The sequence below is a fragment of the Brassica napus genome, chromosome C3 (assembly GCF_020379485.1).
Source record: "Brassica napus cultivar Da-Ae chromosome C3, Da-Ae, whole genome shotgun sequence".
NCBI lineage: Eukaryota > Viridiplantae > Streptophyta > Magnoliopsida > Brassicales > Brassicaceae > Brassica > Brassica napus.
In genome coordinates this window covers 48,774,786-48,846,874 of record NC_063446.1, presented here as the reverse complement: position 1 = coordinate 48,846,874, position 72,089 = coordinate 48,774,786, and the positions used below count along the sequence as shown (strand labels likewise).

Here is a 72,089-nt window from a genome sequence, read left to right as displayed (position 1 = left end):
CGGAGCGAAAGGTTAATCGATCGATATCCCTATAGGATCATCGATAGACACTTTCTAATTGATCGACAAGCGATAGTTGAGATCATTAGATCTAGTTAATAGTCAAGTCCAAACATACGAAAGCTGATAGACTTGTTGACTAAGTAGTTGAGCTTTACATTGTCATGCATGCAACTCATTAGACATCTGTAGGATTATAATCCCAAGTTTCTTGAATAAAAACCCTAAGTCTAGCTATTTCCTTTTAAGCACCAAAACCTCAACCAATCAATTGAGCAAACATTTGCTTGATAAAAACTGCAATTTACATTTAAATCATTAAAACAGCCTTCTTAACAAATCATATTAGATTTCTTAGGTTCCCTAGCTCCCTGTGAATTCGATCCCTAAGTACTACAACTCGACCTCTTATATGACTGAGTATAAATCACTCCTTAGGATAATTTGAGTGGTATCAGCAAACAAAGACTTGCCGATCAGCAGCGAAACAGGAGATTCACAAGTAACTACAAGTCAGAACAGACTCATAAGAGCAAGCTGGAGTCTATGATGGGACAAGTTCTAAATGGCCAGAAGGAAATGAGTGCGGTTCTCGATCAAAAATTAGATTCCGTGTATTCTGCTTTACATGATAAGTTTGAAACTTTGGGAGACCATGTCAAGAAATTGGATAGCCAAGTTGCGCATATTGATGGGTTTGTCAGAAGGGATGAAAGATTCCTTCCTAGAAGAATTGACACCAACCCGAGATGTCAAGTTTGTGCAGTGTTACTAAGAAGCAGAAAATGCTTTACCCCGAGCACTGTAGAAATCACTTTTGCAGAAAAACCCCCTGAAGCTGAGAAGACAACGATTAACCTCGATGAAGAAGAGGAGGAGTCGGAAGAAGATGTGGAAATCGATCGACAAGAAGGGAATAATGCCGATCGACCGACTATGACAAATATCGATCGACAAACTGGAAACAATGTCGATCGGCACTCGATTCCTACCAAACCAGCAGTAGAGAGAGTGTATAGAACTTTACCCCCCTTTCCTCCCAACAAGTAGCAGACTAAGCGAGAATTGGAGAAAGCGATTTGCAAGAAAGTATTTGAAAAAATCACGGTCGAGATGCCACTCAGTGACGCTGTTCAGATTTCTTCCCAAATCCAGAAGTTTGTGAAAGATATGGTGACCAGAGGTTTCCAACCATCGGAGGTGAGTGTGATGATGGTTTCTGAGCAAGTAAGCGCTATGATTCAGGAAAGAATCCCAATTAAACAACCAGACCCTGGTAGTTTTGTTTCGGATTGCAACATCCACAATGAGCGGTTCCAGAGATCTCTCTATGATCTAGGCTCCAGTGTGAACTTAATACCTTATTCCGTTGCAGTAGCCCTCGGGTTAACTCAATTCAAGCCCACAAATATTACTCTCGTTTTAGCTGATAGAACTGTTAGGATTCCAGAAGGTATTCTAGAAGACATGCCCATAAGGATAAATGAATTTCATATACCTACAGATTTTGTAGTGCTGAAGTATGTGCATGAACCTACGGACCCCCATATTTTGGGAAGACCATTCTTGGCCACAGCCGGTGCGATAATTGATGTTAGGGAAGGGGGTATATGTCTGAACATCAGAGATTTTTTTTTCTTTTTTTTTTTTTTTAGGGAAGGGGGTATATGTCTGAACATCAGAGATTTATCAATGAATTTTGACATGGAAAATATGGTCAAGAAACCTTTGATCGATGGCCGAACTTTACTTGTTGATGACTTATCTGAGGAAGTTGACCAATCTTTCATGGATATGTATTCTAACAATCCTTTAGAAAAAACTCTCGCAGCTCCTAAAAGCGACATTTTTGGTATAAACTGCAGAGTATGCCAAATTAATGGATGCTACTGAAGAGATCATGAGAGTCGACGTAAACGAAAAAATCAAAATTCCATCCAATGTCGACAGATGTTTCAGACACAGCGCCACCATTCTCATGCATCGGACATATGGGGTTCGAAAAAAGTACCAAACGTTGAATTAAAACAACTTCCAGCTGGACTCAAATATGCTTTCCTATACTATAACTCTTTTCCTATCATAGTCAATGCAAACCTAACTAGCGGAGAACGAACTTTGTTGCTAAATAAGCTGCGCAAGTATCGCAAAGCTCTTGGGTATTCTTTCAATGACATTCCCTGTATCTCACCTGATTTATGCATGCATAGGATACACTTGGAAGACGAGTCGACATCATCTATTGAGCATCAGAGAAGACTGAAACCAAATCTAAAATAGGTGGTTCAGAAAGAGATAATGAAACTGCTAGATGCAGGAATATCTATCCAATTTCGGACAGTAACTGGGTCAGTCCAGTACACGTGGTTCCTAAGAAAGGAGGAGTGACAGTAGTAAAGAATGATGAAGACGAGCTCATCCCTATGAGAACTGTTACTGGTCACAGGATGTGCATAGACTTCAGGAAGCTCAATGCTGCTACAAGAAAAGATCATTTCCCTCTACCATTCATAGATCAGATGTTAGAAAGGCTTGCACACCACAAGTACTACTGTTTTCTAGATGGGTATTCGGGGTTTTTGCAGATTCCTATCCATCCGGACGACCAAGAGAAGACCACATTTACTTGTCCATATGGTACGTTTGCATATCGCAGGATGCCCTTTGGGCTTTGTAATGCTCCTGCTACCTTCCAGAGATGTATGATGTCTATCTTCACTGATATGATCGATGATTTCATGGAGGTCTTTATGGATGATTTCTCGGTGTATGGATCTGATTTTACATCAGGCCTTAACAACTTGTGCAAAGTATTAGCAAGATGTAAGGAGAAGAATCTCGTCCTGAATTGAGGGAAATGCCACTTTATGGTCAATGATGGAATTGTTCTGGGGCACAAAGTTTCAGCAGCTGGTATAGAAGTATAGAAAGCTAAAATCAAAGTTATGACTGGTCTATCAACACCCACCAACGTGAAAGACGTGAGGGGTTTTCTTGGGCACGCTGGTTTCTACAGAAGATTCATAAAGGACTTCAACAAAATCGCAAGACCACTCACAGCCCTCCTATGCAAAGAAGTGAAATTTGACTTCACACCAGAATGCGTAAAAGCTTTCGAAGAAATAAAGAAAGCCTTAATAACTGCCCCGTCGTACAAGCACCTGGAATCTTCCTTTCGAAATTATGTGAGATGCGAGCAATTTCGTTGTAGGAGCACTTCTAGATCAAAGGAGAGATGAAAAGCTACATGCTGTTTACTACGCCAGTCGAACTCTCGATGAGGCACAAAGGAATTATGCAACAACAGAAAAAGAACTACTTGCTGTGTAGTTTATGCATTTGAAAAATTCCGCCAAAACCTAGTCGGTTCGCGTGTCATTGTTCACACCGACCACGCTGCAATAAAATATTTGATGAAGAAGAAAGACGCGAAACCACGACTTTTGCGATGGATCCTGCTACTCCAATAATTTGATATAGAGATTAAAGACAAACAAGGAGTAGAAAACTGAGTCGCAGATCACCTTTCCCGAATATGAGTAGAGGATGATGTCCCTATCAACGATTTATTGCCGACAGAGAATGTTTACCAAACGGATTCATCATTCGTTGGTTACGTATGTCTTACATCCGAGGAGCCATCGATCGACACCAGCAACGCTGTTAGGGGATTCTTGTGTAGGATCTTTGTGAGTACCACAGAACGATGGACAAGGCTGGCTATTGTATAGATTTCGTGTAGAGTTTGAGAGATTCAATAGAGCTAAAGACTTAAAGAGATTTTTTATTGAGTAAAGAAGCCGGAACGACAATGATTGGTGAATAAACCCTAGTTCTAGCCGTCTAACTCTAATCTCTAAGTCTTGAAGTTTTGATCTCTTGCTTTAGGGTTTAGGTTCCTGTTGGGGTCAAAAACAGTTATCTCGAAATCAATGGTTAAGGATACTATTTCGGGAAAGTTTTTCATAAAGATTTCGATTTTTAAATACTTGGAAAGACTTATCTGAAACACCGAAACGACCAGTCGTCTAAAAACGTGCTCGGAGCAACCATACCGAACTCACAGACCGCTAGACGATCATCGAGTGGTCGGCCCGAGCAGGCCACTCGACGATCGTCGAGTGGTCGGCCCGAGCAGGCCACTCGCTCGACGATCGTCGAGTGGTCGGCCCAAGCAGGCCACTCGACGATCGTCGGGTGGTCTTACCATCGAACCACTCGACGATCGTCAAGTGGTCGGCCCAAGCAGGCCACTCGATGATCGTCGAGTGGTCTGACCATTGAACCAACCACTCGACGTCTGTCCCGAAACCCCGATCCAACCTGAAACTGTCGGGAGGACACCAATTCATAAACTCTCGTCTAAACCTCGATACGACCTCTTACAAACTACGGCTGTACTGTCCCTAACTCCATCCTAAATGGAGTTGTCATCGAGAAATTACGATAAAAACTGCGGTAACTTATTCAAAAATCGTAATAAACGCAATAAGTCCAAAAACGGCCCAAAGAGGCCTAAAACGGGACTAAGAGCCCATTTACGATTTTATTCGATAAAATCCCATCAGTACTACGACGGTTTATATTTTATCTGTGAGAAAGGCTAAATGTTAAATTTCCGAAGATAAATGTTAAGTTTCTGAAGATAATTACAAAGATCGAGGAAAATGGAATATTTCCAAAAGATGCTAAAGTCGGCCAAAGGGAATAACAGGGAAGCTTAAACCGACCTTGGAGGGAGTATAAAAGGAGTTCTATGCGAGAGGCACAAGGAGAGAACTTTTTCAGAGCAAACTTAACACTTAGAGCATTTAGGTAACTTTCTGTTTTTGTTATTTCGAGCTGCGACTCAACTAGGTTTGGCAGTCTTAGGTTGTTAGAACTAGGAATCTCGCCGACAGCTCTCATTGCCGAGGCTTCTACCTTGTTGTAACGCTCAATACGCGAATTCAGAATAAGACTCCTTTTGCTCTTTTTTACGATTTTTTATTTCTTTTCGTCTTTACTTTCGTGTTCTGATTGCTTGGCGTGTGGTTTAGCAGATATCTGGGATCTCTGGGAAATTTGGGTTTTCCTAACCTTCCTAATTTGAACGGAAATTGATGGTGTGAATTTATCCCACAGTTTGGTGCTAGAAGGAGGGCGGGGGGGGGGGGTTACGAATCAATCTAACTCACAGCCACAACACGCCCAATCAGAGGACGTTATGACCGACTCGACTGACGGCAGGGTCATCGCATTCGAGGAACTCGCAACGACAAAACAAGCCAAACCTCGTAACGATCTCCTTGTGATTGAATGGACCATCCAAAATATCGATGTCGCAAGGATATTAGTCAACACCGGAAGCTCGGCTGATATTATCTTCAAGAGCACCCTTGAGAGAATGGAAATAAATCCATCCCAAATCACGGGACCTTCGTCCCCACTACTTGGGCTCTCGGGGGAAGCGACCATGACTCTCGGTTTGATTAACCTCTGCATAAAAGCCGGAAGTGTGGAAAAGGACGTGGAGTTCCTGGTCGTCGACCACCGAGCGTCCTACAACGCGATCATAGGAACTCCATGGATGAATTCCATGCAAGCAGTTCCATCGACCTACCATCTTTGTCTTAAGTATCGAACACCACTCGGACTCGAGACTATATGGGGAGACCTTAAGGCATCGCAAGTTTGCTTCGCCTCCGAACTAAAAAGGATAAGCTTAGTCACAGACGCTCCGTCCAAAAAGAAACAGAAATCAACTTCTGTCAAGAAAAGCTTGGCAGGAGACGAAACCAAGATCTTTTGGCAGATACAAAAAACCAAGGCTTTGGACGAGAGCGTGAACCAACTTGCGTACCTGTAATCACGGTCTGCCTAGATAAAGCGTTCCCCGACCGTTGTGTCGAGATCGGAGCTAACCTCTACGAGCCTCTAAAAACGGAACTCTTGTCCTGTTTGAAAAAGAACATCCGCACGTTCGTCTGGAACGCAAAAGATATGCCAGGAATCGACATTAACGTAACATGTCACGAACTCAACATCGACTCAACCTTCAAACCAGTAAAACAGAAGAGGCGAAAGTTGGGACCAAAACGCGAGAAAGTCGTGAACGACGAGGTCGAAAAGCTACTCAAAGTGGGATCGATAACGGAAGTAAGGTATCCTGATTGCTCGCCAACCCTGTCGTATTCAAAAAGAAAAACAACAAGTGGCGGGTCTGTGTCGATTTTATTGATCTCAATAAGGCATGTCCGAAAGATAGCTTCCCTCTCCCGCATATCGATCGATTGGTGGAGGCCACGGCAGGGAACAAACTCCTATCTTTTATGGACGCCTTCTCTAGATACAATCAAATCATGATGAACCCTGACGACCGCGAAAAAACCACGTTTATCACAGATCGGGGTACATATTGCTACAAGGTAATGCCTTTCAGTCTTAAGAATGCGGGGGCGACATATCAACGACTCGTAAACCGCATGTTCTTTGAACAACTCGGAAAACAGTGGAGGTGTACATCGACGATATGCTCGTAAAATTTCAAAACGAACAAGACTACGTCGTCCACCTCGAAGAATGTTTCAAAAGGTTAAATTCACATAACATGAAATTAAACCCGGCCAAATACAGGTTCGCAGTAGCATCGGGGGAATTTCTTCGATATCTCGTCACTTGCCGTGGGATCGAAGCTAACCCAAAACAGATTTAAGCACTAATCGAAATGGCTTCCCTGCGGACTAAACGCGAAGTCCAATGGTTGACTGGTAGGGTCGCGGCACTCAATCGATTTATCTCGCGGACAATGGATAAATGTCTGCCGTTCTACGATACTCTGAAAGGGAACAAGAAGTTCGAGTGGACTGAAGAATGCAAAAAAGCTTTCCAACAGCTGAAGCATTATCTGGCCACTTCTCCAATTCTCGCAAAACCAGTAGAAGGATAACCTCTATTTTTATATATAGCGGTATCAGCAACAGCAGTGAGCAGCGTCCTAATCAGAGAGGAACGCGGCGAACAGAAGCTGATCTTTTACATAAGAAAGATGTTATTGGACGCCGAAACGCGATATCCCTTAATGAAAAAACTAGCATTCGCCTTGGTAACGTCAGCTAGAAAGTTAAGACCATACTTCCAATCCCACACTATCATCATCCACACCACGTTTGCCTTACGAACGATCTTGCACAGTCCTAGCCAATCAGGCATACTTGCAAAATGGGCAATCGAGCTAAGCGAGTATGATGTTGAGTACCGCCAAAAGACGGGCGCAAAATCCCAAGTGCTTGCAGACTTCTTGGTTAAATTACCAGCGGGATATATGACGAATCAGGAACCAAATTCGACTTGGCTCCTTCATGTCGACGGATCCTCATCCAAGCAAGGTTCGGGGATTGGGATCCGACTTACCTCTTCCGCTGGAGAAATCCTGGAACAATCGTTCCTATCAGATTTTCATGCCTCCAATAATAAAGCAGAGTACGAAGAGCTCATTGCAGGAATCCGACTCGCTCATGGACTAAAAATACGCAATATCCATGCTTATTGCGATTCCCAGCTAGTCGCAAACCAATACAGCGGGGAGTACGAGGCAAGAGACGAAAGAATGGATGCATACCTCAAGCTCGTCCAGGATTTGGCCCATGAGTTCAATCAGTTTGCCCTTACGTGAATCCCGCGATTGGAAAATGTCCAGGCCGATGCTTTGGCAGCTCTAGCGTCGAGTTCGGATCCAGGCCTCAAGAGAGTGATACCAGTCGAGTTCATCTAACATCCGAGCATCGGACCACCAATCATCGCGAACCTCATCCGCGAACCGGACGAGAACGAGGACCAACCCGAACAAAACACAGAGCAGATTGAATATGGCTGCGACAAACCATGACTGTAAGCAATTCGTGCTTACATCATTGACGGAAAGCTGCCCGCCGAAAAATGGAGATTTTCGGGTCCACTCATGACATGCTTGGAGGGTGAGAAGGCCCGAAAAGTTATGGCAGTTAGAGGTCCACTCAGGATCCTGCGGAAACCACTCCGGCGGCAGGTCACTCGCAGTCAAAATCAAACGCCACGGTTATTACTGGCCAACGATGATTGGGGATTGGGAAAAAATTCGCGAAGAAATGCGAGAAATGCCAAAGGCACGCACCTACCATCCGTCAACCTGCAGAGGATCTTTCCTCCATCACGTCCCCGTATCCTTTCATGCGGTGGTCAATGGATATCGTAAGTCCTTTTCACAATTCGAAACAGAAATGTTTCTGTTACGAGATTTTTGTGTAGGATCTTTGTGAGTACCACAAAACGATGGATAAGGCTGGTATTTGTATTGATTTGCAAGTAAGAAAGTAGAAAGAGACGTTTTATTAGATCAAAGAGCTGGAACTACAACATTTTTGAGTAAGAACCCTAGTTCTAGCCGCCTAGCTCTAATCTCTAAGTCTCGAAGTGTCGATCTCTTGCTTTAGGGTTTAGGTTCCCTTTATGTAGTCTTCCTAAGGCGGGCCTTAGTCGGTTGGAGTAGGTTAAACTCTTCCATATTCGGAAATATGAAAGGTTCTCCTTATCAGAAGTTTTCCATTTCCCGGGGGAAGGGGGCGATCCTGGGACCGGACCCAGAAAACTCCATGGCGGGGAACCGGGGTTCCTTCCAGCGGGGATCCTGGGAACCGGGGTTCCTTACAGCGAGGATCCAGAGGCCGGTGTCGTGCCTGGGGTCTGGAGGAATTCAACACCTGAGTATTTTTCCCCAACAGTTTCCTCCTGGTCCTCACTGACTTTTCTCAAAATGGGTAGAGGCGGAATCTTATGCCAGCATCAAAGATGTCCAGGTTGAAAACTTCGTATGGAAAAATATTATCTGCAGACACGGAGTCCCTAGCGAAATCATGACGGATAACGGATCTCAGATCATCTCTACCCGGTTCGAGACATTGTACAAAAAATGGAAGATACGATTAAACAAATCGTCTCCCAGGTATCCACAATGTAACGGACAGGCCGAAACAATCAACAAAACCGTCCAGGACGGACTTAAGAAACGCCTCGACACTAAAAAGGGACGATGGGCAGAAGAACTCGAAGGAGTACTTTGGTCACACCGTACAACCCCAAGACGAGCGACGGGAGAAATACCCTTCGCCCTTGTATACGGGACATAATGCATGATTCATGCAGAGGTCGAGTTCCCTGGGTTACAAAGAAGGTTGTTACCCGAACGGGAGGAACAAAATAACGCAATGATGCTAAATAATCTCGACCTCATCAACGAACGCCGAGACCAAGCTCTTGTTCGAATTCAGTATTATCAACACGCAGCAGCACAATACTACAACTCGAATGTTCGAAACCGCAAATTCAACGAAGGAGAGTTGGTCTTACGAAAAGTATTCCAAAACACCACAGAACAAAACGCGGGAAAACTTGGAGCTAACTGGGAGGGACCCTACAAAGTCATAAAAGTAGTCCGCCCAGGATCGTATCAAAGAGCTAATATGCAGGGCGTAAAAATTCCGGGAACTTGGAACGCAATGCTCTCAAAAATACTATCACTAAAAACAATCACCGAACTACGAGACGGCTTGATCTCCGAAAGGGGAATGTAGGCAATTTCTCGATAGACATATTCAGCTGTCCCCCTCTCTAAAAAAGGAGGGGGGGGGGGGAGTGGGTACGTATACTCGTATACTCCAAAGTTTTAAAATAAATATCTGGTCCAACTCTCGATATTTTAAAAACTTCTCTAAACAAAATACAACACCTAATCGAGTAAAATCGTACAATCACGCTTGGCCGAAAAACAATATCCAATTCTTCAAAGCCCGCAAATTCATTAGTTACGAAGCACAACACTTGCAAAAATACTATCCCTACGCGCCGCGAGACGTCGCAAATGCCTAGGGAAACTATTTTTCAAAAAGACATCCTGAAACCTTCATCACAACTACAATACACATTAACAACTGCTCTAACACGTACCCTTCGCGAAGATTTTAACGGTAAAACCTACCATCAAGTTCGATTATGATCACATCAAACTCTCAACGTCCTAAACAGACTTAGCCTTCTCGTAGAGATGACTCTCGTACGTCCGACACAAGGATAATAGCGCTATAAAAGAAATTCATAATTTTTGGTCAGCACTTCCAGGAGGCTTAAAAATTGCCCTGGGAGAGATGCTCGGTTCCAACCATACAAGTCATATAAGACAAGAACCTATCGCGGACTTTAAACCGGTCTGGAATCAGGATGAAACTGAAACGGGATACGTAAGTAGGATTAGTCGTTGCACCCCCTAGAAGCAGGAGTAAACCTAGGTCTTGCTCTAAACCCAGCACACTGGTCTCTAACATCTCAAAGGCATGATATCCAAAAGTGATACGAGATCCTAAACCATGTCTCTTCGTCCGATTCTATCGCTCTTGAAATTTTTTAATTCTTCGAATATTGTCATCTAGAACGAGCGTCGAATACAACGATCCAACAAAAAGAGTTTGATACGAGATGACAACTCGTACTCTTCCCTCTACATTCGCACGAATAAAAACTCGCACTTCAAACTACATAAACTTCGATTCATTTTAAAAGCCGCAAAAGTGGCAGGGATTCGAAGCCATAAGCGGCCAGTCCCAAAAACATTAAAACGCCCACACTCGGCCGAGAGAAACGCAAAAACAACAAATACATAAAAAAAACTTCTCTCTCGAAAGAAACTGCAAACCATGAACGTCTTCGGGCTCTTACGCCTCACCTTCAACCACCACCTCGTCCAAATTCGGAACCGCTCCGCCCTCATCCTCTCCAACTGCTGGATCCTGTCCTTCGGGTTCACCCGGACACGGAAAGGAGCCACACTCCAACTTTGTGGCAGTAAGGAACAACCCAAAGTCCCCGTCGACGGTAGCAAGCTCCTCCTTGCAAACCAACAGTCTAGCCTCTTCGTCCAACGGAGACAAAATCTCCTCGTTCTTAAACAACTGAGCCTGGCTGATGCTACCATCGACATTTGCTAGGGCCAGGTCCCTGTCATGAACGGTCACCAAGGAATCGAGGAAAACAGCAATTTTCGCCAAACGGGCTTGAAACTCAGCACGGAGAACGTCAGCGGCCATCTCGGCATCACTACTCTTCGATCCCCCTCCGCTCTGGATTTGATTCTGAAGGTGACGAACCTCAGAAGACTTAGCTTTCCAAGCTTGCTTCTCCTTAAGTAGAGAACTCACAGTTTTCCCAAGATCACGCCCAAGACCCCCAATCTGAGCCTCTAGCTGGGACACTTCAGCAGAATGAGTATCCTCGATGTCCGTCAGCTTAGCTTCAAGTTAAGAAGACTTCTCTTGCGACTCCGACAACTCTTTCGAAAGGCGCTCAGCTTTTCGACCCACACTCGCTAATCAGCTCGTCGATCAAAGAGCAAACTGTACAAAGGTAACATAAGAATTTAAAAACTTTTACACCTCTTTAAAAAAAAAAGAGAGAAGGGTGGTAAAAACGTACCGTTGCGCGGTATCCCGACGTTAGACTCGATCCTCCTTGTTGAGAAGATTCCCCATTGTTGCGCCTGGTGCATCTCCTCTTCCGACCTTTCGGAGGAGCAACCGGAGTAGCACTGGGAGCACGTAGAGCCAGAACAATCCCTCTTCTAGCCGGAGGAGGAGGCATCGACTCGGTGGCATGCTCCTTATCATCCGTCGGCACCGGCGTCGTAGACGAACCAGAAGGTTGCGCCAGAGCGTCCGCTCCTACCTGACCTTCGGCTCTCGGTAAAACCTGGACGTTGAGACAACAGTTAGGGCAGGAAGCAACAGAATCTCGACGTCAGACCCCTTCTTAGCATTGCGCCGCGCCACCTTATCTCTGAAAGAAAGGAAGCCGGCCGGAGCACCGTCGGAAGGAAGCGGGTCCGGCGTGGTGGCCAGAGGGGCGGCGTCGCTCATCTCAACGTCGCATTCTTTCTTTTCGCCTTGGGGAGAAGACATCTTGAGAATGGAAGCTTAAGAGAGAAGTCAGAGAGAATCAAGAGAGAGGTGAAGGTGTGAAGAAAACGAAGGATGAGAGCTCACTACATATAGAAACATGAACAGGAAGCATCCATTCAAAATTAATAAAGGATACAACCCTAACCATAGATTCTGATTTCTTAAAAATAAGCAACTCGCCCGCAAGAGTCGTCTCTGAAGTTTGCAGGTTGGGGGGCAAACTGTTGGGGTCAAAAACGGTTATCTCGAAATCAATGGTTAAGGATACTATTTCGGGAAAGTTTTCATAAAGATTTCGATTTTTAAATACTTGGAAAGACTTATCTGAAACACCGAAATGATCAGTCATTTAAAAACGTGCTCGGAGCAACCAGACCGAACTCACAGACCGCTCGACGAGTTGTCCAAGCATCGAACCACTTGAAGATCGTCGAGTGGTCGGCTCGAGCAGGCCACTCGACGATCGTCACGTGGTCGGCCCAAGCAGGCCACTCGTTGATCGTCGAGTGGTCTGACCATCGAACCACTCGACGATCGTGGAGTGGTCGACCCAAGCAGGCCACTCGACGATCGTCGAGTGGTCCGACCATCGAACCACTTGACGATCGTTGAGTGATCTGTCCCGAAACGCCGATCCAACCCGAAACTGTCGGGACGACACCAATTCATGCACTCTCGTCTAAACCTCGATACGGCCTCTTATGAACTACGACTATATGGTCCCTTACTCCATCCTAAGTGGATTTGTCGTCGAGACATTACAATAAATCTACGGTAACTTATACGAAAATCGTAATAAACGCGATAAGTCCAAAAACGGCCCAAAGAGGACTAAAACGGGACTAAGAGCCCACTTACGATTTTATTCGATAAAAGCCCATCAGTACTACGGCGGTTTATATTATATCCGCGAGGATAAATTTTAAATTTCAGAAGATAAATGTTAAGTTTCCCAAGATAATTACGAAGATCGAGGAAAATGGAATATTTCCGAAAGATGCTAAAGTCGGCCAAAGGGCATAACAGGGAAGCTTAAACCAAACTTGGAGGGAGTATATAAGGAGTTCTTGGCGTGATGCACAAGGAGAGAAGTTTTTCAGAGCATACTTAGCACTTAGAGCATTTAGGCAACTTTCCGTTTTTGTTATTTCGAGCTGCGACTCAACTAGGTTTTGCAGTCTTAGGTTGTTAGAACTAGGAATCTCGCCGACAACTCTCATAGCCGAGGCTTCTACCTTGTTGTAACACTCATATGCGAATTCGAAATAAGACTCCTTTTTCTCTTTCTTACGATTTCTTATTTCTTTTCGTCTTTACTTTCGTGTTCTGATTGCTTGGAGTGTGGTTTAGCAGATATCCGAGACCTCTGGGAAATTAGGGTTTTCCTAACTTTCCTAATTTGAACAGAAATCAACGGTGTGAATTTTGGTCTCCACAGTTCCCTTTATATAGTCTTCTTAAGGTGGGCCTTAGTCGGTTGGAGTAGGTTAAGTCCATATTCGGAAATATGGAAGGTTCTCCTTATCGGAAGCCTTCCGTTTTCCCGGGGGAAGAGGGCGGTCACGGGGACCGGACCCGGAGTACTTCATAGCAGGGAACCGGGGAACCTCCTAGCAGGGATCCAGAGGCCGGTGTCCTTCCTGGGTTATGGAGGAATTCAATACCTGAGTATTTTTCCCCAACAGTTTGCCCCTTATTGCTCGATTTCGTCATCAAACTCGGGGAATAACCTGTGCACTCAAGTCAACCGGAGTTGCTCATTCTCAGCATGCTTCCCCTAGGCAGGACATCACTCCAGTAATCCTGCGATCCCGGGTTCCACTCAGGCCGGAACAACACTCTGACCCGGGGGAGGACCAGTTCCCTCACTCCAGACCGGGGTCTGGCGCTATTCAACCGCTGATTTCTTGTCGGAGATGGAGAAGCTTTGGGCTTCTGATGGCGTCTGAGGAGGAGCTTATGTGTTGATGCGTAGAAGCAGGCTTGGAAATCACGCGAGAGATTATCGAAGATCCCAGACCGAATTCTAGATCCTCTAGAGTCTTCAGATCCCTGTTCTTGGCGAGAAAGAGAACGGCCATGATGAAGCCTCGAAGTTCGCTCCCTCGTGTGGCGTCCTCTTTGTGGCGCGTTGATAGACCATGGATTTTACCCATTTTTAACCATGGTTTATGAATGTTTTAAGATATATTATTACTATATAGAGTCTGTTTAGAGCAATTACAGGTTCATGTACCATCTGGAAGAAAATGATGCATTTGGAGCTTTTTGGAGATCTTTTGAGCTTCGCTGGAAGCAAGAGATGGTCGATGGTTGTAGCTCAGTATCGACCAATAGTCACCACCAAATATCGATCGATGTCGAGTCCCTCTTATCGATCGATGTCGAGTCCCTCTTATCGATCGATGTCGAGTCCCTCGTATCGATCGATGTCGAGTCCCTCGTATCGATCGATTATGAAGCCATCCAAGGATTAATGACAAATTAGAAGATTTCAAGTTTCACAAAAGTCTCAATAATTAAATCATTAGTCCCTGGCCGCCTGTTAGGCTATTTATTTGGGTTTTGTATTATTTTAGAGGCAGACTTGCCTAGAGACCTTTTTAGACCTCGTTTGGAGAAGGCAAGAAGCCACCATTGAAAGAGGAGAGCTTAGTTGGAGAGATAGATCATCTCCTGCAAAACACAGAGAAGATCTTGAACTCCCTTGTTTTCATATATCTCTTTACTTTTACTATTATTTATCTAAGTATTATTCAGACCATCATAACTATGAGTTTTACGAATATGTCTTAGTAGTCCTTGCTGTTAGATTTAGGTTTCTCAAATAGGTTGATAAATGTAATACTGATACAACAATTATTAGGATGTTTAGAAATATAGTTCAATCATCTAGTTATGCTTAAAGCTAAGTTTAGGATTGATCATCCTTTAAACTTAGATCTTAGGATTAATTGGGATCAAGCCATTGCTTGAGTCAATACCTGAAAATAACTAGAATGATCTAACTGACTAGATACAGACGAGAGTTGGTCTAGTGAGTTAGAGAATACAAATCAAACCCATCCGTAAAGCTTTCTGGAAGAAGTATCGATCGACACAGCGATAGCCATGTCGATCGATATTTTGAAATGTGTATCGATCGATATTCACAAAGAATTATCGATCGACACTTTCTCGCCACCTGAATAACGAATGTTGAGGTCCGAGTTCCAGATTAGATAATCAAACAGATTACACCTTAGTTTGAATTCAAGAATAATTTATATTAATAAACTCCTAATTTCCCAAATTAAGTATTATTTATCATACCTGAGAATATACCTTAATCTAGCTATTTCACCCAACTGTTAACAACCTCAAAACAAATCAATCGAGCAATAACTTGCTAACCAACTAATTTACTACTTTAAAACCCATAAACCATTCAATCTAGATTTATTTCAAGACCATAATCTATTGTGTAATCCTAGAGTCTCTATGGATTCGATCCCTAAGTACTACATCCGAACCTCTTATTTGAGAGAGTAATTCACTCCTTAGGATAATTTGAGTGATATCAAATTTGGCACAGTTACCGGAGACTCTTTCTTATTACCATTAGATTAAATTTAGAATTTAATCTAGATTTTGTTACTAAAATTGCTAAAAGTTTTCTTTCTTTTCCTACTGACACAGGAGCTTCAAGATGGAAGACATGGATTTCGGCCAGACATCGATCGACGAAGCGACAGCAATATCGGTCGACATATCGACAGCGATATCGAGCGACAAGTCGACGGAAATATCGATCGACGACGCACATCAAACATCGATCGACAACACCCCGCCGGAAGCAGGTAAGTATTCTCTTACCGATGATGGTAATGAAAGAGTAGTCCTAAGAAAACATAAAGGTCAACTAAGCGACACAAATAACCAAATTATGAATGAATAGGGGACTGAAATCCCTGTTCAAATTAAATCTATCTCCGAAAGAGATAATGAATGGAAATTGCCTTTGCAAGACTACTTAAACCCTGGAAGGACCTATTCCAATAGGTCCGCAATTAGACTACCAAAAGATGATACCAAGAAATTCGGGATCAGTCTCGAATACTTTATTATGGTACGTCAAAACCCTTTCCGTGGGACCGTCTCAGAGCGACCGCACAATCACATCGAGTATCTAGAAGAATTGATGAATGATGAGTACAATCGTTTGTAAACTCTTTCCATCTTCCTTAGAAGGCGACGCCAGAAAATGGCTAGACCAAATACCAACAGGATCTCTGACCTGTTGGAAGGAGATAAGAAGTACTTTTATAAATCAATTCTTCGATGAGACGCACTACTGGGATGTAAGGAAGAAAATTTCCACATTCCGCCAAGGTCCACGGGAATCGTTCAGAAACGCATGGGAGAGATTCAAAAGCTACCAATTTGAATGCCCCCACCATGGCTATTCAGAGCCGCAACTCATTAATACCTTTTACGGAGGTATTAACCTTCATTACCAGATCACGCTTGACACAGCCAGTGAAGGGAACTTCAGTACCAGAAACCCTGAAGAAGCGAAGCGTTTGATCAAAAATATAGCTACGGGTAGATCCTACGAAATGATGGACGTAGAGTTAGGAAGGAAAGCCGACCCAGTTGATGAGTAACCTTTACTCGAAATTGAAGAACATCTAAACTTGCCCCATCCTGCTCTTGAGGGACAGAACCAATTTGGGATTTACCAAATTAATGATGACACCCTGTCTGAACTAGAGCAGCAAATAGATTTCGTAGATAGCCAAACCTTGAAAAATAATTACCCTAACCCCGATAGCTTTACCCAAAATTACGATGCTACTGTTGGATCACGCCAAGGCAGAGCGAAATCTAGGCTAAACCAAGCTTTCACAGGAAATCGCAAGTTGGCCATTGATCTGAACGGAAAGATAGACTTAATCTTCAGTGAGCTGACGTGGAAGTTTGACGCTTTAAGTGAACACATTAAGAGAATGGACAGTCGGGTCGTGGAAAACGCAACCGCCATCAAAAGAGAGACATGACGTCTCCCTGGGCGGACTAACGCGAACCCAAAATGTCAAGTTAATGTAGTATTATTGAGAAGCAGAAACACCTCATTCCGAGGGCAATAGAAATCAACAACACAGAGAAACATGCTGTAGTTGAGGAAACCAGTGAAAGTAGGTCGCACCCTATAATCCTCGATAATCCCAGTACCGAGTCAAAAGTACCTCGAGAAAAAGAACGGCCCAACACTGAGGAAGAGGCCATCGACCTCGAAGAAGAAGAAGGAGAAATGGAAGAGGATGCCGAAATCGATCGACAAGAAAGAACAAACGTCGATCGACAAACCACAGTGAATATCGATCGACACTCTGGAAACAATGTCGATCGACTCCCAACTCCTGCTGAACCAGCAGTAGAAAGAGTGTATAGAAAGAAAGCTAGATAAAGCGATCCGCAAGAAAGCATTCGATAAGATCACGTTGGAAATCCCATTGAGTGATGCGATAAAAGTATCACCTTCAATAAAAAAATATGTAAAAGATATGGTATCCAACAGCTTCCCAGCCACTGAGCGCAACGCCATGATGGTTTCAGAGGAAGTAAGTGCAATAATCCAAGGCGAGATCCCAATCAAGAGACCCGATTCGGGCAGTTATGTTTTAGATTGCAATATACGGAACAAAAATTTTCCTCGATCCCTTTGTGACCTAGGTTCCAGCGTGAACCTCATGCCACATTCTGTCGCAATATCCCTAGGATTCGACAAGTTCAAACCTACCAAAATAACTTTGGTTCTGGCCGATAGATCCGTTAGACTACCTGAGGGAGTGCTTGACGACGTGCCAATAAGGATTAATGGCTGTCACGTCCCAACGGATTTCGTAGTATTGAAATACCAAAATGAACCAAAAGATCTCCTAATTTTGGGTAGACCATTCCTAGCCACTGCAGGTGCGATAATCGATGTCAAGGAGGGTAGGATATGTCTAAACATTGGAAACATTCCGATGACTTTTGACATGGACAACCTGATGAGACGACCCTTGATCGATAAACAGACTTCCTACGTGGACGAAATATGTGAATTGGATGAAGAATCTTTCATAAATTCATGCTCATACGACCCTTTGGAGAAAGTACTCACAACTGGTGAAGAGGAAACTTTCAGTGTCGATAGTAGAGCTGAGGAATACACACGATTAATGGACGCAAGTATGGAAACTGGAAGCGTCGATGACATAGAGGATGACGCTTCGGAAATCAATGTCGAACGATATCTACTAAAAGCTGTCGATCGACAACCATCCTCCTCGAAGGAATGGGATCCCGAAAAGGCACCAAAGATTGAGTTAAAACAGCTGCCCGTTGGACTCAAATATGCCTTTCTCTATAAATATTCATACCCAGTATTCGTGAATGCCAACCTCACAAATGGAGAACTTGCGCTGTTACTATATAAACTACACAAATACAGGAAGGCCCTCGGGTACTCTCTCGAAGACATTCCTGGCATTTCTCCAGATCTGTGCATGCACCGGATTTACCTAGAAGACGGTTCGTAATCGTCAGTGGAAAACCAAAGGCGACTGAACCCGAACTTGAAAGAAGTTGTTGAAAAGGAAATAATCAAACTTCTAGATGCCGGAGTCATTTACCCGATTTCGGATAGCAATTGGGTTAGCCCCGTGCATGTTGTACCAAAAAAAGGCGTAATCACTGTGGTAAAGAATGACAAAGACGAACTCATTCCCACGCGAACCATCACTGGACATCGAATGTGTATCGATTAAAGAAAGCTAAACGCTGCTACTAGAAAAGATCACTTCTCTTTACCTTTCATTGATCAAATGTTGGAAAGATTGGCAAATCACCAATACTACTGTTTTTTTTGACGGATACTCTGGATTTTTCCAAATCCCTATACATCATGACGATCAAGAAAAGATAACCTTTACATGCCCTTACGGAACATTCGCATACCGCATAATGCCATTCGGTCTTTGTAATGCCCCTGCCACCTTCCAACGATGCATGATGTCGATTTTTACTGATATGCATGGACGATTTCTCAGTATATGTATCCAGCTTCAAAAACTGTCTCGATAACCTATGTAAAGTTTTGGTTAAGATGCGAAGAAAAGAAGTAGAAGTCTTTGACTGTTGGGGGATAAATTTCATGGGACCTTTCCCTTCTTCGTACGGAAATAAATACATCCTAGTCACTGTTGACTATGTGTCAAAGTGGGTCGAAGCGGTAGCTTCCCCAACGAACGACGCATCTGTAGTTATTAAGCTTTTCAAAAGCATTATCTTCCCGAGATTCGAAATACCCCAAATAGTCATAAGTGACGGTGGTTCCCATTTCATCAACAAAGTTTTTGAAGGACTACTCCGTAAGAACAGAGTACACCATAGAGTTGCTACACCCTACCACCCGCAGACGAGTGGGCAGGTAGAAGTCTCAAATCGACAGATCAAAGAAATCTTAGAAAAGACTGTGGGCACATCCAGAAAAGATTGGTCTAGGAAATTGGACAATGCACTCTTGGCCAACCATACTGCCTTCAAAACCCCTTTAGGAACCACCCCATTTCATCTGTATATGGAAAATCATGTCACATTACCAGTTGAGCTGGAACACAAAGCAGCTTGGGCCATTAAATTATTAAATTTCGACATTAAACCAGCTGCCGAAAGAAGGCTCATACAGCTTAACGAACTGGATGAGATTAGACATTTAGGCTATGAGAGTTCAAAGATATACAAAGAGAAAACGAAAGAGTATCATGATAAAAAGATCATTTCCCGACACTTCGAACAAAATGATCAAGTACTATTGTATAACTCTCGGCTCACGCTGTTTCCCGGAAAACTACGATCTCGTTGGTCTGGTCCTTTTACTGTTGTGAATGCCAATCCTTATGGAGCCATTACGCTTACAAATAATAAAGGAGACGAATTCACGGTAAATGGCCAACGAGTAAAGCATTATTGGGCTAAACCACCAAATATCAAGCCCATTGACTTAGGCCCGCTTCCAGATAATTAGAAAATTCGAATATCGAGTCAAGCTAAGGACTTAAAATAAGCACTGAATGGGAGACAACCCATTATTTTTGATTTTAGAATTTTTAGAATTTTTCGGATATATATAAAACAAAAAATAAATCATTAAAAAAAATTAATTATCGGAAAAAAAAGCCTCTGTCGATCGACAACGACTGCTCGTCATCGATCGACCTAAAATGGACAGACACGGGCTCACTTAAGTCGACACTTAAGTCGACATTCACATAAACCCGAAAACCCTACGAAAACATTCCCATCTCTTTTCTCTCTAGTTTTTCACCCAAATCCGACGATTCCTGCTCTCAATCCACTCGAATTTCAATCATCTCTCCGTTTAAATCACTTAACTCACGCATCATCATGGTATGAACACGAAATTTTCTAAATTTTCGTTCTTCCTAGGGTTGAAATAGAAATCGGATTTGAACTGAGATTTTAGAGTTTATATCGATCGATCTGTGTTTGAGGAACAATATAATCGATCGATTTAGAGGATTTTATGTAACATGCAAATCGAATTGCATAATTGGGTTTTTGCAGGTTTTCATGCATGAGATATCGATCGATAACTATCTGTTTTATCGATCTGTTTTCTAAAGGGCTTGTCGATCGACATCGAGACACCTCTGTCGATCGATAATGACAACTTAACCATCGAACATCGCTAATCTATTCTTGTTTGTTAACTTCGTTTCAGGCTGACGAGAGGAGAACAAAGAGGAGATTCGACACCAACAGCCCAGCTCCTATCCGTGACAGAGACCCTTGGCCGAGACAGCCCGAGGATGGACCTACCCCACTCTTTGACCATTTCGAGGTCACGCGCAAAGCGGCGAAGAGCTTAGAATGCCGCAACCGTGCGATCAAGAACGCCCGGGACGACTACGACAACATATTCTACAACGCGTGGCTGAAGGTTTCCATAGAACCGACGCGGTTCGTCGACCCAGACGTGGTCCGAGCATTGGGCATCCGATCGGACCTCGAGGACTTGTTCGTGGAGTTGGGCATGGGAAACTTTGCTACCCACCCACAGGTCCTCGACCCGGAGTTGGCCCGTCATTTCATGGCCACCGTGAACGTCTACTACATCCACGAGAGAACAAATAAGGCTAGCGAGGGTGTCCTGACTATCTTCATCTGTGGCATTCGCTACAGAGTCCCTCTCTTGACTCTCTGCACTATCTACGGGTTCGAGACCGAGCGCCAGCACGCCACCGTACCCAACTTCCCAGGGATAGGGACATTTTGGAGCCACATTGCTACCGGCTTCTTCAACCCCGCCAAGACCGTTCAGACGGACATTCGTCACCCGACTCTGCGTTACTTCATGAAGGCCCTTCCCAACACCTTGTTGTGCAAGATGGAACCTAGTAAGGTTCGGGTCCAGGAGTTCACTCTGGTTTACTACACGGTGAGGAGCGTGGTTCAGATGGAGGGCATCGAGGAGCCCGCGGACGACGCATGGCCCAACCTTGGAGCCATATTTGCTGAGCATCTGACCAAGCTCAAGATGAAGCCTTTCCAGTCAAAGGGAAGGAAGAGGGAGACGGTTGGGAGCCTACTTACTCCGATCTTCGTCCATTGCGGAGTTCCTCTAGACGACGCTGAGATGGATGACCGGATCGTCTACATGGATGCAACGCATCTCACGAGCGCACAGTGGCTCAAGGATGACCGCGACTGGTGTTTCAGGGATGAGGACGGCGTACACTTGGTGAGACTCCCACTTTGGTCACTTACGGACTTCTCCCATGGCCTTAACATCATTCAGTTCCGACCTGACCCTCGCCGAGTCTGAGCCCCAGGAGCCCAGCCACGCCGCTACATGGTCCAACGCCCTGGAGGACCCCAGCCGCATCAGCCCCAGGACGCGCTACCGCCTTTCCCTCCCATGCCGGACATGTCTACACGCCGTGAGGGAGATTTCCAGCGCGTCGTAGTCGATGCTCTCAGTGCCATCTGGGCTAGAGTGTCTAGATGTCGCTGTTCGAGCAGGAGGAGTGTGCGAGCCAGCTCACCGCCAGCAGCAGGACCGTCCCGCCAGCGCAGAGGCACCTCCAGCGACGAGACCACTGATGAGGACTAGTCCTCATATCTCTATCCCTATCTACTTATATTTTTCCTTTATTTTCGAACTCTTAGGATTTACTTTTGAACTTATTATTCTGTGTTATGAATTGAGTTTATCTATTTTGCTAATCTTTCATGTGTTGGGGTTGTCTAACAGAGCTAACCTAGCTCACTGATGCTAATTCTATGATGAGTTAGACACATGGATACGTTGCAGCTAGCGCAGACGTTTTCTGTCTCTGCGCTGTCGATCGATAACGAGACGGTCGATCGACAGAGATGCGGTGATATTGATCGATTATGCGGTGTACATGTCGATCGATCCTCGAGACAGAGGGTAACACATTCTTTTCTCTTGTCTAACATTTTAACTTAGTAGTTATTATTAATTTTCTAACCAATCAAACTTCGACTGAATATCACTGGGGAGGTACTTACTAATATTAGTTTATTCATGAATTTTTAAGTATTTTCAAATAAAATTTTTATTGAGTCAAGAAGGGAATAATGATCTTATTAGATTTTTGCTCGTTATCTAACCACTCTTTTAGCACCATTCTAGACTTACTGATTGCAGATAGTACTTAAGATACTAAAGTGGATCAACCTGTCAACTATTAACACTTGCTGAGATTGTTTGAAGGAACCAAAGCTGACCTCATACACTAAACCTGACACAACTGCTTGTCTTGGGGCTTGGTATACATGGGATCGGATTCTTCAAACAAGTCTGAAAGGTAAAGCCTTGTGTAGATTTATCACATTTTCTCTCTCTATTTCGACCCTAGATTAATAGGTAGATTGAAAAAAAAAATATATATAATAATATTTTTTAGGCATTAGTTAGGTGTTATCCGAACAGGACTTGGTGGCTACAACCATTAAGGCTTGCTTCATAAGGATTCCAACAAAAAGAATTCGAAAGGGACTTGGTGGCGGCAATCATCAAGGTTCGATTTATATGAATTCTTGGATATAAGTCAAAAAGAAGTGAACAGGACTTAGTGGCAACGACCATTAAGGCTTGATTCATGGAAGACTGTCCAATCTTGGTCAATGAACCTACAATAAGCAGACTTTGACTAAAGAGAAAAATTAGAAGAGAGAAAAGATAGGAACTAACTTTTACCTGCAGATCCAGATACATGTTTGAAAATCCTTGCATTCTGTGATCGATACTCCCAAGGTAAAGCTTACACTTTTATTTATGCAAAGAAATGTGGTTGGTGAGGGAAATGTCATACAAGATTTTATTAAGTTGCTGGCTAGATGAACTTGGTTGCTAAGCTAGGATATAGTATAAAGTGCTTTTGTGATTAGGACTTTTTAGATATGGATTGCAATATTGTAGAGGTGATGATTATGAGTTTTAGATCATGTGAGTTCCTCATGTTTTCAAACCTCTCTCAGAGAAACTGCTCTGTTGTGTTTTGCTTGAAGACAAGCAAAAGAGTAAGTCTGGGGGAGTTGATAGACCATGGATTTTACCCATTTTTAACCATGGGTTACGAATGTTTTAATATATATTATTACTATATAGAGTCTATTTAGAGCAATTACAGGTTTAGGTACCATCCGGAAGAAAATGATGCATTTGGAGCTTTTTGGAGATCTTTTGAGCTTCGCTGGAAGCAAGAGATGGTCGACGGTCGCAGCTCAGTATCGACCGATAGTCACCACCAAATATCAATCGATGTCGAGTCCCTCGTATCGATCGATTATGAAGCCATCCGAGAATTAATGACAAATTAGAAGATTTCAAGTTTCACAAAAGTTTCAATAATTACATCATTAGTCTCTGGCCGCCTGTTAGGCTATTTATTAGGGTTTTGTATTATTTAAGAGACAGACTTGCCTAGAGACCTTTTTAGACCTAGTTTGGAGAAAGCAAGAAGCCACCATTGAAAGAGGAGAGCTTAGTTGGAGAGATAGATCATCTACTGCAAAACAGAGAAGATCTTGAACTCCCTTGTTTTCATATTTCTGTTTACTTTTACTATTATTTATCTAAGTATTATTTAGACCATCATAACTATGAGTTTTATGAATATGTCTGAGTAGTCCTTGCTTTTAGATTTAGGTTTCTCAAATAGGTTGATAAATGTAATACTGATACAACAATTGTTAGGATGTTTAGAAATATAGTTCAATCATCTAGTTATGCTTAAAGCTAAGTTTAGGATTGATCACCCTTTAAACTTAGATCTTAGGATTAATTGGGATCAAGCCATTGCTTGACTCAATACCTGAAAATAAATAGTTAGATCTAACTGACCAGATACAGACGAGAGTTGGTCTAGTGAGTTAGAGAATACAAATCAAACCCATCCGTAAAGCTTTCTGGAAGAAGTATCGATCGACACAGCGATAGCCCTGTCGATCGATATTTTGAAAGGTGTATCGATCGTTATTCGTAAAGAATTATCGATCGACGCTTTCTCGCGATTAACATACGAGAGTTGAAATCCGAGATTCAGATTAGATAATCAGATTGATTATATCTTAGTTTGAATTCAAGAACAATTAATATCAATAAATCCCTAAAATCACTTTAAGTATTACTTATCATACCTGAGAACATACCTAAATCTAGCTATTTCTCCCAACTGATAACAACCTCAAAACTAATCAATCAAGCAATAAACTTGCTCACTAATCCATTTACTGCTTTAAAACTTATAAACCAATTAATTTAGATTTATTTCAAGACCATAATCTACTGTGTAATCCTAGAGTCTCTGTCGATTTGTTCCTTAAGTAATAAATTGGGAAAAATGCCACTTTATGGTTCTCGCGATTAACATACGAGAGTTGAAATCCGAGATCCAGATTAGATAATCAGATTGATTATCTCTAAAGTTTGAATTCAAGAATGATTAACATTAATAAACCCCTAAAAACCCAAACTAAGTTTTACTTATCACACCTGAGAATATACCTGAATCTAGCTACTTCACCCAACTGTTAACAACCTCAAAACAAATCAATCGAGCAATAACTTGCTCACCAACTAATTTACTGCTTTAAAACCCATAAACCATTCAATCTTGATTTATTTCAAGACCATAATATATTGTGTAATCCTAGAGTCTCTTTGGATTCGATCCCTAAATACTACATCCGAACCTCTTATTTGAGAGAGTAATTCACTCCTTAGGGTAATTTGAGTGATAGGACGCGTGGGGGCTTTCCTAGGGTTTATTACCCCTTCCTTTTGCTCTCGCCGCCTAGCGGCTCTCCAACTTTCCTATTTTCTCTCTCTCTTAGCATTGCTCCGCAATCTTCATTTGCTCAAGCTCAGTCCTTCATTTCAGGTATTATCTCCCTTTCACTCTCTCTTTTTCTTTCGACTCCTTTCCTCCAGATTCCCTTTTAGATCTCTAGGATGAAATCCAATCCAGATCTCTCCCTAGATTCTTCTTCTATATGTGGTAGGGTTAGGTCAAAGAAGCAGAGATCTGGTGCTGGTCCTTCAGAATCGATGGACTCCTCGGTTCTTCGCTAGAGGTTGAAAACTCGAGCCGCACAGTTAGAGGTGTTGCTTCGCTGTCCCCGGAGATAGATAAATTCCTTCCGGTGGGCCCTCTTTCGTCGATAGGAGTGAAAGAAGTCGCAAGCTGGCGGGTGAAGTATCATCTTCCCGATGATGTCATCATCAGAATCTTAGGCCCCGTAGATAGGGTTTCGGATTTCGAGACCTATGAGGTCCCTGTGTACGAGGGGTTTTTTTGAGTCGAGTTTCAGAGATCGAGTTCCAACGCTGGTGGCGAAGGTGTCAGAGGCGTTGGAGATCTCTCCAGGTCAGCTGAATCCTCCCTCCTGGAAAATTCTGATAGCCCTACAAAATCTAGGTGATCTCGAAGGTTGTCGAGGTTCTATACTCATACGCTATCACCCTCTTGAACGGTGGGGAACGGAAATACCATCTGCACCCTCACGGCGGAGAGCTCCCGGTTCAGGAGATCGTGAAGAAGGAGATAAAACGTCTCCCGGTTTTCAATGGTCGCTGGACCGAAAAGTTTGCCTTTATGTACCTCCTGGGTTTCTCCACTGTTTAGTGCACAGCTGGTGGGTGATAAGAGTCGTAAGGGTAGTGATATGAGACTAATGATCCTTGTTTCCTTTTGCAGATATTCCTAGCGTGGATCCTTCTTTGGGAGAGAGGACGATCAAGCAGGTGTTGGAGCTTCCCACCGAGCATCGTCAGGTCCCTTTTCTTGTGAGCAAAGAAGCATTGGAGCGCTGTAGCATCTGGGGTAAGCTCCGATCTCTTCTTTTCGTATACTGTGAAAAGCTTGCTGAGATGTATTAGTGCCATGCTTCAGGTAATATGTCGGGATCCAAAGGTGAGGAGGCGTTGGCAGAGTATAAGAGGGCTTTAGAGGTCATGTCGGCGAAGAAAGCTGCTCCGAAGAAGACTGCCCGTAGTGAGAATGACGATGAAGTTCAATTCATTAGGAGCAACAAACGTCAAGCCGCGACTGCTCTAGCTTCTTCTTTGAAAAAGAAATCTAAGGCTTTGGGATCTACCCCGAGGGTCTCTCCGTCGTTGTCGAGCGATCCAGCCATGGCTTTGGCTAATCTCAACGCTAAGGTGTTTCCTCTGACTCCGGTGTTTCTTCCGGAGGGGGATTCCTCAGCCTCCATCCAATTCATCCAGTGATCTCCTCCAGGTAACACGTTGTTCTTCTTTTTACTTCTTTTGGCATCTCGTTTTTTTACCAATGATCGATTTGTTTTTGCAGGAAATGTCCGAGCTGTTCCATCTCGGTGAGAGGATGGGTGATCATGCTTCACTCAAGGCTGACCTAGCTGAGTTGACTTCCCAGCTGCATGAGGAGAAGGACAATGTCTTAGCCAAGGAGAAGGAGATCAAGACTTTGAAGCTCAAGGTGAGGAACCAAGATGAGGCTGGTTCGTTGGCTGCAGCGGAGAACGTCTCTCTGAGGGAGCAGTTGGAGCAACGGGAGGAGGAGGTGTGCGATCTGAGATGCGCCGCGGAGACCTTTGATGCTGAGAAGACTATGGCGGTGAGCGGCGCCATAGTGGTGGCTCGCTGGGAGCTAATGAGGGAGTGGCTCAATCATCAGACAGACAGCTGAGATCTCGAAGGTGCGTTAGAGCGGTACAAGATGGTGAAGACTTCCGAGGCTGAGTATCGGGGTCTCCCTGCTCCTTCCTTCGAGGGAGAGCCAGTGATTCCGAGCAAGACTGCGACAGAGAAGACTCCAGAGCCTACTGCTGATGATCCTCCATCTGACCCCTTGTCTCTTTTTCTGAACTCTTAACCCCTTGTCGGGGTTTCTTTTGTTGTACCTGCCCTCTGTGAGGGTTTAAAACTTATTTGCGAGCCTTCGTGCCTTTTTATTTTGTAAGACGATGGTCGCTGTGGCCTCCACCTTTTTTAAAAGAACGCCTTTGGATTTTTATATGCGTACTAGACTCATTTCCGAAGTAAGATATTTCGTTGACGATCTCTTTCTTGAGAGGTAGCAGGGTGCGTCTTTCAGAGTCGTGGGCTCATGAGTTGGAATTCTGAGGGATGGATCTAAATCTCTGTTTAGATATAGAGGTTGCCCTGGACCCGGAGATTCCGTGAGGACCAAGGGGTCATTGTTGGGAGCCCAGAGACTACTATTGGGCCTGAAGAGATGGGCTCAGAACCCGGGGGTTTTAGGCTGGAATACAGACTCTTGGAGTCTGGAGATTGATCTTATAACCCGAAGGTTGCGTGAGGACCCGGAGGTCATTTGGGGACCCAAAGGTCGTGGAGGACCCCGGAGGGTCTCCTTGGATCCTGAGATCGCTTTGGGGGCCCGGAGGTCCTTTTCTAGATCTTGGGATCATGACTGGAGCCCGGAGGCGGTGTAGGAATCCGGAGATTCTAAGATAGATCCGGGGATCAAGTTGGAACCCAGAGGTTTTCGAGATTTGACCCTGAGGTCATGTAAGAGTACGGGGTGTTCCTTTAGATCCGAAGATCGTATCAGGACTGTTGGGGAAAAATATTCCATGAAGAGATTATTCCAGCTTCCGGCTTTAAGGTTCCTTCCTCCAGGTTCCGGGTTCCTGCCCCCGGGTCTGGGTCTCTTCCCCCGTGTATGGGTCCCTGCCTCCAGCCTCCGGCTTCCAGGCCGAGTGATTTATCCTGCCTTAGGATAAATTGAAATCTTCCTTTAATAAGATAACCTGCTTGGACAAAAGGGAATCTCCTTAAATCCGAGAAAAAGAGGAAGTATTCCAATACATATGACCTCCCTTAAGAAAAAGGGAAATATTCTATGATCTAAGGATATAATGAATATATCCAAATCCAAAGAGAGAGGCACGACCTCCACCATAAATATAGGTTTCTAAACCTAAAAAAAGGGGTCCAGGACGTCCATGACCAGAGTTCATCAACTCCACAGCCGCCAAGGCAATATTCCTGACCTATAAGACCCTCTTCTTGGAGACGCCTATGCTAGGCTGATTCTGGCGATTACTATCAACCAGATGAAGATATATGCTCACTGCAGCACGTCTACAACTCGACTTACTGGCTCAGGCCACGATCTCCAGCTCATCAGCAGGGTCCCTCCATGCTCACTGAAGCACATCGACACATCATGCTCACTGCAGCATATCGACAGGTCTACCATCTGTTCTGGCCATGTGCCCTCTAGAACAAATGACTCCTACCAACTACAGAGCCCCGTGCTCCCAAGGCTACGTGCCTATTAGGCCATGTGCCCACTAGAGCCCCGTGCTCCCAAGGCTACGTGCCCATTAGTCCATGTGCCCACTAGAGCCCTGTGCTCCTATGGCTACAAGCCCACTAGGCAATGTGCCCACTACAGCCCCGTTCTCCCAAGGCTACATGCCCATTAGGCCATGTGCCCACTAGAGCCCCATGCTCCCTAGGCTACGTGCCCCATTAGGCTCCGTGCCCTTCTAGGCTCCATGCCTCCATATACATGAACTACGAATGACTTTATCCCCCCCTGAAGGGTACGTAGGCAATCCCCACTTAAGGATGCAGCTATAAATCCAACATGAACTACGAATGGCTTGATCCCCCCCCCCTAAAGGGTACTTAGGCAATCCCCACTGAAGGATGCAGCTATAAATCCAACATGAACTACGAACGGCTTGATCCCTCACTGAAGGGTACGTAGGCAATCCCCACTGAAAGATGCATCTATAAATCTTGACGATTAGCCAAAGTCTTGAAGCTCTTTCCGGCTTTATAAAGCCATTTTCGTATAAAATTTTCTACGAGAAATCTTCAAGCATCAAAGCATTTTTTTTTCAGTTTCCGTTGAACCAAGTAAGTCACGGAAAAGCATCGTGAACATTTGTGACAAAGAGAACTCGAGAATAAATGTAGCATCGAGCACATTAAAGGGAACACTTTCTTCCCGATCGTTGGCTAGATCTACCTCTGGTTGACCAATTCGTTCCAGAAACGAATGTGTCATGAGAATCCTCTTAAAAAAAAACAATGAAAAACGTTCTGTGACTATATCGTAGTGAAATAAACTTCGGTAACACTCCATGAGTAACTCCAAGCAACTTTCACCTAAGATCGAAATCTCAGCAGAAATGTTTCTCGTAAAACCCGCAGAAACAACGCTACTTTGACATGTGTATACATATCACCGATTTACAATCTTCATAAAACCAGTCCCCATTACTTACACGAAAAATCCTTCGTACAATCAGACCATGTCTTACGAAGAAACTTTTGAATGTAAACATAACTGGTTTTACGAAGACGTATATTTTGAATAACAAACACAAAGCTGTACAATCTGACTTTGGATGACCAATCTAAAGAGAGATCTGTTCGCATTATGATCTAATAGATCTCATATTTTAGCCATGCGGCTCACTGGCTTCTGCGTTTCGTTCGCCTCGGTCACATCCGAGCAGGCAATCGTCCCGCAAATGACTCCGCACTAGTTCTGTATCAAACCTGTTACGCTACGTCTTCCTCAGACAAAAGAAAATCAATTTTCATAAGACTATAGGTAACATTATTCGAAACATTCATCGTATAACTGAAACCTAAAGCATAGAATTGTATTCTATGACTATCAGCCATCTTAGCACGGATAACTCTGGAAAACTTGGCCTATCAATCTCGACAAGCGCTCTTTGGCCCTCGGTCAATTACGCCTTCCAGTAAAGGTCCAAACCAGAATTTGCCATCCCCTTTAAGGACGATCGTAAACTAACATAACCTTAAATGTTAAAGTACCATGGTCTAATCCTTGACCTATAGCATCCTTGGTTATCTGAGTGAACACATCCTTCACGTGAAGCCAAACTATTTGAGAAACCATCGCTCCATCACTTAACGGCTAAACGACAATCTACAATTTGTCTAAAAACGTCGCGTGACTATTAAGAGAATAATTATCGTATAGCCCACAGTCGGAAATCATATGATAAATTCTTCGTAACGAAACTCAGTTCTAACAACCAAACAGTTAACGGAAAACCAAAATTTGTCGACAATCGACCAAGTTTGATACATTCCACAATTCACTTTAAGCCCGCTATGTTTCACCCATAATACGCGGCATGTAAGGAAAAATTCATAACAAAGCTTCTAGAGCTATACGAAACATCCTAAAAAATGCACGAAATAGATCTCGGAAGGCCAACACTTCACAAAGCACTATGAAGAAAAATGCTTCTTCCCATGGGCAAATTAACGCGACCCCTCAGTCATAATTCCTCAATCGCAAATCAAATTATTAGCAACCAAATAGGAACAACAATTTTGGCTGCGAACATCTGTAGACAAACCAGAATTTTCTCAAACGCAGGGCTAAAACTAAACCCCTGTGATATCGCGAAACATCTTCAAGGCCGCGAACATTTCAAGCACGAAACGCGGCATACGAAAGAAAAAATCAATCGTCAGCATTGCGAGACGTCGAAGACGCCCGAAGAACCATTTTTCGACAAAATTACCTTCCTCGATTAAGGCACCTTCTTGGAAGACCAAACAGTCATACATACTAACATCTTCTCAAACACATATTTTTCGCGAAGACTCAAAAACGGTAATGTCTACCGATAAGTTTGTCGCTGATCGCAACAAACTCTTAACGTCCTAAACAGACTTAGCCATCTCGTAGAGATAGCTCTTGTACACCCGACACAAGGGTAATAGCGCTATATAAAAAAAATCCGAAATTTTGGTCAGCACTTTCGGGAGACTTAAAAATTGTCCTCGAAGAGTTGCTCGATTCCTACCTTACAAGTCACATAAGCCGAGAACATATCACAGACTTTAATACGGGATGGAATCAGGTCGAAAATGATACGGGAAACGTAAGTCAAAGTAGTCATCGCACCCCCTAAAGTCGTGATTAGACCTAGGTCTTGCCCTGAATCCTGCACACTGGTCTCTAACATCTCTAGGCATAGTATCAAACACCCTGATACGAGATCCCAAAATTTGTCTCTTGGCCAATATTCGAGCGTCTTCAGAAATCCCGTAAGTTTACACACTGCGGAAAACTCTCGAAACAGATCACGGATACAGCAGTTCACACAGAGTTAGATTACGAGATGACAACTCGTAGTCTTCCCTCTACACTCGTATAAAATTTCATTGGCAGCAACATGCCTGATAACCTCTACATATAAACTAGACCGTAAAGATCTCGCTGGAAAACAGGTCATAAGAACCTTAACTCCAAGGCGAACTACGAAAGGCTTGATCCCTTCAACAAGGGTACGTGGGCCGCCGTCATAAGGCGCAGCCCCAATCTTATCGCGTTCCACTCTTAGAAGAGGGAGAAGACCACTTACCACAGACCCTTTCAACCATTAATTCCGGCTAACTTTCCTAACTTGCCTAACTTGCCAAGCCACTCGCTAGAACCTCACGCTAGAAGCTCATGTTTCTAACGAGCTGGGGGGCTAACTGTTGGGGTCAAAATCCATCACGACGGAATCAATGTATGAAAGTCCCCGGAAAATATTTGTTGGGGTTGAAAACGGACACGACGAAGTTAACATCCAAATATCCGTAAAAATTAACATGAACGTTTTTACGAAAAGTATTATTCGTAAAGACTACTTTTACGAAAAGTCTTGCGGTGAAACATTGCAATAATATTAGTTCATTCATCGAAACTAAAGAACACGTTCATGAAACGTCGGAAAAGGATGCAAACAAGGTCGCCACGTAACGACTGACCTGCGAACAAGCCGGTCGCTACGTAGGGACCGAACCATGAACGAGTCGGTCGCTACGTAGCGACCGAACCGTAAACGAGTCGGTCGCTACGTAGCGATCGATCCACAACGAGTCGGTCGCTACGTAGCGACCGACCCAAATCCGTGTATTCTCGTCTGTTCCTCAATGCTAGCTCCCATGTACCGCAGTCATATCATTTCTCACTCCCATCGATTGGAGTTATCATTTAAACTTTACGATAAAAATCGCGGAAAGTTCATTCTTATCGATAAAAATCGTTATAAACGTTTTGAATCGAAAGACGACCCAAATAGGTCTAAAACATGATTAGAAACCCACTTATGATTTTTTAAGGAAAAGCCCATGGATATTATGGCGGTTTATATTTAGTCCGCAAGAAAGGTTAAATGTCAAATTTCTGCAGATAAATGTGAAGTTTCTGCGGATAATCATGAAGATCGAGAAAAATGGAATATCTCCATTTTCGAGTTATGAAGGCTTAAGGGCATGAAGGGAAAAGCTGAAACTGACCTTGGAGGGAGTATATAAGGAGTCCTAGGCGAGAGGCACAAGGGGATAAATTTTTCAGAGCAAACTTAGCACTTAGAGAAATTAGGCAACTTTCCGTTTTTGTTATTTCGAGCTGCGACTCAACTAGGTTTTGCAGTCTTAGGTTGTTAGAACTAGGAATCTCGCTGCCAGGTCTCATAGTTGAGGCTTCTACCTTGTTGTAACGCTCATACGCGAATTCGGAATAAAACTCCTTTTGCTCTTTTCTACGATTTCTTATTTCTTTTCGTCTTTACTTGCGTGTTCTGATTGCTTGGCGTGGGATTTAGCAGATATCCGGGACCTCTGAGAAATTAGGGTTTTCCTAACTTTCCTAATTTAAACGGAAATCGACAGTGTGAATTTCGGTTCCCACAATACTCCGGCTTGCGCATACCCATTTCTGCTTTATGTCTCATACCCGTTTTGATTCTTTGTGGGCGTGCCACTGTGGTCGTGCCACTTTTTGTGAGGGTAGGCCAGGATCGGAGGTCTCTGGAGACCTGATCCAGCTCGTATGCCCCTTTAAATATAATGATTTCCCCTCTGCTTTTATAGTCGGAACTATTTTATTATAAGCTTTGTCCGGAGACGTTTAGCATACATAGGAGTAGGAAATCATAATGCTTAAATAGTATATAGTAGTATAGAAATCATGATCCGGAGACCTCTAGCAGTTGGGTTGTATTTTACCTTTGCTATCTTGCAGCCTGTAGGCGCTTGCTCTTTGCACCTCGATGACCTTATAGGGTCTTTCCCACCCTGGGGTGTGTTTCCACGTTGTTTTTTTTGCTCGTCGTAGAACCCAGTCCCCTTGCTGGAAGGTTCTGGTTCTGACTTTCTTGTTGTACTTCTTGGCGGCGTCTTGCTGGTAGGACCAGTTTCTCAGTCGAGCGGCCTCTCTTTTTTCGTCGAGCAGGTCGAGGCTTAGCACCACCAGCTCGTTATTCTCCTCCTGAGAGGTAGATTCGGAGACCGTTGTTCTTACGTGCATCTCTGTAGGTACAATGGCCTAAGAGCCGTAGACTAGCGAGTAGGGGGTTTCCCCTGTTGCTGTTTTAAGCATGTTGACCACTGTTTTGTTCGTGGACTCGGCTTGTCCGTTAGACTGGGGGTGTCGGGGTGTGGCTAAAGTTAGTTTTATGCCCCAGTCCTGGCAGAACTCCTGGAAGTTGTGGCTCGTGAACTGGGGTCCATTGTCAGTGACGATCTCGTGGGGGACCCCGAAGCGAGTGATTACGTAGGTCTACAGGAACTTGCGGATCTGGAGATTTGTTATGCGACTGAGCGCTTCTGCTTCGACCCACTTGGAGAAGTAGTCAGTGACTATCAGAAGGAAGACTTTCTGCCCCGGCGCCATAGGGAATTTCCCTACTATATCCATGCCCCATTTTCTGAAGGGCCATGGTGAGCTTATGGACTTGAGGTTCTCCGGGGGAAGCTTGGAGACTGGAGCCTGCCTTTGGCATTGGTCGGCGTCGGCGACCATCATGGGCCAATAGTAACCGGCCCTTCTAGCTCTGAGCACCAGGCTTCGACCGCTAGAGTGGGATCCACAATCTGCTTCATGTAGTTCTACAAGGATTCTAGCGGCTTCTCGGGGTGTGACAATCCTCAGATACGGACCAGAGAAAGATCTTCGGTACAGCTTCTCCGGAAGATACAGTACCTTGCGGCTTGCTTTTTGATCTTTCTTGCCTCGCTACGGTCTTCCGGGAGGATGTCGGCCTCCAGGTACCGGATTAGGGGGGTCATCCAGGTTTCGCCTTCTTTGACGGCGGAGACCTCCTCTGACGAAGGTTCCTCTATGGTAGCTGGCCATTGAAGCACGAGCAAGGGGATAATCATTTGTCTATTCATTTCAAGGGCGGACCCTAGATTAGCCAGGGCGTCGGCTTGTGAATTATGTTCCTAGGGGATTTGAGTGAGCTTGCATCTCTTGAACTTCTTGATTAGTCGCTGGGCGACCCCCAGATACTGGATCATGCTGTCGTCTTTTGCTTGGTACTCCCCTTGTACCTGGTTGATTATCAGCTGGGAGTCGCCGAAGACCTTGATGTTCTCTGCCCCCATTTGATGGGCGAGGGTTAGGCCTGCGATTAGGGCCTCATACTCGCTTTCGTTGTTGGTTGCTTTGAAGTTGCATCTCACTGCCCTAGAGGCTGTGTTCCCTCTTGGCGAGGTAAGCACTATCCCTACTCCAGCTTCTCTGACGTTGCTGGATCCATCAACGTGTAGGATCCATTCTCCCTCTTCCTTACTTTCGCCTCGTAGGCGTACCTCATGCTCCAGAGCTGGGAGCAAGGCAGGGGAGAATTCAGCCACGAAGTCTGCTAGGACCTGTGACTTTATAGATGTGGCGGGTCAAAATATTACATCGTACTCCCCTAGTTCCACGGCCCATTTGGCTAGCCGTCCGGAGACTTCTGGTTTATGGAGGACCAACTTTACAGGGAAGGAGGTAACAACCACGATTGGATGAGCCTTGAAGTAGGGTCGGAGCTTACGAGCAGCGACTATCAGGGCTAAGGCCAGCTTTTCTAGGTGGCTATAGCAGGTCTCCGCGTCTAGGAGAGCCTTGCTTTCGTAATAGATTGGTAGCTGCTCGTTTTCCTCCTCGCAAACTAGGACGGCGCTCACGGTGTGTTCGGAGACCGCTAGATATAGCAGCAGGACTTCACCGAGTAGTGGCTTGGACATGAGAGGAGGAGTGGTGAGATACGATTTTAGCTCTTGGAGAGCGGATTCGCATTCTCCCGTCCACTGGAAATCCTTTGGATTCTTGAGAGTTCTGAAAAAGGCGTGAGATTTGTCAGAGAGTCTGGAGATGAACCTGCTCAAGGCTGCCATCCTTCCCGTTAGCTTTTGAACCTCCTTGACATTCTTCGGGGAAGGGATTGAATGAATGGCCCTGATTTGCTCTGGGTTGGCCTCGATCCCCCGGTGGGTTACGATGTACCCGAGGAACTTGCCAGAACTGACCCCAAATGAGCATTTAGCCGGGTTGAGCTTCATGTTATATTTCCTGAGTGTGGAGAAGGCTTGCTGCAGGTGAGATATGTGGTCTTCCGCTTCCAGGGATTTGACCAGCATGTCATCGATGTGGACCTCCATGGTTCTCCCGATTTGGTCCGCGAACATCATGTTGACCAGCCGTTGATAGGTCGATCCTGCGTTCTTTAGGCCGAAGGGCATGACCTTGTAGCAGTAAATCCCTCTGCACGTCATGAAGGATGTTTTCTCCTGGTCTTCCGGATGCATAAGTATCTGATTGTAGCCGGAGAACGCGTCCATGAAGCTCATCAACTGGGGCCCCGCGGTGGCGTCAACCAGCTTGTCGATATGAGGTAGCGGGAAGGGGTCCTTTGGACAGGACTTGTTGAGGTCCGTGAAATCGATGCAGACTCTCCACTTCTCGTTCTTTTTCTTGACCACGACGACGTTGGCTAGCCATTCCGGGTACTGCACCTCACGAATGAACCCCGCATCGAGCAGACTCTTGACTTCATCGTTGATGATCGCGTCTCTCTCGGGGGCAAACTTCCGTCTCTTTTGTCTGACAGGTTGATGTAGGGGATCCACCTGCAGCTTGTGCATGATGATCTCCGGATCGATCCCAGGCATATCTAAGTGGGACCAAGCGAAGCAGTTAGAGTTAGACCTGAGGAAGTCTACCATTCTTCTTCTCAATCCTTCTGTTAGTTTGGAACCGATCTTGAAATGTCGGGTCTGATCTCCTTTGGTTAATGGCACCTCGTCCATTTCATCTACCTCTGGTTCCTCGGTGTGACGAGCCGGAGGTTTGTTCTGTAATTCCTATAAGACCTTGGCCTTTCCCTTCAAAGTAGTTTGATAGCAGGAGCGGGAATATTCCTGATCTCCTCTGATCGCCTTTATGCCCCAGGGTGTAGGAAATTTCACCATTTGGTGAAGAGTCGAGGGGACGGCTCACATTTCGTGAATCCAGTGCCGTCCTAGAATCATGTTGTAAGACGAGTCGCAGTCAACCACGAGGAACTTGATTGACATGTTGATTCCTTCGGCGTATACGGGGAGGGTTATCTCCCCGGCGTTTGTTTGACTTCCCCGCTGAAACCTATAAGAGGGGTTACCCTCCGAGTTAGAGCACCTTCCTCCAGCCCTAGGTCATGTATGCGGCCTGGAAGATGATGTTGCCGGAGCTTCCATTATCTACCAGTATCCTTTTTACCAGGCAGTTTGCTACAGTGAGCGAGATAACCAGGGCGTCATGATGCGGAGTGAGGACTTTCTCCTGCTCCTTGGCCGTGAAGCTAATCTCGTCTATTCCTAGGAGCAGACATTTTGGCTTGGCTGCCTCTAGGCCGTGATTGGCGTTCCAAGTGCTTTTCTTTGCAGCTGCATGGCTTATGTCGCTAATTTCTGAACCGGCCGAAATGACATGTATCACTCGGTCCTGTCGCGGTGGCGAGACGGGAGCAGCTTCAGTGGGCTTACCCGTTGTCTCCTTGCTTAGATGGCTCTTGGCCTTATCGGAAAGGAAATCCCTGAGGTGCCCTTTCCTAAACAGTTCGTAGACCTCGATCTTTAGTGCGATGCAGTCCTCCGTTTTGTGACCGTGGTCTCGATGGAAGTCGCACCAGAAGCCAGGGTTCCGGAAAGAGTCGGGAGCTTTCATCTTCTGAGGCCACTTGACCTGCTGGCACATCTGCCTCAGAACATTGACCAGCTCCGGCCTTGAGACGGAGAGGTGAGAGATGTCTGCCCACGTGGACACTGCCGTCCCTTCTGCCTTCTCGATCAGCCGGTTCTGGTACCTGCCCCGGTTTCGATTTTTGGAGTACTTAGCTGATCTTTGAGAGGGTTTCTCGTCTCGCTCAGTTCGGTCTGGTCTGATCGTCTTGGGATCTGGCTTTTGCGGCGCTTTGGCCCGGCTGGCGACGTCTTCCTCCCATTTGACATGTGCCCAGGCTCGAGATAAGACGTCTTCCATGGTTTTGCACTGAAATTTGGTCAGCTCCTTGTAGAGGTCTCCGTCGGGGAGCAGACCTCTCTTGAAATCGGAGATAGTAGTGGGGATACTGCATTCGAGGATAGCCACCTTCTCTTGATTAAAGCGGGCTATGTAGCCTCGCAGGGGTTCTGCTCGATGCTGGAGGATTTCGTAGAGGCTGTCAGAAGCCTTATCCAGGTCCCTGCTGCTGGTGAATTGCTCCACAAATTTGTCGCTGAGAACCGCAAAGGAGGCTATGGACCGGGAGGGTAAGTTGATATACCACGGCAGAGCGGGTCCGGTCAGGGTGGAGCCGAAACCTTTGCACATGGTAGCTTCGCGTGACCCCTTTGGGAGTGCTACGGCGAGCATCCTTTGTCTGTATTGGGAGACGTGGTCGTCCGGATCAGTGGTGCTGTCGTACGCCTTTACGCAGGTGAAAGAGAACTTCCTGGGCATCTCGATCAAGGTGATCTTATCCGTGAAATGAGTATCGGTGTAGGAGTCGGGGTTACTCTTACGGATGGGGGGGGGGAGCTACCCCCGGGAGTCTCTCTACCATGGACTGCATGGCGTCGAGCCTATCGGAGAACATCTGGTGAAGGTGAGCGATCATAGGAGACTCCGTTCTCGCTGCTCCGTCTGATGCTTCCTTATCAGGTTCGGGCTCCGAGTCGCTGTCCTCCACGTTGTAGGTCTGAGCATCGTTGTCCTTTTCTCACGTACATGCGTCTCCTCCCGACGCCTTAGTTGGAAAGTTCGCGCCTGTCCCGGAGTTGGGTGTTTCCAGAGTCGGCATAGGACGAACCTGAGTCCGGAATCGACGCTTCTTGTTGCTTGCCGCGTTAAGGGCTTGGTTCTCGTCTCAGAGTGTAAGATTCTCCGATTCGAGCTGGCTGAGCTTCTCGGCGCTCTGCTCTACTTTCTTGGAGTGCTCGTTGAGCTTTTCCTTCAGGATCTGGAACTCCGAGGAAAGCTCGGGATTGGTTTCTTCCCGAGTTCGATGCAACCCGGTTACTTGACCTTGCAGATCGTCCATTTGCCTCCGGAGTTCGTCTTCTCTATGGGTAGCTTCGGGTAGCTCGTCATGCTCGTCCACCGCCATTATCACGTAGTTTAGATTACTCCCCTCCTTCTAACGCCAAACTGTTAGGGGATTTTTGTGTAGGATCTTTGTGAGTAACACGGAACGATGGACAAGGCTAGTATTTGTATTAATTTCGTGAGTATTAGAGAGACGTAGACTTGAAGAGATGTTTTTATTAGATCAAATAGCTAGAACTACAACAGTTTTAAGTAAGAACCCTAGTTCTAGCCGCCTAGCTCTAATCTCTAAGTCTCGAAGTATCCATCCTCTGCTTTAGGGTTTAGGTTCCCTTTATATAGTCTTCCTAAGGCGGGCCTTAGTCGGTTGGAGTAGGTTAAAATCTTCCATATTCGGAAATATGGAAGGTTATCCTTATCGGAAGTTTTCCATTTCCCGGAGGAAGGGGGCGATCCTGGGACCGGGCCCGGAAAACTCCATAGCGAGGAACCGGGGTTCCTTCTAGCGGGGATCCAGAGGCCGGTGTCCTGCCTGGGGTCTGGAGGAATTCAATACCTGAGTATTTTTCCCCAACACTAACGTCACCAGGGCCCGAGTTAACTATATATATTATATCATGTTTCGTTTTGTTAAACCCTGGTTTAAATCGAGGTTGAGTTGATGATGAGCTAGTAATTAGCATAATGCTAGTTATCTTGCTATCGTTTACCTCTGCATATTTCTGATATTGTTTTGTTATTGAATTGTGCTATTAGGTGAACCTCTCGCTTTAGATTGTTTGGGGTGCGATAGCGAGGGGTTGTATTTGTTAGTTGGGGATTGTAACTCGCTGAGTAATGCTAGATTCCTCACTTTTCACTCGTTGTAGTTTCAGGTGACCAGTAGCAAGCTTGTAGAGGTCGCGGGAGGCTAGGCTGGCTGGTGTAGATTTGCATCTTTTTGGTTAAAGCGTTTCAGACTATAAGTATGTACCTTCGCTTTCTTGTCATGCCACCGCTTGTATATTATGTTGTGTGTTTCGAACCATACAATATATAAAATAAATAAAGCGAATATTTTGTGCAAATGCCTTGTTGTTCTGATACTAGCTTGTCCGAGCTAACACAACGTCAAATTGGGGTACGGGTTGAGTGGGCTTAGGCTTTGGTCTGACGGAACGTTTTACTGGGCTGGACTGGCCTAGTTAGAAATTGCACTTTTTGTGACTTTGGCTGGATTGCCTGTTAACACGTCTTGTAGCGCTCCCGAACCTTGGTAGAAGTTCGGCCCGTCGGTCATGTTCTTGTTTGATTGTTGGCCGGTGGTTCGACCTATGCCTAGAACGGTTTGGGGGTGTTACAGTCCCCGGATATTCTTATCGATGGAATTTTATAGGTAGGTGTTGGGTAAAAATACTCAGGTATTGAATTCCTCCAGACCCTAGGCAGGACACCGGCCTCTGGGTCCTCGCAACTCAACGGTATACAAAGTCAAGTAACCCAGCTAAATAGAGCTCGAATAGAGGTTGCGGAGATTCCCGAGCTCTCCTCAGAAGTCCAGAGCTTGAAGGAGAAGTGACACCACTCAAATTACCCTAAGAAGTGATTTATAATCTCTCAAATAAGAGGTCGAGTTGTAGTACTTAGGGATCGAATTCACAGGGAGCTAGGGAACCTAAGAAATCTAATATGATTTGTTAAGCAAGATGGTTTTTAGAGATTTAAATGTAAATTGCAGTTTTATATTGAACAAGTGTTTGTTCAATTGATTGGTTGAGGTTTTGGTGCTTAAAAAGGAAATAGTTAGACTTAGGGTTTTTATTCAGAAACTTGGGATTATAATCCTACGGATGCCTAATGAGTTGCATACATGATAATGTAAAGCTCAACTACTTAGTCAACAAGTCTATCAGCTTTCGCATGTTTAGACTTGTCTATTAACTAGATCAAATGATCTCAACTATCGTATTGATATCACTCAAATTACCCTAAGGAGTGAATTACTCTCTCAAATAAGAGGTTCGGATGTAGTTCTTAGGGATCGAATCTACAGAGACTCTAGAATTATACAATAGATTATGGTTTTGGAATAAATCTAGATTAAATGGTTTATAAGTTTTAAAGCAGTTAATGGAGTGGTGAGCAAATATATTGCTCGAATGATTTGTTTTGGGGTTGTTAACAGTTGGGAGAAATAGCTAGATTCAGGTATATTCTCAGGTGTGATAAGTAAAACTTAGTTTGGGTTTTTAGGGGTTTATTAATGTTAATCATTCTTGAATTCAAACTTTAGATATAATCAATCTGATTATCTAATCTGGATCTCGGATTTCAACTCTCGTATGTTAATCACGAGAAAGTCTCGATCGATTACTCGTTATGAATATCGATCGATACACCTTTCAAAATATCGATCGACAGGGCTATCGCTGCATCGATCGATACTTCTTCCAGAGAGCTTTACAAACAGGTTTGATCTAAATTCTCTAACTCACTAGACCAACTCTCGTCTGTATCTAGTCAGTTAGATCATGCAAGTTATTTTTACGTATTGAGTCAAGCAATGCCTTGATCCCAATTAATCCTAAGATCTAAATTTAAAAGGTGATCAATCCTAAATTTAGCTTTAAGCATAACTAGATGAAAGAATTATATTTCTAAACACCCTAACAATTGTTATTGTCAGTAATACGTTTATCAACCTATTGAGAAACCTAAATCTAACAATAAACACTACTCATACATATTCATGGAACAAATAGTTATGATGGTCTAAATAATACTTAAATAAAATGAGTAAATAGAGTAAGCAACAAAATGAATAAAAGCAAAGGAGTTCAAGATCTTCTATGTTTTGCAGTGTTGATCTATCTCTCCAATTCTAAGCTCTCCCCTTTAAATGGTGGCTTCTTGCTTCCTCCAAACTAGGTCTAAAAGGTATCTAGGCAAGTCTCCTCTAAAAATGATACAAAACCCTAATAAATAGCCTAACAGGCGGCCAGAGACTTAGAATGTAATTATTGAAACTTTTGTGAAACTTTAATTCTTCTAATTTGTCATTAACTCCCGGGTGGCTTCGCCGTCGATCGATATGAAGAGCTCAACATCGATCGATATTCCTTGGTAACTATCAGTCGATATTCTGACAAATAATCGACCATCTAGCAAAGCTCAGAAAGTCTCCAAATAGCTCCAAATACATCATTTTCTTCCAGATAGTACCTGAACCTGTAATTGCTCTAAATAGACTCTATATAGTAATAATATATCCTAAACCATGGTTAAAAATGGGTAAAATCCATGGTCTATCAACTCCCCAGACTTACTCTTTTGCTTGTCCTCAAGCAAAACACAACAGAGCAGTCTCTCTGAGAGAGATTTGAAAACATCAGGAACTCACATGATTTAAAACTAAGAATCATCACCTCTACAATATTGCAATCCATATCTAAAAAAAAATCCTAATCACAAAAGCACTTTATATCATTTCCTAGCTTAGCAACCAAATTCATCTACCCAGCAACTTAAACAAATCTTGTCTGACATTCCCCTCTACCAAAAGCACTTTATTTCTTTGCATAAATAAAAGTGTAGGCTTTACCTTGGGAGTATCGATCACAGGATGCAAGGATTCTCAAACAAGTATCTGGATCTGCAGGTAAAAGTTAGTTTCTATCTTTTCTGTCTTCTAATTTCTCTCTTTAGTCAAAGTCTGCTTATTGCAGGTTCATTGACCAAGATTGGACATGCTTCCATGAATCAAGCATTAATGGTGGTTGCCACTAAGTCCTGTTCACTTCTTTTTGACCAATATCCAAGAATTCATATGAATTGAACCTTGATGATTGCCGCCACTAAGTCCCGTTCGAATTGTTTTTGTTGGAATCCTTATGAATCAAGCCTTAATGGTTGTAGCCACCAAGTCCTGTTCGGATTCCATCTAACTAACACCTAATATAATAATTTTTTTTTTTCAATCTACCTATAAATCTAGAGTCGAAATAGAGAGAGAAAAGGTGATAAATCTGCACAAGACTTTACCTTCCAGACTTGTTTGAAGAATCCGATCCCATGTATATCAAGCCCCAAGACAAGCAGTTGTGTCAAGTTTAGTGTTGGAGGTCAGCTTTGGTTCCTTCAAACAATCTCAGCAAGTGTGGACAGTTGACAGGTTGATCCACTTTAGTATCTTTAGTACTATGTGCAATCAGAAAGTTTAAAATTATGCTAAAAGAGCGGTTAGATAACAAGCAAAAATCTAATAAGATCATTATTCCCTTCTTGACTCAATAAAAACTTTTTTTTTTTTTTGAAAATATGATTTTTAAAAATTCATGAATAACTAATATCAATAAGTACCTCCCCCAGACTTAAACTTCACTGTCCCCAGTGATATTCAGTCTAAGATTGGTTGGTTAGAAAATAAATAATAACTACTAAGTTAAAATGTTAGACAATAGAAAAGAATGTTCGTACCCATCTGTCTCTAGTGTCGATCGATATATACAACTCCCGATCGATCGACCTAAGCGCATTACTATCGATCGACGTAAGGACCTCGTCGTCGATCGATAGCGCCGAAACAGAAATTTTTTTTGCTAGCTGCATCGTGTCAGTGTGTCTAACCCGTAAGTATCAGTCAACTAGGTTAGCTCTGTTAGACAATCCAAACACATGCAAGGTCAGCAAAATAAATAAACTCCAGTCATAACATAGAATAATAAGTTGGAAAGTAAATCCTAATAGTACGAAGGTAGAAGAAAACATAAGTAGATAGGGATAGAGATATCAGGACTAGTCCTCATTAGTGGTGTCGTCGCTGGAGGTGCATCTGCGCTGGCGTCATGGTCATGCTGCCGACGGTGAGCTGGCTCGCACACTCCTCCTGCTCGAACAGCGACATCTCGATACTCTGGCCCAGAAGGCAGTGAGAGCATCGACTACGACCCGCTGGAAATCTCCCTCAGGACGTGTAGACATGTCTGGCATAGGCGGGAATGGCGGGAGTGCGACCTCGGGCTGATGCGGCTGAGGTCCTCCAGGTCGCTGGACCGTGTAGCGTCGCGGCATGGTAGCTGGGACGCGGAGGAGGCGTGGGTCAGGGCGGAACTGAATGCTAGCGAGGCCGTGGTCGAAATCTGTGAGTGTACGAAGTGGTAGCCTCACCAAGTGAGTGTTGTTCTCGTCCTTGAAGCACCAGTCACTGTCTTCCTTGAGCCACTGAGCGCTCATGAGATGCTCTCGTTAGCTCTCTTTGCCCTCTCGTTGGCATAGTAGACGTTCACTGTGGCCATGAACTGGCGGACCAGCTCCGGGTAGAGAACCTGTGGGTTGGTGGCCAAGTTGCCCATACCCAGCTCTACGAACAAGTCCTCGAGGCCTGATTTGATGCCCAAAGCTTGGATCACGTCTGGATCGACGAACCGCGTCGGCTCGATGGAGACCTTCAGCCATTCATTGTAGAATATGCTGTCATAGTCGTCCCACGTGTCCACGATCGCGCGGTTTCTACATGCTGCGCTCTTTGCCGCTTTACGTGTGTCGTCGAAGCGGTCAAAGAGCGGGATAGGTTCGTCTTCGTGTTCGCGTGGCCAAGGATATTGGTCGCGAACCGGTGGTGGTGGCGGAGCTGCGCTACTGCCGCCTACGTCGAACCTTTGTTTCGTCCTCCTTTCATACATCTGCAACCAAAAACAATAAACGAAAATAGGAGTTCAGTTCGGTTTGATGGTTTGGTGCGATATCGATCGACGGACCAAGTGGATGTCGATCAATGTTTCGGTGCGACAATCGATCGATGAAACGTGTGTATCATCGGTCGATTTCGCCTTTGCGGGTACCTGCAAAAACCCATTGATGCAATTCTATGTGCATGGCATAGATAATCGGCTTAATCGATCAGTAGTTCCTATTCTATCACTCCCTTAGCATGAATCGATCTATAAGGGGACGAAAATCCGGGTTCTAGCTCATTCTCTATTTCAACCCTAGGAAGAACAAAAATTAGAAAATTTCATTTTCATACCATGATGATGCTTGAGTTAAGCGATCTAGACGGATAGAGGGTCGAAAATTGAGTGGATTGAGCGAAGAAATCGTCGGAATTGGCCGAAAAACGGGAGAGAAAAGAGATGGGAGTGTTTTCTTAGGGTTTTCGGGTTTGTGTGAATGTCGACTATAGTGTCGACTTAATATGAGCCCGCGTCTGTTCATTTACTATCGATCGAAGCCGTAGTGTCTTCGTCGATCGATAGACGTTATGTTTTCAGTAGCTTGATTTTTTTTTTTTTAAATCCTAACTATTGAAAGACTAGAAATGGTTTGCCTCCCATTCAGCGCTTATTTTAAGTATTTAGCTTGACTCGACCTTTGATTTTCTAATTATCGGGAAGGGGGTCTAAGTTAATAGGCCCGATATTTGGCGGTTTAGCTCAATAGTGCTTTACTCATTGGGCATTAACCGTGAATTCGCCTCCTTTATTATTTATAAGCGCAATGGCTCCATAAGGATTTATGTTCACCACAGTGAAAGGACCTGACCAACAAGAATGGATTTTTTCGGGGAACAGTGTTAGCCGAGAGTTATATAGCAACACTTGATCGTTTGGTTCAAAGTGCCGAGAATTGATCTTTTTATCGTGATATGCTTTTGTCTTTTCTTTGTATATCTTCGAACTCTCGTAGGCTAAATGTCTAATCTCATCCAGCTCGTTGAGCTGCATGAGCCTCCTTTCGGCAGCCGGTTTGATATCGAAATTTAATAATTTAATAGCCCAAGCTGCCTTGTGTTCCAGCTCGACTGGTAACTGACATGATTTCCCATATAGTAGGTGAAAAGGGGTGGTTCCTAAAGAAGTTTTGAACGCAGTCCGGTATGCCCAGAGTGTATTGTCCAATTTCCTAGACCAATCCTTTCGAGACATTCCTACAGTCTTTTCTAAGATTTCTTTGATTTGTCGATTTGAGACTTCTACCTACCCGCTCGTCTGCGGGTGGTATGGTGTAGCAACTCTATGGTGCACTCCGTTCTTCCGGAGTAGTCCTTCAAAAATCTTGTTAATGAAATGGGATCCACCGTCACTTATGATTACTCGGGGAATTCCAAATCTCGGGAAGATGATGCTTTTGAAAAGCTTAATAACGACAGATGCATCATTCGTTGGGGAAGCTACTGCTTCGACCCATTTTGACACATAATCAACAGCGACTAAAATGTACTTATTCCCGTAAGAGGAAGGGAAAGGACCCATGAAATTTATTCCCCAACAGTCAAATACTTCTACCTCTAGAATAGATTTATGTTCCATTTCATGTCTTTTACTGAATTTTCCTCTCCGTTGACATTTGTCGCATTGTGCTATGAATGCATGAGCATCGCGAAACATGGTTGGCCACCAGAATCCTGCTTAAAGGATTTATGATACCGTTTTAAAGGTCACAAAATGCCCAGCATAATCGGATCCATGACATTGGAATAAAATGTCGTGTATCTCAGTTTCGGCAACGCAGCGTCTATACATCCCGTCAGAGCAGTGTTTGTAGAGATATGGTTCGTCCCAGTAATATCTCCTAACTTCTCTTAAAAACGTTTTCCTTTTATAGCCTCGTAACTCTTTGGGCTCTATGTCAGCAGCTAAATAGTTTACTATATCAGCGTAGCAAGGTCTGCTCTTTGAACCTTGCCCAACCGCGTGCACTTCCAGATACAGACTTTCATCTACGGGGGAAACGCGGTCTGAGTACAGCTCATTGTACGCGACATTAACTTTTATATCGAAGGTGAGGGTTAGGATTTGTCTTTTTGCTTAGATCATTTGAAGTGTCGATCGACATACTATCGTCGTCATCGATCGACCTGGTACTCCCGTAATCGATCGACATGGCATCATTGTCGTCGATCGACAGGTCCTCGGAAGTGAGACATACATTTCCGATGAATGAATCCGTTTGGTAAATTTTTTCTACTCCTCTTTTATCTTTAATCTCGATGTTGAATTCTTGAAGTAGAATGATCCATCGCAGGAGTCGTGGTTTCGCATCTTTCTTTTGCATTAAATATTTAATTGCAGCGTGGTCAATATGGCAATGACTCGTGAACGACCAGATATTGGAGAAACTATTCGAATGCATAAACTACAGCAAGCAGTTCTTTTTCTGTTGTTGCATAATTCCTTTGTGCCTCGTCGAGTGTTCGACTGGCATAATAAACTGCATGTAGCTTTTTGTCTTTCCTTTGGCCTAGAACTTTTCCTACAGCGAAATCGCTAGCATCGCACATGTATTCGAAAGGAAGATTCCAGTCAGGTGCTTGTACGATGGGGGCAATTATCAAGGCTTTCTTTATTTCTTCAAAAGACTTTACGCATTCTGACGAGAAGTCGAATTTAACTTCTTTACAGAGGAGAGACGTGAGAGGTCTAGCGATTTTGCTAAAATCTTGTATGAACCTCCTGTAAAATCCGGCATGTCCGAGAAAACTTCTCACGTCTTTTATGTTTTTGGGTGCCGGTAGACCGGTCATTACTTCAGTTTTTGCCCGATCTACTTCTATACCAGCAGCGGACATTTTATGTCCTAGGACGATTCCATCGTTAACCATAAAGTGGCATTTTTCCCAATTTAGAACAAGGTTCTTTTCTTCACATCTTGCCAAAACTTTACATAGGTTATCGAGACAGTTTTTGAAACTGGATCCATATACTGAGAAATCGTCCATAAAAACTTCCATGGAATCTTATATCATATCAGTAAAGATTGACATCATGCATCGTTGGAAGGTGGCAGGGGCATTACAAAGACCCAATGGCATCCTGCGGTACGCGAATGTTCCATAAGGGCATGTAAAGGTGGTATTTTCTTGATCGTCAGGATGTATAGGGATTTGAAAAAATCCAGAGTATCCGTCAAGAAAACAGTAGTATTCGTGATTTGCCAATCTTTCCAACATTTGATCAATTCAATGAAGGGTAAGGGAAAGTGATCTTTTCTGGTGGAAGCATTTAGCTTCCTATAATCGATACACATTCGATGTCCAGTGACAGTTCGCGTGGGAATGAGTTCGTCCTTGTCATTCTTCACAACAGTGATTCCGCCCTTTTTTGGTACGACATGCACAGGGCTAACCCAATTGCTATCTGAAATCGGGTAAATGACTCCGGCATCTAGAAGTTTATTTTTTTCCTTTTTAACAACTTCTTTCAGGTTTGGGTTCAGTCGCCTTTGGTGTTCCACTGACGATTTTGAATCGTCTTCTAGGTGAATCCGGTCCATGCACAAATCTGGAGAAATGCCAGGAATTTCCTCGAGAGAGTATCCGAGGGCTTTCCTATATTTGCGTAGTTTATTTAATAACTAGGCTAATTCTCCATTGGTCAGGTTGGCGTTCACGATTACGGGGTAGGAATTTTTATAGAGAAAAGCATATTTGAGTCCAGCGGGTAGCTGTTTTAACTCGATTTTTGGTGCTTTTTCGGGGTCACATTCCTCCAAAGGGGATGGTTGTCGGTCGACAGCTTTCAATAAATATCGATCAACATTGATTTCTGAATTGTCATCCTCTATGTCATCAACGTTCGCTATTTCCATACTCGCGTCCATTAATCGTGTGTATTCCTCAGTTCTACTGTTGACACTAATTGTTTGTTCTTCATTAGATGTTAGTATTTTCTCCAGGGGATCATCTGATCACATGTTTATGAAATATTCTTCAGTCAATTCGCAGATAGCATCCACATAGGAAGTCTGTTTATCGATTAAAGGTCGTCTTATCAGCTTATCCATGTCGAAGGTCATCGGAATGATTCCGATGTTTAGACTTATTCTACCCTCCTTGACATCGATTATCGCACCTGCTGTAGCTAGAAACGGTCTACCTAAAATGAGGGGATCCTTTGGTTCATTTCGGTATTTTAGCACCACGAAATCCATTGGGACATGACAATCATTAATCCTTATCGGCACGTCGTCAAGCACTCCCTCAGGTAATCTAACTGATCTATCGTCCAGAACCAGAGTTATTTTGGTAGGTTTGAACTTGTCGTATCCTAGGGATATTGCGACAGAGTGCGGCATGAGGTTCACGCTGGAACATAGGTCACAAAGGGATCGAGGAAAACTTTTATTTCGTATGTTGCAATCCAAAACAAAACTGCCCGGATCGGGTCTCTTGATCGGAGTTTCGCCTTTGATTATTACACTTATTTCCTCTGAAACCATCATGACGCTACGCTCAGCGGCTGGAAAGCTGATGGATACCATGTCTTTTACCTATTTTTTTATTGAAGGTGATACTTTTATGGCATCACTCAATGGCATCTCTAACGTGATCTTGTTGAATGCTTTCTTGCAGATTGCTTTATTTAACTCTCGCTTAGTCTGCGTCTTGTTAGGAGGGAAAGGTGGTATAGTTCTATACACTCTTTCCATGGCTGGTTGAGCAGGAGTTGAGCGTCGATCGACATTGTTTCCACACTGTCGATCGATATTTACTGTAGTGTGTCGATCGACGTTGATCCTTTCTTGTCGATCGATTTCCACATCTTCTTCCACCCTTTCTTCTTCCTCCTCGAGGTCGGTGGCCACTTCCTTAGTGTTGGGCAGCTCTTTCTGTCGAGGTGTTTCCAAATCGGTATTGGGTGCATCGAGGATTATCGGGTGTGATCTATTTTCACCAGTTGGAAGAGATCTTTATTGAATTGAACAAGCAAGGATTACAAGATATTGGGTAAGAACCCTAACCCTAGCCGTCTAAGCCTAGTCTCTAAGTCAAAAAGTGGCGATCCCTTGTTCTAGGGTTTGGGTTCCCCTTAGGTCGGTTCTTGTCGGTTGAAGTAAGTGGAAGTCTTCCATATTCGGAAATATGGAAGGTTCTCCTTATCGGAAATTTGCCATTTCTTGGAGCGGGGGGTGGTCCCTGGGACCGATCCCTGGGTACCCGGTAGCGGGGACTTGGAGCGTTCCTTAAACGGGGACCCGGAGGTCAGGGTCCTGCCTGGGGTCCGGAGGAAAATGATACCTGAGTATTTTTCCCCAATAGTTTGCCCCTTATTTCTCAATTTCGTCATCGATTTCAAGGAATAACCTTTGCACTCGAGTCAACCGGAGTTGCTCATTCTCAGAAGGTACCCCCTCAAGCAGGACAACGTTCTAAGGATTTGTATCTTGGATCTTTTATAGACCAGAGTCGTACTTTGGACCCGAGCAAGAGTCGGCTCTTCTGTGGCGGACCTAGTCTTAGTGATGCTTCCTTGGACCCTTGAATCTGTTGTAGAGGGCGGAGTCTGGAGTTTTGATGATCTCTTCTGGGGGTTCTTGGATAACCCGGGAAGTGTCCCAGCCCGATATCTCGAGGAGGAAATTTCTGGCATATATCCATTTTTGCAAAAACTTCCTTTCTCGTGAAATATTCCTTTCTTCCGCGAAGGTCGTTCTTTCCTTTTTCCCGGGTCTGGCCGCTTTTGACAATCCTTCAGAATATTTGGACATATGAATATTTCCTTTTCCAGCTCCAGGGGAAGAAAGACTCGGCGTCTAAAAGGGTTTGCAATGCCTTCGAGTGACTCCAACCCGTCTTGAGCTTTCGATTTTCTGAGATGAATCCCGATATCCCGGCTTTCCCGTCTTTGTTCGTGGGTGATCGTACAAGGCCACGTCGTCTCTTTGACGACCCCTTCTCGTCCCCTACTCCTGCCTGGGGAGAGGTTCCAGAAGCTGACAATGAGGCAGTCCCGATGGTACCTCTGAAGCAGCGCTGCTCCTACCTTCTCGATGATGGCCCGCGTTCCGAGATCCAGTAGGAAGATCTTGCCAATATCCGGAAGAAATTCGCAATCCCTCCTTCGGTGGTGATGAGATGTCCTTCCGAGTTTGAACGGGCCCCGGATGGAGGGGCTGATGAGATAACCGTTTACGAAGCATATTTGGAGGCAGGTTTCCGGGTTGGTGTCCCTTCCATCGTAGCTGAGGTGTCTTCATTATTTGGCTTCTGTCCTTCTCAGCTTACTCCTTTGACCTGGAGAACATTAATGGCTGTTCAAGTTCTTGGGGATTTTCATGGTTTCGTTGTTGGGGTGCACGAAATCTTGTATTCCTATTACTTTGCTCCATTGGTTAGCAAGCCGGGATTCTATCATCTTCGATCTCGTGATGGTACTCCTTTGGTAGAGGAACCCTCAAGGGGAATCAAAGGTAACTATCCCTTCGGAGACGATTGGGACAAGCGGTACCTGTTTGTGAAGATCTCGGGACCGTCCCCATATCCTTCGTTTTGGCGGACCGTGGGTAGGTTACCTTCTTCCTTTTACGTCTCGTTATTGCCATTCGTCTGAAACTAATGCTTTATTCTGGTGACAGAATTATCTCGTCCAGTGTCTTTCATCGTGGAAGTAGTAGCGAAGCTCGTATTAGAAGTTCCTCAACGGTTCCGGTGGGTGAATTTCTTGATGGGCAAGGAGGCTTTACGCCACAGTCGTGTGTAAGGGTGAGATTATGTTCTTCGATTCCTTCTTGTTGTGATTTCATCTTCTAACCTTTCATGCTGCCTTTCTTCAGGGAATGTTGTGAGGCTTCCGGTTTCGGTTATCTATGATGGGTATCAAAAAGAAAAGACCCGAAAAAGACGACCCTTTTATACTCCTTCTCTGAGATTGGTTAGAGCTGCCTCCTCAGTCTCTGGTCCTCCTTCCGTTTCTCTGACTGGCGCTGAAGCTTCGTTCAATCGCATCTCTCCCATGGCTATTCATCAGAGATTGCTCACCGAGTTGTTTTTCCTTCGTAATCAAGTACGGGGTATGGTGTTTCATAGGGATCAATCAGTCCTCCAGGCAAGAGCTCCGGCTAGATGGGAGCTTATGAAGGAGTGGCTGGAGAAGAGAGTAGAGCACTGGAACCCGGAAGAAGAATATCGCCGTTACCTGTTCTGGGCTGAAGGGGTTGATCAGCTGATGGGTTGAGAACCGATTCAGGCAGCTACCCCAGGATCTGCAACGGGATCGCGATACTCGGGAGACCCGTCTTTTTGAATGATTGTCTTTTTCTATTTTCATGCTGGTGTTTTTAAGTTTTTTTCCCTTTGAGTAATGTCTTCTGTTGTTTCGAACGTTGATCTTTTGCGGTCCCCTTTTTAAGAGATTGTTGCTTTTGATTCCTTTCGTGTGTCATCCTTTTCGTCGGATTGATTCTCTAGACCCTCATCTTCTGATGGCATGTTCAATCGTCTCTTTGTGTTAGGTTCGAGGATCGCTCCTGATTCCTGGGGACCGTGTGGCTCCTTGGTGGATTCGGGGTCCCTGAGGACCCTGAGGTCGTTGGATCTTCTTTAGACCTAATAGCTTTAAGATTTTTTTTATTTTTGGATCCGGGATTCGTAAGAACCCGGAATTTGTTTTTCGCAGGGACCGTATTCCGCCACCCTTGGTGAGGCTACTACCGGTACCTGTTCGGACCTCGCATTCTACCGCTCGGAAGATAGTCACTATCGAGTTTCGGTGCTGCATGCTGCTTCTACAGAAGCCAGTATCAGACTTCTTAGAGGTTTGCTGGTGTGGATGAAAACCCAAGTGCCAGACTTTACTACTTTCCACGTCTGGTCAAGCAGTAATGTGCTCCATTTATGTCACAGTACTTTGGCACTTTTATATAGCGTCCCATGTATTGTATAGCACGTAGCATTTTAATACAAGTACTTTTGCGTATGGTAGTTTGGGGGCCCCGATATGCCTTAGGCTATACAGAGGTTTTAAGTAGTTTTGACAGCATACTCAGGTTTGCGTAGACCCATTCCTGCTGTAAGTCTCATACCCGTTTGTTTTTGTGTGGACGGACCACGTATTGGTGAGGTTCAGCTGGGATCGAAGGTTTCGTGGAACCTGATCCAGCCCTATATGCCCCTTTAAGTATTGTGGTTTTCCTAGTACTTCTATAGCCGGAACTATTTTATTATATAAGCTTTGTCCGGAGACTTTCAGCATACATATGAGTAGGAAAACATAATGCTTAAATAGTAGATAATAAAGTAATATAAATCAAGATCCGGGGATCATAATATAGAATAGTAAGTTGCAAGGCATTCCAATAGGTAGAATATGCTTTACCTTTGTTTTCTGGTAGCTTGTAGGTTCTATCCTCTCCTAGAACCTCATCCCCTTGCTGGAAGGTCCTCGTTTCAGCTTGCTTATCGTGGCTCCTGGTTATGTCCAGACAGCTGGACTGGTTCCTAGGTCGAGTGGTACACTCTTTCTGATCCGGTTCCAGGGCTGACAGCTCAGCGTTTCCTTGGGTGATGAGTCTCGGAGTTGTGATCAATGCGTAGAGGGTTCCTTTTTTCATCGTCTGGGGGGTGGTCCGTCGGGGACCGAGCACTCCATATGGTTTCTTTATCAGTTTTCTTCCGTGGCTCGTCAGGTTCTCCCCTAACACACTGGTCCTCGTGTCGCTTTCAGATAGAGCTTGCCCCAGGGATTCCATGCTGGTAACAGTTTTCTTCGGGACCTTGGGGAATCTAGAAATCTTCTGCCCCGGTGTCATAGGTGATTCTGCTTCGAGGCTCATGCCCCGCTTTTGGAAAGGCCAAGATGAGACCGTGAACCTGGAACTCGTTAGATGGGGTCCACAATCTTCTTCGTGTGGTTTGCTGGAGATTTCCAGGGCTTCTTATGGCCTGATCCGTTCCGGGTGTAAACGGTCCTCCGTGGAGGAAGCTAGGTCTCTCAACTTGCTTCTCGATTCTCCCTCTCTGGCTAGAGTCTTCTAGGTGTCGAGGCACCTAGCAACGCATGGAGATAGTGCCTATAGGCCATCGTCTCATCCTAGCTGGGGGATGATGCTTCTCTGGGCCGAGCCTGCTGGAGTTCGTAAATTTTGTAAGGGTCCTTGGCCTGGGACTTTCCCTCGGGTCTGAAAGAGACCATGCGAAGCGGTCGATGTTGAATGGGGAAGAAATCTTCGGCCTTCCGGTTAAGCACAATGTATGACTATACCTCCTCTCGCTTCCGACCTGTCGCAATAAAAGGAACCAAATCAGTAACATTGAAGCTATTACTTATATTATACTGACCTTGGAGATCCAATTTGTATGCATTGTTGCCGAGCTTCTTTATGATCTTGAATGGTCCATCAATCCTTGGCATCAACTTAGACTTTCTTTCATCCGGGAATCTCTCCTTCCTAAGATGTATCCAGACCTGAACACCTTCTTCAAAGACCATCTCACGCCTTCCTTTATTAGCATGCTTAGCATACAGTTTTGTTTTCTCTTCGCTATTGTGCCTTGCTTGCTCATGAATCTTCTGCACCATCTCAGCCTTTCTTTTTCCATCGAAGCTAACTCTAGCACACTCAGGTAAAGGAATTAGATCCAAAGGAGAGGTGGGATTGAACCCATAAACAATTTCAAAAGGAGAAAATTTAGAAGTAGCATGAACAGCATGATTATATGCAAACTCACGATGAGGCAAATGATCTTCCCATGATCTCAGGTTCTTTTTAATGAATGCACGCAGAAGTGCTCCTAGAGTTCTATTAACTACCTCAGTTTGCCCATCAGTTTGTGGGTGACAAGTTTTGGAAAACAATAGCTTAGTACCTAGTTTAGACCAAAGAGGCTTCCAAAAGTAGCTAAGAAACTTAGAATCTCTATCAGACATTATAGTTCTAGGCATCCCATGTAAACGCACAATCTCTTTAAAGAACAAGTTAGCAACATGCAATGCATCATCAGTTTTGTGACATGCTATGAAATGTGCCATTTTTGAGAACCTGTCAACAACAACAAAAATAGAATCTTTTCCAGTTCTAGTTCTAGGAAATCCAACAATGAAGTCCATAGATATGTCATTCCAAGGATGAAAAGGAATGGGTAAACGAGTATACAAACCGTGAGACTGAACCTTAGACTTAGCTTGTTTGCAAGTTGCACATCTTCCACAAATCCTCTCCACATCTCTTCTCATATGCGGCCAATAGAAGTGATCCTGCAAAACCTTAAGAGTCTTGGCTATACCAAAGTGTCCCATTAGACTGCCTCCATGGGATTCCCTGACAAATAACTCTCTCATAGAACAGTTAGGTACACATAGGCGATTATGATAAAACAAATATCCTTCATGCCTAAAGTAGCGATCCGTAGCAAACTTTTCACAAGTCAAATATGCTTCTTTGAAATCAGGATCAGACACATACATTTCTTTAAGTTGCTCAAATCCCAAAAGCTTAGCATCAAGAGTATTCAAGAGAACACACCTTCGAGAGGGTGCATCAGCAACTATATTCTCTTTACCTTGTTTATACTTGATGACATAAGGAAAGGTTTTTATGAATTCTACCCATCTTGCGTGCCTTTTGCTGAGCTTGTTTTGTCCTTTCAAATATTTGAGAGACTCATGATCCGTGTGTATCACAAACTCTTTGGGCCATAAGTAGTGCTGCCATGTTTGCAAAGCTCTCACCAAGGCATACAGCTCTTTATCATAAGTTGCATAGTTGAGAGTGGTGCCTCCAAGCTTCTCACTGAAGGAAGCTATAGGCCTCCATTCCTGCATCAATACAGCACCCACTACTATACCAGAAGAATCACATTCAATCTCAAAGGTTTAATTAAAATTTGTAAGTATAAGAAGAGGGGCATGAGTAAGTTTCTCTTTAAGGCATTGGAAGGCAGTTTCTTGTGCTTCTCCCCACTTGAAACCCACTTCTTTCTTGATCGCCTCAGTCAGGGGAGCTGCTATGGTGCTTAAGTCTTTCATAAATCGCCTGTAGAAGCCAGCAAGCCCGTGGAAGCTCCTCACTTCACTTATTGTCTTAGGAATCGGCCATTCTTGATTTGCTCTCACCTTCTCTTGATCCACCTTTACTCTATCTGCACTCACAACAAAGCCTAGGAAGACCAAGTTATCCATACAAAAAGTGCATTTCTTAAGGTTAGCATAAAGCTTTTCTTTTCTCAAAACATCAAGAACAAACCTAAGATGATCTATATACTCTTCCAGGCTCTTACTGTAATAAGGATATCATCAAAGTATACTACCACAAACAAGCCTATGAAAGATCTAAGCACATGATTCATCAATCTCATAAAAGTACTAGGAGCATTGGTTAATCCAAAGGGCATGACTAACCACTCATACAAACCATGCTTAGTCTTAAAGGCAGTTTTCCACTCATCTCCCTCTTTCATTCTAATATGATGATACCCACTCTTTAAATCTATCTTAGAAAAGATGCTAGAGCCATGCAATTCATCAAGCATATCATCTAATCTAGGAATAGGGTGGCGATACTTCACTGTTATATTGTTGATTGCTCTACAATCAACGCACATGCGCCAGCTACCATCTTTCTTAGTCACAAGGAGCACTGGTACAATACAGGGGCTCATGCTCAAACGGATATGGCATTTCTCCATCAGTTCCTCATCATGCCTTTGTAGCTCCTTAGTTTCAACCGGGTTAGTTCTGTATGATGGTCGATTTGGAAGAGCAGACCCTGGTACAAAGTCAATCTGATGCTCAATCCCACGGTCTGGAAGATGATGTTGCTGGAGCTTCCATTATCTACTAGGATCCTCCTTACCAGGCAATTTGCTACGGTGAACGATACCACCAAAGCGTCGTGATGGGGAGCCAGGATAACACGACCCTAGGATGCTCTCTGGATGGTTTTGGATAGATCCTTGCTTAAACGAATCAGAGACTCAAGTTTATCAAGGTTTGTGGAATGAATGGTGACACAAGAGTTATGAAAGGGCTCTTGATACTCCTAGATATCTAATCCGGATATGACACACTGAAGAAGAGATCCTTGGGCTCTGGATATGACACACCAGACGTTGGATATTACACACCAACACTCAAATACTCGATGAACAAGCACAAGAGAAAATAAGGGTTTTTGATAAGAAAAGGGTTGTGTTTTATTGATAACCTAAGGCACATATATATAGGAAAGGCTGGAACAGGCTCCAAGCATTTCGAAATCATAAGGAACACGCTCCTTAGATAATAGAAATAAAAACCAAACATAACTAGAGTTTTTAAAATAAATAACATAAGAACTTAGGATAAGAATATAGCATAATGTTTCTTCATGTGGTTGGTCCGAGAGCATCATCTAGGAGGTTTGTAGCAAGACTATTGTAGAACCTAAAATCTACACAAAGTATTTGATAGTGATCGAGGTTTGATCTAGGGAAGACAAATGATGTAGGCAACGATATCTTTAGAACACAACGATGTTAAATAGTTTCCAGTAGGTGAAAATGGACTTTATTAATGAATAAGATCAAATACAATGGGTTGAACTAGATCGAGTGATATAAACGAGATCGGTAAAGAAGGAATCTAAAAGTGGGAAGACAACAAGATCGGTGTAAGTGAGAAGGAGCTCGAAGCCACCAAGCGAGAAGGGAAGAAGGATGCCGAAAAGATCGAAGCTTTGACTGAAGACTGGAGGAGAGTTCATCTGGAGAACGAGACTCTCACGTCCCAGATGGTTGCTCAAAGGGCAAGAATTGTGGCGCTCGAGGTCGAGAGAGATCGGGACATTTGCCGCGCTTCTCCTATTGCTCGTCGCGATATCGCGGCAAAGTATCGGGAAGTTCTTGAGTCTTTGCATGATAGGTGGGCGAGCAAGAAGAAGGAAGTGTCTGCTGATATCTAGCTACAAGAAGTGACTGCCAACATCGATCTCCTGAATGAGCTCAAGGATGGGGGCCTGACTGATGTGCCGCAGTCCACAGATCAGTACATAGAACCAGCTCAGCATGGAGTTCAGGACGTTCTGAACATTTCAACCGAGGTTCATGTTTTTAACCGTACCGGACAGACTGACCGTGCAGTGTACTGGACCATCCCGCATGCGTCTGGAAAGGAGCTTTGGCTGGAACCATGGCCGTATGACCGATCTAACCGTACTGGAGCTTGCCTTTCCCATCCAACTTCACATTTTAAGACATATGGTCGAGCTTGAATCCACATTGGACGAGCTAGACGAAGTGACATTTACTTGGGCGAGCTAGATGAGCTGAGTGGGCTAAGTGACACTACTCTGGAGCTGGATGAGCTGAGTGAGCTAAGTGACACTATGTTGGAGCTGAATGAGTAAAGTAACACTGAAGATGGAGCTTGTTCAGCTGATGGGCGAAATGGGCCTTTTCAGCCCAAAGAAAAGTTCATAAAAAGTTCATTATGGGATTGTTTCTTTCCAAATTCGACCAGCCCTTTCCTCAGTACATTTCAAGCCCATTATCATCAAGAATACCAAGAGGGAGTCAGCAAGGAATTCTTGGTCGTGCATGGGAAAAATAATTCAACAAAATCATTAATTTCAGTCTTTAGTCAAAGTCTTCATTTCTAGTTTCTATGTCTTGTTTTTAGCACATTCTTCTTTGGATTTCTACAACTTGTAATCCTATAAATAAGGCCTAAGAGCCACGAAATAATACAGATTGTTTTCCCCTTTTATGAGTTTATCTCTTTGTTCTTTGTTTAGAACACCTCTTAGTTTCTTGGTGAGGTTATCTCCAAGTTTCAATCCTTCTTTTGTTGGACCGGTGCGTCACATCCGGCAACGATCGAAGTCTGGTAGTATCAAGAGGTCTTTCCGCAGCCTTTTGTGTCACCATTAATCCCATCCAGTTCTCCTTTGGAGTTCATATTCATTCCTTATCAATCCAGTTGAGTGATCATTCCTTAGGGTTCTTCAAGTGGTATCAGAGCCACTCTTCCGGTATTGTCTATTTCATTCATTTGTCTCATCTTCCATTTTCTTATAAACACTTCTTCTTCTACCTTTCTTAAACCCGGGCCCCTCATTACCATCCACCATATATAAAAAAAAAGAGAAAGATTTATAAAGAAAAAAAAAAGGGAAAAAAAAAATCGAAAGTTTCATTTGGGGATTGGTGGTGGAAGAGAAAGCCTGCTGGCTGAGGAGAAATCCAACCTTTGAGGTGGTTAAAACGGATTTCAAAAATCAAAAAAATCTCTTATCTTTCTATCTTGAGAAATTTCCCTTGTTTGCTTGGATTTGCCCATTGGGATTCTTTGATTTGTTCTCTTAGCACATTGAGTAGAAACTTGTGTCCGATCACCTAATCTGAGAGAAACACTTGAGTGGGTGAGATTAAACACTTGAGAGTGTGAGGTTTTATTTCCTAACTTTTGTGTTGAGATTTTCAGGTTACGATGTTTGGTCTTCAAAGGAAAAGTAGCAAGGAGAAATCCCCACGACAAATTGTCTCTCAATCTCCATTTAAATATTCTTTGAATAATTTTGATTAGTTTGTTAGTGTGCAGGAACGGCTAGACATAAGGTGTAAGGATCATATCAAAACGACCAGAGATGTGACTGATCCAAAAAGGCGATTACTTCAGTTTGATGTCCAAGAAATCTGTGACAACTTTGAGAAGGGAATGATGAAAGCCCTCAAAGACATTAGCAAAAGCCATAAGAAGAGCACATCCACACGTGCACTTGTAGCTGAGCCATCATTGTTCATCAGTGAAAAACCTAAAGGTAAATCTGAAACCCATGTTGAAGAGTTTAAAGATTTTTCAGATTCTTTACCCATCTTTGATGAATCTGATGACGAGCCAATTGAAAGCTTGTTTTCTTGTGAGATAAATTGTGATCTTCCTTCTCTTGAATCTGAGTTTATGAATGATAATGAACAGACTATTGTAGAACTAACTGTTTTGCAACCGGAGCATCCGAGTAGTCTTGTTTTGTCTCAACAGGTTTTTGAGGAAGAGTCACTGGACTATCCACATCAAGGACCACGTCTTGACGCTAGAAACTCCTTGGATGAGGATCTAGGTCCTATCTTTGATGAGGAGGACGAACCTGGCCCAATCTTTGATGAAGAAGCAACAAGCATCACCTCAATCGTTATGGAGAGCCATCTATGTTTTGATCCCGGCACAACTCATTCCCCTTTGACTCCTGATCTTCAAGAGCACTGTGAGAAATCTGATTTGATTAATTCTTTGCCTAATATGTTTGTAAGGATCAGTTTTCATGACGTGATTTGTTTTGGTCTTGACAAGATGAAAGATTTTTGTGTTTTAAAATCTGTTTTTGAAAACATGATTAATTCTTTTAAAGTTTTTAAACATGATGAACGTTTTCGAAATGTCAATGGCATCAATTCTGGAATTATTTTGAGCTTTGATCAGTTCATGGACCATAAAAAGGTTTTCATCCTCTTTAAATGTCATTTGATCTTGATTTGCAACAAACTGATTTTTGTGCTAGACAATCTTTTGATTTGTTTGTTTTCAAAGGAAATGGTTTTGATCTGAGTTCTTCTAAACATGCAGTGATCACTGATGATTTGTTTGCATCGTCTCTTGCCTTTGACGGTTTCTTCATTAAATAGTTGCTGGAAAATAAATCACTTAGAACTGAAAATGATTTTTGTGATCTTGATTTTGGTTATTCTGTTTTGCAGCCTGATCTTGTGTATTCTGAAACTGATAAAACTTGGCATTTTCTGAGATCATTTTGTGATGACTGTGTTGTTTTGAGCCTTGATGATATTGTGGTTTACAACACTTTCTTTGAAAAACATCTTGAGTCTTTGATAGTTGTTTCTCAATATGAACTTACTCTTTCGTGTTCAGATATTAAGAAGGATATGCACGTCTTGAAAATTAATAATATTATTGCATATCTTGATAAGATTCTGGTCTGTAATGTCTACTTTGATGTGCATCTTGACAAGCTGAAATGTGTGCTACTTGTTCTTGGAAAAGATATATTGATTTTTCATTTGAACAAGTATTTGTCTTGCACATTTGATCCTGGTCTTTTAGTGTTTGTTTTGAATATCCAGGAAAGACGGGTTCAGCCTCTGAGAAATAAAAGCATTGACCGTGCCCAACAGCCTGAGATTTGGAGAAGCTTTGTTGTCCAAACCGGCTGCCTTGGAGATGCCCGCGACAGGGGTTCAGTCCAAAATGGATATCTCAACATTCAAATGGTATTTTGTCATGCATCCAATTTTCCTGGAAATCTAACTCACCAAGGATTCACTGAGGCTTGAAATCACTTGAAAAGCTTCACGGAGGAAGGAGTTATGAATTTTCCAAACCGGAGGTTCTCCAGTCCGTCTATCCGCGAGTACCAGACTTCTAAAGGAGATTCAGGCCCAAGAAAGAAGCGGCCTGAGCCAAAACCGATCCTACGTGAACCAAAGGTGTTTCCTCAGTCAACCTCCTGTCAAAACCAATAGCACTGTAAGGATCATGGGTTGATTGTCTCAGCTCATCATGAAAACGTTTTGAATCCGAGAATTTCCAAAAGAAAACACATCTTTACTTGGTTGAAAAACGTTTTTCTTAAACCTTTTCATGAATTGTTTTACTTAAGCTGTGCTTTGAAAGAGATTTGGTGTAGAAAAATGCATGAACCAAAATTACTTAGGCCAAAGAATCAATTTGATTTCGTTCACGATGAGAATTTTTCAGATTTGGCATTGTCTCTTTCTTTCCCTAACCGTTTAACAGCTTGGCCTAATTTTAAAATTGATAAACCAATTTTTGGTGATCAGTTTACTTGCTTGATGCTTGTCCACGTGCTTGATGATTATCCTAAGAGTTTGGATCCTGTTTTTGATGTCTTAAGGATAGAGAAACCCTTTGATTATTTCTTTATCAGATTTGATGTGGTTTCTCTAGTTTTTTTGAATGAACAGGATAAGCATGATCATTTCCAAAGGAGAGCAAGCAATGATGGACGCCTAAGGACTTGGAATTACTTGATGAAAATGACTTCAAACCTTCAAAGAAGTTTCTGTCCGAACTTTTCATTTACTGAATTTTCCATGAATTTTAAATCCTTTGTATCTGATTTATTCCCTTATGATACATGTACAATGGATTTCAGGACAAATCCTTTTGAAGAGGGAGGGAATGATGTGTCGCAGTCCACTGATCAGTACATGGAACCAGCTCAGCATAGAGTTCAGGACGTTCTGAACATTTCAACCGAGGTTCATGTTTTTCACCGTACCGAACAGACTGACCGTGCAGTGTACTGGACCGTCCCGCATGCGTCCGGAAAGGAGGTTTGGCTGGAACCATGGCCGGATGACCGATCTAACCGTACTGGAGCTTGCCTTTCCCGTCCAACTTCACATTTTAAGACATATGGTCGAGCTAGAATCCACATTGGACGAGCTAGACGAAGTGACATTTACTTGGGCGAGCAAGATGAGCTGAGTGAGCTAAGTGACACTACTCTGGAGCTGGATGAGCTGAGTGAGATATGAGCTAAGTAACACTGAAGATGGAGCTGGTTCAGCTGCTGGGCGAAATGGGCCTTTTCATCCCAAAGAAAAGTTCATAAAAAGTTCATAAAAAGTTCATTATGGGATTGTTTCTTTCCAAATTCGACCAGCCCTTTCCTCAGTCCATTTCAAACCCATTCTCATCAAGAATACCAAGAGGGAGTCAGCAAGGAAGTCTTGGTCGTGCATGGGAAAAAGAATTCAACAAAAATCAGTAATTTTAGTCTTTAGTCAAAGTCTTCATTTCTAGTTTCTATGTCTTGTTTTTAGCACATTATTCTTTGGATTTCTACAACTTGTAATCCTATAAATAAGGCTTAAGAGCCACAAAATAATACAGATTGTTTTCCCCTTTTTATGAGTTTTATCTCTTTGTTCTTTGTTTAGAACACCTCTTAGTTTCTTGGTGAGGTTATCTCCAAGTTTCGATCCTTCTTTTGTTGGACCGGTGCGTCACATCCGGCAGCGATCGAAGTCTGGTAGTATCAAGAGGTCTTTCTGCAGCCTTTTGTGTCACCATTCATCCCATCCAGTTTCCTTTGGAGTTCATATCCATTCCTTATCAATCCGGTTGAGTGTTCGTTCCTTAGGGTTCTTCACTGACTGTGGATGCGGAGTTTGCACGATTAAAAGAAATGGAAGGAGACTGCGAGGATCTTGTCGCCCTAGCCGCCGTGCCGGATTGGTCTATCTCCGAGCTCGATCTTCCTCAAGTCTCAGATGATTCGGTGGATCAAGTCGGGGGGTCGTCTGTCCCCGATGATTCCGTTTCTAGTTAGTTTTTTTTGTTTAATATCTTTTTGTTTTTGACATCTTTGATCTAGATATCTTGGATATCTTTTAATGGATATGCATAATATATCGGAATATCCCTGTTTCCTTAGCTTTCGAGATTCTTTTTGTTCGGGTTGTTGAGATGTAGCGAGGTTCCGATCCCTATAAAGCTTTGGCTTTGTTTTAGGATTCGTCATAGTATCTCATTTAGTTTCGTTTTTGCTCGCTAAAGGAATATGACTTCGAGAAGATCCAACTCTCGCGATTCCGATAGGGTACGAACTCGAACTGGTAGTGCCAATGCGGAACGTATTCGATCCGGAGATGTTAGTGATGCGCTCACAGAAGTTCTTCGTGAGGAGACCCAACTTCCGCGGCCTTCAACCCAAGGGGGCCAAAGACCCCGAGGGTGAAAAATCTATTGCTTGCATTAAGTCGAGTAGCCCAACGGGTTCGGAGGGGAGTGATCGTCCTCCGAAGAAGGCTAAAACGAATGGTTCGGATCGTCGTCTTGGTGTCTCGGGCGAAGCGGCTGTTGCTAAGCCGTTCCACTGGCAGTTCTCGCATTCCAAGGATTGTCCTATTACGGAAGATCCAGATAGTGTTGCTCATTTGGTGAGGCACTTCAAACCTGCTGGATGTCCGCTTCCCTCTCTGCGAAATATGACGAAGCGCGAGGCTTACGTAAAGATGGCTGTGGCCCATGCCAAGGTCGTTCCTTTTGAAATTTGGTCGTTGTCGAATCTTTGGTTCGTTTTGTCTATAATGATTTGTCATGTTTCAGGCTATGGAGGCTATCAGCGACTTTAGAAACACGCCTGCAAGATGTTCCGCATTTTGATGAACTTTATGAAATAAAGAAGGTCGTTCGTGAGGTAAAGCTCGGTCTAAAGATGGCTCAAGACCAGGAGCGTGCCAATGCTGCTCAACTGGCTGCCGCTGAAAAGCTGGAGAATCAGGCTGCTTTGCTCGAAGCTCTTTTGCAAGTTATTAGTAACGAAAGGAAGTCGGCCCTCGAGCAAGTTTCCTTTTTGGAAGCGAAGGTTGAATCTTCTGCCAATAAGTTCTCTGACGACTTTCGCCGCGCGACTCATGAGGTCAAAAAGACTATGGTGGATAGCTAGTTTTATCGCGCTTGTTGGCGGAGTTGGCCGCGACCGAGGACTTGATTAGGGTCCTGGTTTTTGGTCAACTGTCGCAGTTATGCGATTTTCTGACATGAGAAGTTTGGTGTGTTCGAATGTCTAAGAACTGTATTTATTAAGATGTCGGATTCTGTTTCGTTACATATTTGTGAAAAGAAGGCAGTTTTTGATATTGTCGTGCCATTGTTCTTCGTGTGTTGCGATATGCCCACTTTGAGTTCTGTAGGTGGAAGGTGACTGGACTCGTGTCGTGAGTTGCCTACGTACCCTCGTCGAGGGATCAAGTCATAACGTAGTTCGATCATTTTCCAAGGGATAGGGTCTGTTGTTCGATTGTTCGTGTACGTAGGTACGTCTGTCTTTAATTTTGGCTCCCTGATTAAGGGTGTTTCTAGATGTCCTTAAAGCTCGGGAGGTAGCATGTCCTGGAGTTCTTTTGGCTTCCTCTGATAGTTACGACTCCTTTCGAGTTTGGAAAATTCAGGCATTGGTGATATGTCGAGGGGACTGCCTTCATGTTGTATAGCCAAGGTCTCCCAAGGATTGCGTTGAATGGGGCTGGACGGTCTATCACGATGAATTCTACGATTTTTCTGATTTCTCTAGCGGTTACCGCGAGCTCGATCGATCCGAGAGAATAGGTGGTCTCTCCTGCGAAGCCCATGAGGGGAGTTTGCTCTTGCTTTAGGAGTACTTTAATGAATCCCATTTTTTTAAATGCCTCGTAGAAGAGGACGTCGGCCGAGCTTCCGGTGTCGATCATTACTCGGGATAGTTCGCAGCCACGGACGTCGATTCGTATCACGAGAGCGTCGTCTTGTGGTTTATCGAGGTCTGCGGTTTCATTTTCGTTGAAGGTGATTTCGTGATCCGGACACGACAGGGGCTCTCTAATTCCTACATTGTTTTCTGCTCTCCGTTGGTATGCTTTGATTGAGTTGGCCGAATTGTAGAACTTAGAGCCTCCGTAAATGAAGTCGATCCCTTTTTTGTGCACTTTGTGGGCTGGGACATTCCACCTCTTAGTAAGTGCTGGTCGGTAATGTATCTGCCCCCCAGACAGATTGTGAATGAGGGTCTGCATTATGTCTTTTTCTGAGTCAGTTTCTCTAGCAGCTCGCGAATCTTGGTCATTTTGTTGTTTCGCTTGAAGTTAGAAATTTCTACGTAAGGAGGCTTTGTGTTTGGGTTGTATGGAGTGACACGGGGAGGGGGAGTGACTTCGTCGGGATTTTCAAATGTGCGGATCGCTACCGAGATCTCGAAGCGGATTTTTCCTTCGGTTTGGCTCTTGTTTCATCGGTTGTGTTGCTGTTCTACCCCCATGAAATCATGTCGACTCTTTTCTTCGGGGCTGGGGGTGGAGAGCTCGGTTATTCCTGCTCGATCTCCCTGCCTTTTTTGTTTGTTGGGACTTTGGCCTTTCGGTTGGTTTTCGGAGTCACTGGTTCTTCTTCTTCTTCTCCCGCTTCTTCGTTAGTTTTCCTATTTTTGTTTTGATTGCGAAGTGCGGCTCGACATTCTTCGGTCGAGTGACCCTTGCGATCATGGAAAGCGCAGTATTTGCTAAGGTCGTATGTTGAAGACTTTTACAGCGAATTATTTATTGCGTAGGAATGTTGTCCTTTGGTGGTTGGTTCTTTAGGAGTAGCAGGTTTTTTGGTGGCGTTGTTCTTGTTCGCGCTATACTGTTCTTTCAAGGCTGCGACCTCCTCCTCATGGGTGGCGAAATAAGAGGCTCGGTGTAGGGCGTCATCCAACGAGATAGGTGGTCGTACCGCCAGTTCTTCCCAGAATTTGGATGAGAACCAGACGCCATTCTTTAACGCTGCGAGGGCAACGACTTCGTTCGGATGTGAGATCTTGTCCTTGATTTCTTGGAATTTGTTTATGTATGCTGTTAACGGCTCGAAAGGCGCTTGTTTGAGATTCCAGAGATCTGCTTCGGTAACTCTCGTCTCTATGAAGACTGAGTATTGTTTGAGGAACGTAGATACCAACTGGGTGAAATTGTCGGTTGAATTTTCTACTAATCCTGCGAACCACTCGAGGGCGGACCTGGTGAGGTTCTCGGCGAAGACGCGGAAATAACCTGCTTCTTTTTCGTCGTCGGTGAGGTGTGCTCTTGATATTGCTAAACGGAAGGCTTGTACATGGGCCTTCGGGTCGGTGTTTCCGGCGTATTCGGGGAATTTCAGTTTCCCGACGTGATGGATCCTTAAGCTGGCGATTCTGTTCGTGAATGGGGTCCTTCTCGTTTCCTCGATGACCATGTCGATATCGGGAGCAGAACTTGTCGCCATGTGCACGATCGCATGTATCCTTTTGAGCTCGGCATCGTTCCTTTCAATATAATTCTGGAACGTTCCAGTTTCGCTCGGGATCCCCAAGTTTTCCCTTTGGGGGTCGATATTGACGGGACTGCGAAGATGGTGTCTCTGAGCTAGTTCCGTTGGGTTATCGAACCCCGCTTGATGGAAGGTCCTCGTCGTGGATGGAGTTCGATTCTCGGGGATAGAATGGTTTGGTGGTGAGATTTGTATCCTTGGCTCCCCCTGCCTCTCCGTCAATCCGTTCTGGAATTGGATCGGAGTGCTTCGTGGGCGTTGGAGTCCAGTGTCGATTTTGTCCAATCCACTGTAGATTAAGCTTCGGTGGGTCATGCCCTGCGGCGGGAGTCATTGTGAATTTTCTCCCGTGTAGCGTCCAGATCGAGTTCTTGGGATCTCTGGAGTGCCGAACAGCCCGGTGCTTCGGGGGTTGGACGTCGCCCGTAACGGATCGAGGGGCTTTTGATTTCTTTCCCGAATGTTTGCAGCTCGATGCTCTGCGAGTTCCCTTTCGGCTTGGTCCAATATGTTAGCAATGGATTGGTTGGCGATCCTTTGACAACGAATCTCGTCGATTAGAGTTGTCATCATTCCTCGGATTTTGGTTCGTTCTCCTCGGGTTTGGGCTAGAGGAGTCGGTGAAATCGGTCTAGATTGGGATTGGGTTAGGTCGTCGGAGGATGATCTATCTCCGGGGCAGTTTCAAACTCGAGCTCAAGCTCGTTCCGGGATTGACGTCTGGTTGATCGGAAGAGATCGATCTTGACTCGAAGTCCCGATTGGAGGGATTCATTGCGTCGGAGCTGTTTCGGTCGCATCATTGGCTCCCGTTAACCCAGTTGGGGTCACTCCGGCTCCCGAGTCGGGTCCGATAGGATCGATGTCATTGACTCCCGAAGGCGTGGTTCCGGTGGTTTGGTTGGGATCCATAGTCGCGCTTAGGAAACTTAGATCGGTTTCTCAGCAAAGATGTTTTTCGTTTATCTTCCCCACAGTCGGCGCCAAAATATAGAACCTAAAATCTACACAAAGTATTTGATAGTGATCGGGGTTTGATCTAGGGAAGACAAATGATATAGGCAACGATATCTTTAGAACACAACGATGTTAAATAGTTTCCAGTAGGTGAAAATGGACTTTACTGGTGAATAAGATCAAATACAATGGATTGAACTAGATCGAGTGATACAAACGAGATCGGTAAAGAAAGAATCTAAAAGTGGGAAGACAACAAGATTGGTGTAAGTGTATAACTCTCTCTAGGGTTTTCAACGTGTTCTCTTATGTTTCCATTCCTTTTCCTTTATAGTAAGCTGACTTCGAGACCTCTGTGGTAGCTCCGTGATCTCAGCTTCTTGTTGCACGATCTCCGCGACCTCGGCGACTTCTTCTCGAGCTCGTATTCTTGCTACGGGCTCTGGCCCTTTAAGGCCCATGCCTTTGATCGCGGCCCATTATGGTATTGACCAAAATTGGGTCCAACAACTATGGCCTCGTTAAAAACCTATATTTGCAAAACCCAGTGGGACAAAAACAAAGATAGGGAAAAAGAGCACACATAGCTTGCTAACCTAGATGATACTCAGCTTGATGGAGATAGCTTGAATGGTAGTGAGTGTGTCTTGAAGTATCAAGTTTCCTCCAAGACTTTCTTCATGCTCCAAAGACTTCTTGATCAGTCCTCCAATAGCTTCCTTGAGTTTCTTGGTTCTAGATCGAGTCATGGGTCCATCTGGCATGGTTAAGATCTCCTCTTCAGCTGGCTGGTTCATGACCTCCTTATCTTCATCTTAAGCTCATCCAGAATCATATCATTCCCTCCCACTTGAAAAGGATTTGTTCTCAAATCTGGTTCATCTACAATAAAAGGAACCAAATCAGTAACATTGAAGCTATTACTTATATTATACTGACCTTTGGAGATCCAATTTGTATGCATTATTGCCGAGCTTTTTTATGATCATGAATGGTCCATCAATCCTTGGCATCAACTTAAACTTTCTCTCATCCGGGAATCTCTCCTTGCTAAGATGTATCCAGACCTGATCACCTTCTTCAAAGACCATCTCACGCCTTCCTTTATTAGCATGCTTAGCATACAGTTTTGTTTTCTCTTCGATATTGTGCCTTGCTTGCTCATGAATCTTCTGCACCATCTCAGCCTTTCTTTTTCCATCAAATCTAACTCTAGCACACTCAGGTAAAGGAATTAGATCCAAAGGAGAGGTGGGATTGAACCCATAAACAATTTCAAAAGGAGAAAATTTAGAAGTAGCATGAACAGCATGATTATATGCAAACTCACGATGAGGCAAATGATGTTCCCATGATCTCAGATTCTTTTTAATGAATGCACGCAGAAGAGCTCCTAGATTTCTATTAACGAACTCAGTTTGTCCATCAGTTTGTGGGTGACAAGTGGTGGAGAACAATAGCTTAGTACCTAGCTTAGACCAAAGAGTCTTCCAAAAGTAGCTAAGAAACTTAGTATCTCTATCAGACACTATAGTTCTAGGCATCCCATGTAAACGCACAATCTCTTTAAAGAACAAGTTAGAAACATGCAATGCATCATCAGTTTTGTTACATGCTATGAAATGTGCCATTTTTGAGAACCTGTCAACAACAACAAAAATATAATCTTTTCCAGTTCTAGTTCTAGGCAATCCAACAATGAAGTCAATAGATATGTCATTCCAAGGATGAAAAGGAATGGGTAAAGGAGTATACAAACCGTGAGACTGAACCTTATACTTAGCTTATTTGCAAGTTGCACATCTTCCACAAATCCTCTCCACATTTCTTCTCATATGCGGCCAATAGAAGTGATCCTGCAAAACCATAAGAGTCTTGCCTATACCAAAGTGTCCCATTAGACTGCCTCCATGGGATTCCCTGACAAATAACTCTCTCATAGAACAGTTAGGTACACATAGGCGATTATAATAAAACAAATATCCTTCATGCTTAAAGTAGTGACCCGTAGCAAACTTTTCACAAGTAAAATATGCTTCTTGGAAATCAGGATCAGACACATATATTTCTTTAAATTGCTCAAATCCCAAAAGCTTAGCATCAAGAGTATTCAAGAGAATATACCTTCGAGAGAGTGCATCAGCAACTATATTCTCCTTACCTTGTTTATACTTGATGACATACGGAAATGTTTTTATGAATTCTATCCATCTTGCGTGCCTTTTGCTGAGCTTGTTTTGTACTTTCAAATATTTGAGAGACTCATGATCCGTGTGTATCACAAACTCTTTGGGCCATAAGTAGTGCTACCAAGTTTGCAAAGCTCTCACCAAGGCATACAACTCTTTATCATAAGTTGCATAGTTAAGAGTGGCGCCTCCAGGCTTCTCACTGAAGTAAGCTATAGGCCTCCTTTCCTGCATCAATACAGCACCCACTCCTATACCAGAAGCATCACATTCAATCTCAAAAGTTTTATTAAAATCTGGAAGTATAAGAAGAGGGGCATGAGTAAACTTCTCTTTAAGGCATTGGAAGGCAGTTTCTTGTGCTTCTCCCCACTTGAATCCCACTTCTTTCTTGATCACCTCAGTCAGGGGAGCTGCTATGGTGCTGAAGTCTTTCATAAATCGCCTGTAGAAGCCAGCAAGCCCGTGGAAGCTCCTCACTTCCCTTATTGTCTTAGGAATCGCCATTCTTGAATTGCTCTCACCTTCTCTTGATCCACCTTTACTCCATCTGCACTCACAACAAAGCCTAGGAAGACCAAGTTATCCGTACAAAAAGTGCATTTCTTAAGGTTAGCATAAAGCTTTTCTTTTCTCAAAACATCAAGAACAGACATAAGATGATCTATATGCTCTTCTAGGCTCTTACTGTAAATAAGGATATCATCAAAGTATACTACCACAAACAAGCCTATGAAAGATCTAAGCACATGATTCATCAATCTCATAAAAGTACTAGGAGCATTGGTTAATCCAAAGGGCATGACTAACCACTCATACAAACCATGCTTAGTCTTAAAGGCTGTTTTCCACTCATCTCCCTCTTTCATTCTAATTTGATGATACCCACTCTTTAAATCTATCTTAGAAAAGATGCTAGAGCCATGCAATTCATCAAGCATATCATCTAATCTAGGATTAGGATGGCGATACTTCACTGTTATATTGTTGATTGCTCTACAATCAACACACATGCGCCAGCTACCATCATTCTTAGGCACAAGGAGCACTGGTACAGCACATGGGCTCATGCTCTCACAGATATGGCCTTTCTCCATCAGTTCCTCAACTTGCCTTTGTAGCTCCTTAGTTTCAACCGGGTTAGTTCTGTATGCTGGTCGATTAGGAAGAGCAGACCCTGGTACAAAGTCAATTTGATGCTCAATCCCACGTATAGGTGGCAAACCTATGGGATTATCCTCCGGAAATACATCTTGATATTCCTGTAAAAGAGCTGATATCTCACTCGGATATACCGGTGTACAATCGGTTAGATTCAACAAAGTTTCCTTAAAAACAAATAAGAGAACCGATTGATGAGAGTAAAGAGATCTTTTGATTTCACCGGTTTTGGCATAGAAGTTATGTTGCTTGTTCTGTTCAGGCTTGAGATCGATTTCTTTCTTCTTCTGAAGCTGAAGCTGATCTTGATGCATTTCTTTAGGAGTTAGAGGCACCAGGATAGTTCTTTTGCCATTGATCTCAAAAGAATGCTTGTTGGTGAAACCATCTTGAGTAACACGTCTATCAAACTGCCATGGCCTCCCAAGCAAGATGTGGCTCGCTTCCATGGGTATTACATCACAGAGAATGTCGTCCTCATATCTCCCAATGGACAAGGGTGCGGAAACCTGAGTAGATACCCTCATCTCGCCTTCATCATTAAGCCATTGCAGTCTATATGGCTTAAAATGTTTCTGAGTTTTCAAGCCAAGCTTCTTAACCATGGTCTCACTAGCAACATTGACACAGCTTCTACCATGAATGATCAGACTGGAAACCTTTACTTGCACCATACATCGTGTGTGTAGAACAAGTTCTCTCTTTGTTCTAGCTCCTCGGTTTTATTTTGCAAGCTGGAGTCCTTCTTGCAACCAACAACCTTCCACGAACTGGTTCTTCTTCATATTCTTACTCGGAAAGCTCCTGATCAGTCCCGAGTTTCTCATCCTCAGATTCATACTCCCCATTCTCCAGAAGTATCATAACTCTCTTGTTGGTACACTCATTAGCGTAATGACCACGCCCTTGACACTTAAAACACTTAACATCTCTTGCACGTGAGCTTGTAGACTCCATTTTGCCTTTGTCTTTGCTGTAGATGCTACTAGGTTTAGGCACTTCCTTTGGATATGGCTTAATCTCCTTTTGATAGCTCGGTTTGTCTTCCTTAGAGGTCTGGTACCGATTAGATCCATAGCTGCTACGCGCATGACTTCTTCTTTTAACTTGTTGCTCCACTAAGATAGCTTTGTGTAGCATCTACTCTATCTCCATGTAGTGCTGCATCTCCACTCTGTCTTCTATCTCACGGTTAAGTCCTCCAAGAAACCGTGCCATAGTAGCTTCACTGTCGTCAGATACACAAGCTCTCAACATTAGCAACTCCATTTCTGGAAAATATTCTTCAATAGACCGTGATCCTTGTGTGAGCATCCTCAGCCTTTGATGGAAATCGCGATGATAATGACTCAGTAAAAACCTCTTGCGCATAATAGCCTTCAT

General features: G+C 43.9%; 3 protein-coding genes across 3 annotated transcripts; 1 reads left to right on the top strand and 2 right to left on the bottom strand.

The window, feature by feature from the left end:
- The first annotated feature begins 17,506 nt into the window (after positions 1-17,506).
- On the top strand, positions 17,507-18,526 carry LOC106403617. Its single transcript, XM_013844433.1, has one exon. It carries the CDS (start codon positions 17,507-17,509, stop codon positions 18,524-18,526), a length of 1,020 nt encoding a protein of 339 aa, XP_013699887.1.
- An 18,471-nt stretch (positions 18,527-36,997) lies between these two features.
- LOC106403615 lies at positions 36,998-38,287 on the bottom strand. Its single transcript, XM_013844430.2, has one exon. It carries the CDS (start codon positions 38,285-38,287, stop codon positions 36,998-37,000), a length of 1,290 nt encoding a protein of 429 aa, XP_013699884.2.
- Positions 38,288-48,535: 10,248 nt separating this feature from the next.
- Positions 48,536-49,108, bottom strand: LOC106403614. The gene has a single exon (XM_013844429.2). The coding sequence runs from the start codon at positions 49,106-49,108 to the stop codon at positions 48,536-48,538; it is 573 nt and encodes a 190-aa protein (XP_013699883.2).
- Positions 49,109-72,089: the final 22,981 nt, after the last annotated feature.

Bases quoted from the DNA above. Each gene is read 5' to 3' on its own strand.
- LOC106403617 (XM_013844433.1), top strand. From the start codon at position 17,507: ATGGTATCCAACAGCTTCCCAGCCACTGAGCGCAACGCCATGATGGTT.
- LOC106403615 (XM_013844430.2), bottom strand. From the start codon at position 38,287: ATGCCCAGGAAGTTCTCTTTCACCTGCGTAAAGGCGTACGACAGCACC.
- LOC106403614 (XM_013844429.2), bottom strand. From the start codon at position 49,108: ATGGTATCCATCAGCTTTCCAGCCGCTGAGCGTAGCGTCATGATGGTT.